Here is a 72,089-nt window from a genome sequence, read left to right on the forward strand (position 1 = left end):
CTCAGCAAGAAGGCCTAGATTTTTTTTATACCTTCTCTCCTGTGGCCAAAATTACTTCCATTCGATTATTACTTGTTGTAGCTGCAGCAAAACAATGGCATCTCCATCAACTAGATGTTAATAATGCATTTTTGCATGGTGATTTACATGAAGAGGTATACATGGACTTTCCTCCTAGTTTGGCTATCCACGGAGAACAGAAAGTTTGTCGTCTTTTAAAGTCTTTTGGCTTAAAGCAGGCTTCTCAGCAATGGTTTTCCAAGCTATTTGATGCTCCCATTTCCTATGGTTTTGGTCAAGGTAATTCTGATTGTTCTATGTTCATTAAGAAATCTGCCAGTTCCTTAATGTCTTATTAGTTTATGTGGATGATGTGCTCTTGACAAGTGATAGTATTCAAGAAATTGAAAGGTTGGAGTCTCTTTTAGATGTAAAATTCACTATTAAAGACTTAAGCCAACTGAAATACTTTCTTGGCTTAGAAGTTGTAAGGTCCAAAGCTGGTATATCTTTATGCCAACGAAAGTACATACTTGACTTACTTGCTGACACTGATTTAACTAGTTCAAAACTTGCTGCCTTCCCTATGGAATCTACTCTCAAGTCATCTGCAAATGATACCAATTTATATGAAGATCCATCAGGCTATCAAAGACTTATTGGCCACTTACTTTACTTAACCCTTACCAAGCCTGACTTAGCCTACTCTTTGCAAGTGCTCAGTTAGTTTTTAGCTAAACCTGCTGTCAGCCACCATCAAGCAGCCATTTGAGTATTGAGGTATCTTAAGGCTACTCTGGGGCAAGGTCTCTTCTTTCCATCCTCTTCAGATTTTCAATTAAAAGGTTTTTCAGATAGTGATTGGGCAGGCTGTGTAGATTCTCAAAGGAGCGTCACTGGTTTTGCAATCTTTCTTGGCAACTCGTTGGTTTCATGGAAATCAAAGAAACAAGTTACCATCAATCGCTCGTTTGCATAGGCAAAGTACCGAGCTCTTGCTACTACAACATGTGAAATCTAATGGCTTTTCTATGCCTTACAAGACCTGGATATCAATCATTACCAGTTAATTTTGTTATATATTGACAGTAAATCAACAATGTCCATAGTCACAAATCCTGTTCAACATGAGAGAACAAAACATATCCAAATCGATTGCCATCTTATTAGAGAAAAATTGCAGCAACATGTTATTAAACTTTTCCGTATTCCATCAAAGTTACAGCTAGCAGACATATTTATAAAGCCCCTCGAATCTTTATCTTTTCATCATAATCTTTGCAAAATGAACATTTATAACAACAATGTTCATCTTGAGGGGGGGTGTTGGAGTATTCCATCTTATATTGAGAATATGGAATTAAAAAGGAAAGTAGAAAGAATTAAAACAGAAAGAAAGAAAGAAGAAAAGAGATGTAAATTTAATTTTTCATTAATCACAATCCAGCATTTGCTGTTTGCCATTTCTATTTTTGTTCTCTCCACTAAACTCGGGTTCTCAACATCTAGCAAAGCTTTATGACAAATCAAGCCATATAAGCTGGACTACAAGATTAATGAATTAACAGTCCATTAACCATCCAGAGCTTAACTCAACTTTGGATCAATGAACTCTTCAAAATTTTGAGCAATAAAAGCCTAAAGAAAAAAAAAATTTAATTACTCAGAAATCATCTCAAGGCTAAATTGATCAAAACAATAATTTCACCAACAGATTAATAAATCAAGATTATCATTCCCGACATGGCCCGCAAGCTTGTTTAACACTAACAAGTTTTTTTTTATTATTATTATTTTAAAAAGCCTCTTGAAATAATTTTTTATTGTTCCCCCTTGATATTACAGGATTAGGGTTCCTCCACCACCATCCTATCCTATCACTCATTCAATAATCTTGGCAATGTGATTCTGTCCCTGAATTTTCTGAGCCTCTTCAAAGCTTTGCTCTCCGTAGTTCTAATTTGGCAATGGTACCCAAATGGACTTCATCAGGACCATCTGCAATTCTCAGAGTTCTAGCCGTAGCCCACAGATGTGCCAGGACTGTGTCGGAAGACACGCCAGCTGCACCATGCACCTGCATTGCCATGTCTAGCACCTGCAGTGCCATGTTTGGAGCTGCTACCTGCTTGATCCACGGGTGTGGAAATTTTTAAACCACCCAAGTAAGAAGTTCAAAACAACAACAAATAAACTATTTATGACCAATATTATGGTGAAACAACCTATCTGGTCTAAAAATCCTGAACTTTGAATGTACAGATTGCATAAGAGTTCTATACCTTGGCCATTGCAAGAATCCCACGGGCTCTGACATTTCCAAACTGATCAAGCTGATCTGCAGCTTCCAGAACCAACAATCTGGTTCTCTCAAGCTCCACTCGGCACTGCAAGAGAGACAGCCAATTAAGCAAGACAATGACAAACTTCTGAAAATATTCTTGTTGCGGAATTTGGCCCAGAAATAAATAATATTTTTGGCAGATCAGAATTTGGAGTTATATATGATCACGAGAAATAAATGATAAAAATAAATAAATAAATAACACACACAAGACACAGGAGATTTACGTGGTTCGGTAGTGTGCCTATCAGCTGTAGCAACTTTTTCAACACTAATAAAATCATTAGATATAATATCTCAAATAAAGTGAAACTTGACAGCTCATTATACATTTGATTTTTGGTCAAATGTATTGCACTCTGCCTGTCACAGTAAATAACAGTTTAATTTTATTGTAAGCCTAAATCAGAAACCAAACCTCTAAGCCAAATGACTTCTTTCACTGCTTCAGTCAGTGCCATATATTCTGTCTCAGTAGTAGAAAGAGCAACAGTTGGTTGTAAAGTTGCTTCCCAACTAACAGCACATCCCTGACAGGGTGAAAATATAGCCAGTCAGGGATCTCCTCTTGTGCTGCATAATCAGAGTCCACGAAACCAACAACACTTTCAGAAGTGTCAACGTTGCTACATTCAAATATCAGATCAACATCTAAAGTATCCCGTAAATACTACAATATCCATTTCACAGCCTATCAATGTTCTTTTCCTGCATTTTTCATGTACCTACTAACAACACTAACTGCATGTGAAATGTCTAGACGGGTACATACCATGGCATACATAAGACTGCCAACAACATTAGCATAAAGAACACGTGAGATGCTCCTTCTCCTTATTGGTATATGGTGACAATTTCGCTGATAAGTGAAAATGCGTAACAAGTGGCGTACAGACTGCCTTGAAAGTTTCCATCCCAAACCTCAAGCACTTTCTCAATATAATTTTTTTGAGATAAACAAAGTTTTCTAGCTTAAATTTCCATGCCCAAAATGTTCCGAGCTGCTCCTAAGTTTTTCATCCCAAACTCATAGTTGAGTTGAGATTTCAACTTAGAAATATCCGACATGTTATTAGCAGCAATTAACATATCATCAACATATAATAATAAATATATGAACGAATCATCAGAGAGCTTCTTGAAATACACACAACTATCATAGTTACTTCTGCAATAACTATGATCAATCATAAATGAGTCAAACCACTTATATTACTGTCTTAGAGATTGCTTTAACCCACACAATGATTTTTTCAACAAGCAAACATGGTCTTCTTTTCCCTGAACAACAAAACCTTCAGGCTTATGCATGTAAATATGTTCTTCAAGGTCATCATGAAGAAAAGCAGTTTCGAGTTGTTCAAGTTCCATATCATATAAGGCAACTAAAGCAAGTAAAACACGAATTGAAGTATGTTTTACCATAGGTGAGAAAACTTCATTGAAATATACACCTTTCCTTTGACTGTAGCCCTTTGCTACCAAATGTGCCTTGTACTTAGCATCCTCAACTCCAGGAATTCCTTCTTTTCTTTTGAAAACCTATTTGCAGCCATTAACCTTTTGACCCTTCGGTGGTTTAACTAACTCCCATGTCTGATTTCGATGAAGAGATTCGATCTCTTCAATCATAGCAACAATCCATTTAGCAGTACGTGAAAGACTCATCCTCTTCGATGAATTCTGTCATAGGCAAAACATAAGCTACTAAATCTGCTTAAGCTCTCAGGTGGCTTAATTTGTCTGCGTTGTCTCCAAACAGCAATAATGTCCTGTTGCGGTGGTGGTGCTTCTTCATGTTACACCTCCTCCTCCTCAGTAGGTTGATCTATCGGTGCTTCAAGCATCATCTTTGAAACATCAAATTGTAACTCCACCTGATGTTTGTCACTTTCACAACAACCAGTATCGAAAGAATCTTTTTTTTGGTGAAGCATAAAAGATTCATCAAAAGGGACATCCCTAATAATTAGAAACTTGGGTGACTTAGGATCAGGACACCACAACTTGTATCCTTTCACCCCTTGTTTGTATCCAAGAAAGATGCATTTCTTGGCTCTAGGCTCCATTTTCCCTTCATTAACATGAGCATATGTTGGACAACCAAAAATTCTTAAACAAGAATAATCAGCAGGTTTACCCGATCATAACTCCTCCAATGTCTTGCATTCAATAGCAGTCGATGGAGACTTGTTCACTAGATAACAGGCTATGTTGACTGCTTCAGCCCAAAATTTCTTTGGCAAACCTAAAGTAAAGAGCATACAACATGCTCTCTCCAAAAGAGTTTTGCTCATGCGTTCTGTAACTCCATTTTGTTGTGGAGTACCCTTGACTGTACGGTGTCGAACGATGCCTTCGTTCCTGCAAAACTCATTAAATTCTCTTGAACAGAATTCTAAACCATTATCAATCCGTAAACGTTTCACCTTTTTACCGGTCTGATTTTCTATCATGACCTTCCCCTCCTTAAATTTTTCAAACACATCATTTTCATTCTTCAAGGTATAAATCCAAACTTTATGGGAAAAATCATCAATAAAGGTCAGTATATACCGAGAACCCCTGAGAAAGGGAACTTGTGAAGGACCCCAAAGATCAGAATGGATATAATCCACGGTTTCTTTGGTCCTGTGCACTGCATTACTGAATTTAACTCTTTTATGTTTACCAAAAACACAATTTTCATAAAAGACAAATTTACCTGTCTTTTGTCCACGAAGTAAACCACGTTTACTCAATACGGTCATGCCCATCTCACTCATATGACCCAAGCGCATATGCCACAACCGAGTAATGTCTGAATCTGAGTCAACTAAACTAAAGCAAAGCCATAAACTGTATTGTCCTGCAAAAAATAAAGACCATTCCTTCTATTTCCTTTCATCACAATTAATGCACCTTCGAAACTCTCAATACTCCACCTTGAGCTGAAAACTTGCAACCAATAGCATCAAGAATACCTAAAGAAATTAAATTCTTCTTCAACTCCGGAACATGCTGAACATCTATCAAAGTCCTTACAATACCGTCAAACATCTTAATTTGAATTGTACCTATTCCAACAATTTTACACACCATGTTATTACCCATTAAGATGGTTCCACCATTAATTGATTTATATGTGGTAAAACAATCTTTATTGGGACACATATGATAGGAACAACCTGAATCAAGAATACCTAAAGAAATTAAATTCTTCTTCAACTCCGAAACATGCTGAACATCTGTCAAAGTCCTTACAATACCGTCAAACATCTTAATTTGAATTGTACCTATTCCAACAATTTTACACACCATGTTATTAACCATTAAGATGGTTCCACCATTAATTGATTTATATGTAGTAAAACAGTCTTTATTGGGACACATATGATAGGAACAACCCGAATCAAGAATCCACTCATTTTCTGAGCTAGAATCGACAACGGTAACTAAAAGAACATATTCAGCATCTAAACATTTATTTTCAACAACTCCAACAACAACAGAAGAATTTCCATTCTTATTGTCCTTTTGATCTGATTTATTATTTTTCTTAAGTTTAGGACAATTCCACTTAGTCGGCCCCTTCTTGTGACAGTAGAAGCATTCAACATTTTTCTTCGGTTTGGATTAGATCGACCTTTATTTTCAGATCCCTTATTTTGACTCCTCCCCCTCGCAATAAGACCGTCCCCAATTTCTTCAGTATTATTGCTAGAAACATTTTTCCTTAATTCTTGTGAATTTAAAGATGTATTAACATCTTCCATACTAATGGAGTCTTTACCATAAAGCAAAGTGGTAACAAAATGCTCACAGGAATGGGGCAATGAACATAATAAAATAATGGCTTGATCTTCATCATCAATTTTAATATCAAGATTTCTTAGATCCATAATTACCCAGTTAAATTCATTAATGTGTTCTTTAATAGACATACCTTCTTTCATCTATAGTGTGTAAAGATTTTGTTTAAGGTACAACCTATTGGTGAGAGACTTCGTCATCTAGAGACTCTTGAGCTTTTGCCACATTTTCAACGCATCTTCTTCCTCCACAACCTCGCATAACACCTTGTTTGATAAATTGAGAATAATTGCACTGCGAGCCTTCTCGTCTACTTCTGCTAACTCCGCAGCTGACACTGTTTTTGTCAGAACAGTCGTCGCCATCGATGATGCCGATGTTGCAGCCGACGTGGTTGCAGTTGGATCCTTGCTATTGGCTCCTTTTTCTTCAGGCAATTTTTCTCGTGACCAAAGTGCCTTTTACAGTCATTGTTGGACCAAAATGGCCATCAAATTTCTCGATCTCATATTTGGCAGACATTTTGGGAAAACTCCAAATAGATATAAAAAACTAAAATAACTTTGATACCAGTTTGTTGTAGAATTTGGCCAAGAAATAAATAATATTTCTGGCAGAATCGTAATTTTGAGTTATATATGATCAAGAGAAATTAATGGTAAAAATATTTAAAAAAATGGCACAAACAAGACATGGGAGATTCACGTGATTCGGCAATATGCCTACTCCATGGACAAAGACGGATCAGGAGTATCCACTAAAAATAGTAGGGTACAAAATAATGGCAGCTCACACTCTCAACCCCAAAACTCAGATACACACAATAATCCTCACAGGATAGTATACAAAATTGGGTATACAATACTTATCACAATATTACACTGATTTTGGGATTATACCTTTGAACTGCAAGCATGCCCTTTTATAGGCATTCGGGCAGACTAAAAAAAATGCAAACATGTGAATCGGCAGTGTTTGTCATGTGAAGTGACTGGCAACAAGTCATGGTCATCACATGGCCCATGCATGGGCATGGACAACTGCAGGTCATTGGCAGCATGGGCAGCTGCAGGACATGGGTTGCATGAGCATGACATGTGAGCAGCATGGGCAGCACACTGCCCCATGCGTCCTGTTCCAACAATTCCTTAGCTTGAAAGACGCAGAAAATACAAAATAGTAACCAACTTTAGTCCAGGGAAAAAAAAAACACACACACACACACACACACAAAAACAAACAAGCAAATAAACATACGACACAAAAATATAACAACAATTTGAACCCCTGCATGCATGGGACATTCCATTCAATTCATTCTGATTCATTAGTTTAAAAACCAGAAGGGGGTGAAATGAAATCATTGCTGCCAATTCTTCAGACAGGCCAAAATTACCTTGGCAATATCAGAAAGAAATGAACCTTGTTGAGCAATCAACTTTCCAAACACTCTTCTTCTAAGTGCCCTTTGAACTGCCATCTGCATGCCACGCTCTGCTGCACCTACCAGCCTCATGCAGTGGTGCAACCTTCCAGGGCCCAACCTACCCTGCAAGCATGTAAACATTGAACAGTACCAAATCTGAGATATCTGTTTGTGCATCTGAAGGAGGAAAATCAACCACATAATAGGCCCCGAGACAATTCCAGTCACAAAACCACATGAATTTAAGTCTTAGCCATCCAACCATTCCATTTCCCTTAACTGAATCTCCTAGGCGCTTCTTAGTGGGCTTAGATCCTGTTTGGTATTGTGCCTTTTTGGCCCAGAAGAACTTCCAGATCTTCGAAAAGTTTTAGCCCAGCATGTGAGCCACACACATCCGCAGCATGTGTTGCCAAAAAGACTTTAAAATGTTAATGCTCGCAGAAATTTACATATATTCAAATTTCTTGCAGCTGGAAATTTCACTAAGACACCAAAATGTGCAGATTTTAAGTCCACAGAAGTTTGAACCTCGTATAGTTGGAATTTGTAAATTAAATTTTGCCATTTTGGGAACAGTATCCAAATTTTAAAATCAACATGGTATACAAATCTTGTAACTAGAGAATAAAGTAGAAGCAGCAACCCTCCTCAGCAAAGCAAGAACATTTTACCTGCGCAATTTCAAATCCACGCCCTTCTCCCAGCAGAATATTCTTGGCTGGAACACGTACATTCTCAAATGATATTTCTGCATGCCCATGAGGTGCATCATCAAAGCCAAACACAGTCAGCGGTCTCTTTATGTGTATACCTGGGGTCTGTATATCCACTAAGATCATGGATTGCTGCTTATGCTTAGCAGCAGTGAAGTTTGTTTTTCCCTGTGCATTGTTCAGATTACCTCCATTAACTGCATCTAAAAAAATTAACAGCAGCCACTGACATTTTCTTTAATTGAGAATGGAGACAAATAAGCTCATGCCTTCCAAGAAAACTGACCATGACTATAAGAAGTCTGCACCTAGGATCCATTGCTCCACTTGTCCACCACTTGTTCCCATTGATTATATAGTAGTCCCCTTCTCTGCACATCCAAGTATCAGTGATGATTACAAGCAGTGCAGAATTTTTCTTTTTTATTAAAAAAAACATTCATATTTATCATCACAAAATCATTGTTCCACAAAGGACCCAAAAGCACCAGCACTGACACGTCATCTTAACTCCACAAAGTCAAAAGGGGAGAAAAGGACCCTCCACCCAAAAAAAAAAAAAAGGGCATCCTACAAGAGGTCCTGCACATAATATTAAAATGCTTAAATTTGATCCTTTATTACTCCCGTTTGAATTTGCATTCAATTCTGGACTGGTTTTCACCCCATTAACATAATTATTACAGGTATGATCTTATATTAGAACTCCAGATTGTTGCATGAGGGTACATTTTGAATTTTGAAATCTATTTTAGACCGACTATCAGTCACTAACATAAGCACAAGCTGCACAACTATGATTTTGTAATAGAATTCCAGATTATTGAATGAACCTACCGCTCAATAGAACATTCAATATTGGTTGCATCAGAAGATGCAACTTGTGGTTCTGTCATTGCAAATCCAGATCGTATCTTTCCCTCTAGCAATGGAATTAGCCATTCTTGAAGTTGCTCTTTGTTTCCATAGCGCAATAACACCTAAATCAAAAATTGGAGTTTGCAGTAAACACATGCAACCAATCCAGTAAAATTTCTTTTCAAAGTATAAAAAAGCAAATACAAATCATATTATTACATGCATGGGTTCCTACGATAAGAATTTTTTTTTCCATAAATTAGCAACCTGATTATGACTAGAAGCAATTCAAGAAAACAAAGAGCTTCCCATATCTCTATCTATTAACAAAAAAAATTAATAAAAGATCAGTGAGCAAATCCTGTAATTTTCTTCGTTTATCAGTTGAGAAATTCATGAAAGGTAGAAGAGTACTTAGATCTTGCCAGACGACAGAGAATACCAATGTGCTTCTCTCTCAATTTCATCATTTTCTAAATTCAGGGAAAAAAAATTCTTTTACCTCCATATTTCCTGTGTCGGGTGCCCCACAGTTGAATACCTGTGGAGCCCAAACAGAACGACCCATAATCTCACAGAGGAACCCATATTCAAGATTTGAAAGGCCAGCACCCAATATGCGATTGTATACATCCCCAGAAAGTGTGTGGTTTCTCCCTTCAAAGATTATTTTTCTTGCCCTAGCAGCACTATCCAACTGCATAAAAAGATACAGAAATCGGTAATACTCTGTTAAAAAGAGCATCATCTTCCATGAACACACTTTGCACTTTCCAGGGTGGGAAGAATAGGTATTTCAACTTTCAAGCCTTCATTTTCAGAGAGAAAGATAGGATCAGAAAAATGGAACAGATGACTGGGAAGCATAAATGAAAATACATACAGGTATCCATAAGTTCCATAAGCCCTCTCTCTTCGCCAGCTCCTTCAAGTTCTCCTCCTCTGGGTGAACTGTCCATCGCAATTTAGACTCCGCAAGTTTGTAGAAATTTTTTTCCATGGGATATATATAATCTTCCATAAACTTAATCAATTTATTTCTCAAATCTAGAACCTTTTTCTTGGGAACAAGTTTTCCTGTATCCCTTAAGAAAAGAGCTTGATCTTCACTGTCATTTCTGAATGGCTCTAAATGATCCTGCGCAACTGAGTTTAAATAGTAGAAAGGCAACATGAAAATTATGCAATAATTATATGTAACAGTCAGGGAAACCAAAAGGACTGACACAAGAACAGGTAGGTCAGGCCATTTGTTTCACATGACTTCCCAGAAAATATTTCAAACATTTTTTAGTATTCAGGTTGTCCAGAAAATCCTGATCAGGAAAATAAGCAAAGAAGTTAATATAAAAGACACTTAAGAAGCAGAAAACAACTGCTTTCCTGGATGCTTAAAGCAATCGAAAAAGAAAAAAGAAAAGAAAGGACAAAAACAAAACTTAATTTCAAAACCTGGATATCTAACATGCAAGGCATAGCCATCAAATGGTAGGTTGGCCTCTTATTTCCTTGAGCTGAAATGGCATGAAAATCTAATAAGTTGTCTAATAATACTGTCAAGTTGACTAATGTTACTGTACTTAGTAACCTCATTCGCCTTAAGATCCACATATTCTCATTCAATGCTAGAATTGTGCAGGTTGAGTGCAGATTCCCCCAACATCAAGAATTAAAACTGGGGAAATACAGAATTTTGGATGTCAAGCAGATTCCTTTATCATATATTTTCTTATCATAAAATTACTTAACAAGACAATCTGCAGTGGGTCAGTACACAACAAAAACATAGCTTATTGTTGTTCATCAGGCTACAAGCTTTTAATTGCTTATAAACAAACTACAGAATTAGCGGTTTGACACTAGCACAACCATACTCAAATATCAGCGGGGACAGGGTATGATGTTGAGGACAAAGACTCAAGATTCTAAGATAATTAAAATCTAAAAGTTGCCACTGGCACACCCTCACTCTAGAATTTGGTTGCTTAGATATTGCTTTACGGTTAAATCAAGCATGCTTTTGCTCAACTTACAAGTTAGAACCATAAAGATGCTGGTATCTAGATGTCTAAAACAATCACAATCTTTCTGTTATGAAAATATGTAAACTATATTATTACCAACTGCCATCAAATAATGTGGATACCAGAAGGAGGGCGCTCAGGGAGTACAGATCTTCGTTTAGTAAGTGCCAATGCAGAATCTATAAGAGCATTAGCTTTCATCCCCGCATGTCGAGCACGTTCACCTCCAGATGCATTACCCTGCAAACCAAAATAATAAACTATTGTACAAAATAAAGTTCCAAGTTAAACAATATTACTTCAGAAGAAATGGAATCACAAAATATACCATTATATATCTGCAATAGACCCCTGTATATATTGATGCCGCACGGAACATGGAAAAAGCAACATAGAACTTCCACTCAGCAAGAGGCCACGGTGTTCCCTATATTGCAAAGATATATATAAATATTTAGCCTGCACCAGCAGACAAAAATATCTAGGAGAAAAAAGTTACTGTTGTTTTAAATATCACAATGGATGGAGCAAAAATGAAGCACATCAGTTCATCAATCAATTTGTTTACCAAGGAGACAAATCAAGACCAAGATACTCATAATGCTAATGGCCATATTTCCAGTGGTATCCTTAGTACTAACCCACCATCATTGTGTCATTATTACTCAATTGCATCAATATAGTCATCAAAGTCTCTTGCAGAAAAAAATCTATTAAATCATGTTGTCACATTTGATAAATTAGAAGATGTAAACACAAGTCCTTCTCAGAGTGTATTATCTTGGATTTTTTCCCCATAAGAAATGCATTTAAATGCATACAAAAAACACTATCAAATAATAACTAAGAATGTGGGTCTTACTGCTGCAGAACAGTATTCTGCTAAATATTCTGCTTGGGAAGGAATCCCTTCTGGAATGCCGGTAAGCTCAAGGCCTTCAACTTGAGGTTTATCTATCTCAATATCAACATTGTAATGCTGTCAAGAAAGGAACTTGTGATCAGCTACAAAATGTCCACTTGTAGAGCATTTAGGCTCTTGATTAATCCAGAGCTGCTATTACTAACTAGATAAAATGGCATTGCACAATTATGCTCATCAACTAATATAAATTTAAACAAATAAAGAATGGCATGCATGCTTCAAGTTGTAACAAAAAATGTAGGTGTTCCCATGGTATAGACTTAGTCTGAATAATGATAATCACCAAACAGCTGTATGCAACATCACACATCTGATTTCCAAGAGTAGACAATTCCCAGTCAAGAATACCAATCACTCGATCCTGCATCATTAACAGTATCTCATCAGATGTGCGAACCACAAAACTTTCATTAAGGAGAGTATTTAAATGTCTCCATTGTTTGACCTCGCAAGAGACAACTTAAGAAAAAAATATTACATTCAGGCCTTGTTTGGCTGGGGAAATTTATCTCTGAAAAAATAAAAAAGAGTAAGGTAACCCATTTCCATGGAAAATAGTTTCTTATTTTCATTTGAAAAATATTTTTAGCCCAATCAAACAATGCCTCAATATTAATTTTACATGTGTGACTCTATAACATACACCAGCAAAGTTCAAATGAAACACCATTGTCCTTAGATAACCAAGTATAAAACAAATAAGTTTGACGCTTTTCAAAAAATTCTAAAATACCAGACCTCAGTTGGGTGGAATACTAGATTATCAATCCGAAAGTCACCATGAACAAGACCTCTTGCTCCTCCTGTAGAATCTTCAGGAGGAATATGCTGATTTAGCCAGTCAATCAGCTCAAACATCTTCGGATTTCTTTCGGGCTTACCCTCGCCAGTTGAAGAAATATATTGTTTCGCCCACCTCTCAACCTAAAGCAAGCAATATATTTCCAAGATGATTCAAGCATGTCTATATTTCATGATGCATTATTATGCTGCAATTGGAAAAAAATAAAAATAAAAATAAGAACCCATAGTAAGCACAAATAAACAGATTTAGAAATGGACTACAAACACACATGTTGGGCAGTATATAACAGTGTTCCTTATAATGCATACATTCAAGATGATAAATCCAATCCCTAGTAATGTGGTAATTGTGATCAAATGAAAGATCCAATCCCAAAAGAATAAATCCCTTGACCCAGTTATAAAAGAGAAAAAACTCATGAACAATCCCCACAAACATAGAGCAACATATAAATCTTTATGAAATTTTCCTTCTTTAAATTTTAATGGATCAAGAATGAGTTATTTCATTAATTTCATATATGTAGTAAGCAGGGACATAAGTTGGTTTGTACACTTATCTTGACCATTTCTTAAAAGAACACTTGGAAGTATGTTATACAATGAGATGGCACCTTAGTGTTTTTACTACTTTCCCTTTTAACTAACCAAATGCTAATCTGCCCAAGTCCAAGAGCAAGGCAAGGCCAAGTTCTAATAGCCTAATCAAAGGGAACTAGTTTACAAACACAATGTTTATGTGGGGGAGAAGGGAGGGAAAGGGAAAGGAATGGAAGGAGGGGTTTAATTATACTGTCATTTTGGAAGAATATTTTTTAGGAGGGAAGGGGATCAGAGGGTTCTTCATTCCCTTCCATTCCTCCAAAACCCCAACATATAAAATTTCCAGATTCATCCCTTGCCCAGCTTTGTTGCAACAATCAGACAACAGCCAATTGCTCCTAAACCACCAAGAGATGGATAAATATAAATTTAAAAAGTTAATTATATTAGTAAATATATAACAATTATCAATAATAATAACTAAATAATTTGCTAAGCAACATTGATTTGTTATTTACTGAAATGGTGACTGATTGAACGAACCATACTCAAACTGAAGCCAGCCAACAGAAAAGCCAATAAGATTTTCCACATAGAAATCAAATAAACCAATGTTAAGAATCAAAGAAGCGAAAACATTCTAAAATGACTTTTGAGTTAGCATAGATATAGCCTCTAGATTTATGAGGATCCAAAGATTGTCTTATTTGTCATTGATATCAGTGGCAGAATATAACTAAATCCTGCCCTTTAAGCTAACCAAAGAATTATGATCTAGGGCCAAAGTCACATCCAATCTTCCTTCCGCACAAGTCCTTCACCGAAGATACTCAGCTTTGTTCTATAAGCGTAAGACATTTCACTGGTGAATCATAATAACCAAGTATAACCAGACTAGATTGGAAAAAATTTTCAGAAGATCTGCATACCTGTCGCTTGCAGTAGTTCTCCCGTCGACCATAATTCCCTAGACCAATGGCGTCTACATCTGCAGAATGCAGAGAAGCCAAGGCCGAAGCAATTGCACTATATATAGCCCTCCTCCTCCAAGGAGATATATCCTGATCAAATGGATTAATAAAGAAATAAAACCCATCAACATCATGTGGATTTACAGCTTTTTCCTATCTCCCATACATAGATTTACAAATTGACACCCAAAATCATGCACACAACAAGCCATATGCACAAAATATTGATACACTTAGAATTTTAGTTCAAACAGAACATTGATTAAAAGGTAGCAGAAGAAAGAAGGTCATACAGCTAGCCTGAGGTCCAAAAAAATGCGTCCTTCCAAGTACTCCATCACGTAAAATGCAGTTCCGAGTACGCTTGGATCTGTACACAAGCAGAAGACCTTGGGGACTGGAACCTTTGTATGAACACCTAGTGCCCGGAGAACCTATAAAATCAAATTCAAAATTTTTGAATTACAGATGGCCTTTCCCTTATTTTCCTCCATTTGGTTACCAAGAAAATTGGGGAAAGAACATGACAAATTCTATAGTAAGTATTAAGCCATGTTGATCAGCTGTTCTGCTATCTCGTGTTCCAAGAAATGAAAAATCAGAAATTCTATGACAGTTTATTTAGGGATCATTTGGTATTCAAAACAGCTCTGTTTGGTCAATATTTTTAAAACTAAAATAATTAAGAACTTAACTGAACAAATGCTCATTTTTTACTTGAAAATAAAATATATGATTAAAATAATAGAATTACAAAATAATAAACGATAAAAATATTATAACAAAGTTTGCTCACTTTTTACTCCAAAAAAAATATTATAATAAATAAAAATTATCATAATTATTTTACTAATAATTGTATTTCAGAATTCACTTTAGAAGAGCAACCTTATTGTAAATGACAATCGAAAAATATGGTTTTTACTATTATTTTCTTTGAAATTTTATGAATAGTTTTATTTCAATAATATTTAAAATTCATATGATTATTAATTTAACTTAAAATTAAAATTTATGCATAAAATAAATTATTTAATTTACAAAAATTAAAATTCAGAATATTGAAGTATTCTGAAAATAAACTGACAGAACAATTAAAACTTATAAAATTTAATTTTCAATTTTTTCAAAAACAAGTAAAAATTGAAAACATAAACAAACTCTTCTTTGATGTGTAAAAATAAAACGTATAGAAAATAAAAATAATACCAAACAGACCCTTACTTTCTTTTGTCACATTTTCTCACTAAACAAACGGTTAACTCAATGAATATCAGTAAACAAAGCAACGCGGATGAGCATAAAAATGACCATAAAAACTGAGAATTGATTACCACCTGATACTCCCTCTCTACATCATGAGCAGACCGAAGCAACTTCCCAGGAGGCTTCTTTCTCAGAACATATCGCTTCACGGAGGATCCCGAGCCCGCTTCCACAAGAAACGTAGGGTTCGACTGACCGTGCCCGAACTAATTAAAATATAAAGCACGCCCAAACAACAATCAGGACAAAATTAAAAACAAAAACACAATTTTTTTTACAAGAACAAATCACATAGAATTGAAGGTGATTCTGCCTGCGAGACGGTGAACTGCGATGGAGGCAAAGGAAAACCTTCCACGTTCGCTGAGCAGTAGCGAAGCAAGGCGTCGGTGTCGAATTGGTGCCCCGGCTGCACACCGCCAACGAGGTCGGAAGTTCGGTGAGCCATCGGATCACACTGAGAATTCTCCGACAAGGTTTCTGCAGTAGTAGGAGAAGCAAGCCGGGCTTAGAAGGATCAAAGAGGCGAGCAAACAGGAAGGTACGTGCTGCTTTGGCACGTGGGGACGACCTAGCTATACTATTTTCTTATTAAGTCTAATCTGTGTGATTATATTAGCTTAAATACACCAAATATCTAAATTCCAAATAAATTTTTATTTTCTTAATTTCTTACTTAGAAAATAAATGTATCTTCTTACCTTTTATGTATTTAAATCTATATATATATATATGCATATATATATATATTTATATTTGAAAAATAATACTAAAAATTGGAAAAAAAATTCAAATTGAAGATAGTTTTATTTACTAGAAGAAAAAAATAACTAGCAGAATAAATATAAAAGTGAGAGTTTATTTTATCCAATAAAAAATATAACATTAAAATATAAATAGATTATAAAATTTTTATTATTATAGGCAAACCGGGTTGGGTCAAATGGTAAGGGAGACTTGTGACTTTTGGTGACCACAAAGTCATGGATTTGATTCCTCCTTAAGAGTTTATTCCCATGAATTATCAAGAGTGTGTCAATGGGCGGGCGATTTTCACCTCCACCGGGTTTGGTGTCGCACCATAGTATCCAAAATGACGCAATGGTAGCTGGAGTCTCCGAATTATCTAAAAAATAATAATAATTATAAAAGTTTTTCTTAACTTTTTATAATGTTTTGTGGTTTGCTTATCAGAAATGCGTCAATGAGTAGGCTGTAAGGTTTTCATCGTCTAGTTTGGTGTCACCTAGATGGGTTCGAAGGGCTTGCCCAAATAGGAGTTATGGGTAATAAATAATAATAATGAGAATAAGAAATATATTTTTATAAATTTCCTATGAGGAATCATTAGAAAAGTGATTTTTTGAATATTATACATACATATATATATATATATATATAATCTTCTTTCCACAATTATTAGGAAAAATATATTTTTATTATTATTTTTATAATTTAGTTATAATCTAGGACAACTTTAAATTTGTTTTTGAGCAATTATATATATTCTCAAATTTAGATCCATAGTATTAGGAAATATAATTTTTTTTTCATTTTCTTCAAAAAAAAAAAAAGACATGCTACATCCTGACCTTAACATTTATCATTTTTTCACTTTTTACTATGATTTTTTATTATTAAAGTTGTATAAATTAACATGCGTAAAAAGGAAAAAAAGATACATTTACATCATAAACACAAAAGAATATTAGAGCTTATTTTGAGAATGAACAATTGATTAAAATTTGCTAATGTGTCTACTTCATATTTGTCAATATTTAATTGAATTATCCTATAGATTATGTGGTAGACCTACTCTACCTAATAATTTCTCAATTATATGTCATTGTGTATATCTTTGGCTACAAAGGATAAGGACAAGAAGGGTTGATTTGAATGATTTACACAATTAAATAAAAAAGTTTCTTGAATTATGCTCAAGTATTTTAAATAATTTGATGTGTGATTTAGTAATTAAGTCTAATCATAAAATATTTCTTTTAATTCTTTTTTCATCTATTTTGTAATAGAAATACAAGCAAAGGGTTAGACTAGGAGTGTAAGCTAATCAACCTTACTCGCGAACTACTTGAACTCAGCTCGTCCCCTATCTCAACTCGATTCGATTCTACTCTAGTTCAAGTTGAATCCAAGCTATTCGAACATTTTAACGAGTTGAATTTGAGTTTCATAATACTTTTTGAGTCAAGGTTCACGCCAATCAAGCTTTCTAATTTATTATTTTTAGCTTATAAATGTCATAGTATTTATATATATATATATATATATATATATATGTATAAATTTATAATCGAGTCAAGCTTAATCAAGTCCACCTCGAGTTTTATAAACTTGCAGCTGAATCAAGTTTAAATTTAATAATTACAAAATCAATCAAGTTCAAGTTGAGTTTCAAACTTAATATTTTCAAATCGAATCAAGTTCAAGTATTTTATTATGTCGACTCAACTCGACTCAAATACACTCTCACAGTGGCCTTGATAGTTCTGCAGTTTTCTTTTAACCAAAAAAAGGTCGTGCTAAGACTTCTTGAAAGTAGGATCTCTTTGAAGATGGCAAATGATTGATATCACAAAAATGTTTCAGCCTATTAACAATTAAACCAGATAGAATGCAGGCTAATCAGAGAGGAATGCCAAAATGATTCTAAGTTGATTGACACGTGACTTTCAGGGTGCACTTTCAGTTCTATAGCTTACAATTTATAACTTCAATTTTCTAAAAGTGCATATGCAACATGAATGTTAAATGATTTCTACGGTTCGATAGAAATCTGTCTTCATGTGTTGAACTGATTTTTACCCACTAAATTTCAAAAGAAAACTAGTCTCAACAAGTTTCCAGACAAAGTTCCACAGAGACCAAGTCGACATAGCGTACACCACAAAAGGAAAATGGTAAAAAGGAAAAGAGGGCATAGCGAACGAAAACTCCTCCTGCATGCGAAGTTCAGGGTTGTTCATTGACAGCCAGTGGAATAGACCGCACCTACAACATAATCACAAAAGGAAATTAAACATTGAGGGTAAAAAAACGAATGAGGCAGGAATAGAAGTGTGCAGAAAGTTTAGAGTCACTAGAAAACAATGCAACTCATTTCTCATTATCCTATAGATAAAAGCACAGGTTCCTTATAGAAGCTGTCTGTGTCATCGAAGAGTTGACAGAAGCCATTAGTTGGTTTGGTGAAAAAACTGACAGCAGTAATAATAAGACTCAAAATTTAAAATTCTATTCAAGGGGTGAGAGGAGATCATGGTTATGGCAAATCTGTTTCTATGCCACTCAAAAGCAACTTCTTAAAAGGTTCAAGTACACGACCAATGCTGGAAAAGATCAGAATACTGACCAGATTCCCATACTTAAGAACATAGGAAATCTCCAGATATTGCCGCATCTCACGCCTCTCAAGCTTCGACACATGCTTCCAAAAGCCATAGACTCCAGCTAATGTCAATAGCCTCTGCGAATAGATCTTCCATGTGTACCTAAATTTCAATTTAGATATAGTTAAGGTTTGGCAAAAAAGTTGATAAGAGTGTTCATGAGGGTGCAATAGCCAAAACCAGACCTTTCATAGATACGTTGAAGCCCTGCTTCAGATATCTTGTCCCAGTAGCTGTGGTCCACCTGGCACTTCTCAAAGAAGTCAACTATACGAGCAGCAACCTCATCAGGGTGGTGTGGATCAATATGGAATCCTGATATACCATGCTCAATAATCTCAACAGGGCCACCATGACAAGTAGCAAATGTAGGAAGGCCACAAGTCATGGCCTCCACAACTGTAAGCCCAAAAGCTTCATAGAAAGCAGGCTGCAAAAAGGAAGAGGAGAAAGTAAAAAATGTGGAAGATTTGAAACAATATAAATAAAAAATCAATGGACTTCACCACACCTGAACAAAAGCACCCCCTCTATCTGCAATGTAGCGATAAAGCTCACCATTACGAGCATGGTTCATTTGGGCCTTTGTCCATCGGAAATGGCCATGCAAATTATATTTTTTCATGAGGTCATGCATCTTTTCAATCTCCGCAACTTCTTCCCTATCACGGGATTTCTTTGCATCAATGTAACCAGCAACCACAACAAGATTCACAAGTTCCCGCAGCCTTGCACTTTTGGCATAACACTCGACCAGCCCCGTTATGTTTTTCACCCGGTCAAGTCTTGCCATGGAAAATATGATGGGCTTTGAGCAATCATCCAGCACACCACTAAGGTAACACAGAAGAATCAGATGGTAACAGAAATGACTCGGCAGCTAGAATAGCCACAACTGCAATGTGCAAAGTATTTTTTTTTTAGGCAAAATAGCTTTTATAAAGATAATCCACATATATTTTTGAAAATTTTTCAAAAAAATTTCACATTTATTTCCTCATTAATAATTTATATAATTATGACCTGCATATGAAAGTGGGCATAATTTTTGGAAGGAAATATAAACCAACTTCAGGAATATTTCCTTTGGTAAATGTATGGGCATCCCAAACATGTACTTCATCACAAAGAATTGCTAATCTCACGAGTGGTTAGGGTTTGATCCCGTGCACGACAAAAACTTTAACAGAGGACAATCTGATGCAACTAGATTAGTCGGGGCAAATCCAGCAGCACATAGAAGCTACATTTTAACATAGAGAAAAAACAGTTTCAGCATACACTCACATATGTTCATCACTCTGCTCTGGATCAAATAAAAGTTCTTCGATAGAACCGTGTAAAGCAGTAAGTCTCATTTGCTTCTCTGAATATGGAAAGTATATGCTCATATCTGCCCCAGGAGACACAATATTAAACTTGGGATCAAAAACATCAACGCCATGAACAACTCGATACAGCCCTGGAAGAGTAAAAGCTGTGTGGCTTTCATACTGACCAACATTATTCTTGCTGAAACAAAGACAAGAATAATATAAGCAACCCATCTGACAGGCAAGATAACAAAGCTATCGACCCTAGCAACAGAAAAATGTCACACCACACTTGAACAACTAAAACCTTGCAGATTCATGGCGGACAATCTATGCATAATGAAATTATGAAAAAGCCCATTTCATGGCATACATCCAAGCTGACTGGCTAACTAAATCATGTAAAAGTTATTGCATTGTGTTCGACAAATTTAAATAAGTTTTACCAAAAAATAAAAAACTCAGCAAGAAGATAGATTATTCCATGCAATCACCAAGTAGTCCGTGAACTGTGTCTAAATATACATAGATATGTACATCTATATGTGCATCTACATATGCAAAAGAGACGTGAATATCGGTCATGCAAGCACCGAGCAGTGTGTGTGTAGCCCAGGCAGCTTTACATCAGAATTGGCCACGAACTATGACTCTTGCAATTTCCTTTGTACGGTTAGAAGAAGAGAAGTTGGGAGAAGAACAATGTTGCTCCAACAAGACCATTAGCAAGCAAAATATCAGCAGCATTATCACACCACCTGTTCCTCGAAATCCTCTTGCCAAACATTTGACTCAGGAGGAACTTAAAGAGAGAATGACAAAAGGTTTGTGCTGGCAGTGTGATGAAAATAGCATAGAGGGCAACGATGCAAAAAGGGATAATTGTTGATGATTGAACCAGTGGAGGAGCCAGAAGAGGTCAAGGAAGACCCCCCTTATTCAAATCAAGAAAGTATGAAATCTGATGATAAATATGAATCTATTACTTCTTCAATTCATGTTTTAGTTGGGTATGCTAATCCTCAAATCATGAAAATTAGGGGCTTCCTAACATGCCAACCTGTTACCATCTTAATTGATATGGGTAAAACTAATAATTTAATGGACACTAGAATTTCTAAACAGCTAGCCTATCATGTGGAGCAATGAGAAAAGTTTGATGTGAAGGTTGCAGCTGGAAGGACCTTGACATGTTAGAGCAAGTGTCCAAAGGTTAAACTTACTATGCAAAACCATGGCTGGTATGTTGATTTCTTTTTGTTGCCACTAGAAGATTATGAAGTGGTTTTGGTAATTGAATGGTTAAAGAATTTAGGTGTTATAGCTTGAAATTTCTCTAAACTCGTTCTCACCATGAATGGCCAGAGAGTGACTCTTAATCGTTGTGGTAATGTCGCTATAGTCTCAAGCCATTGTATGGAAAAGCTCCTTAAAAAGGAGTGACATGGTTGCTTGTAACAACTTCGAGCACCAGAGTTAAAACATCAATCTAGCCAGGGTGAAGGGCTAGACTCTCTTATTTCAAAATTTTATGACCTATTTGCAGAGCCACAGGAATTGCCACCTCAAAGAACACACGATCACCACATTCCTCTATTGCCAGGTAGTGTCCCTACTAATGTTCATCCTTATCACTATCCTTATTTTTAGAAAGCAGAAAAAGAAAAGATAGTGAAAAAAATGTTAGATGTGGACATAAAGTGTCAATCCATATCCTTCCCTTGTCTTATTGGTGAGGAAGAAGGATGACTCTTGGTAGATGTGTGTCAATTATCGAGCACTAAACAAGAACACTATGAAGGATAAATATCCTATCCCTGTTGTCGATGAATTGTTAGATGAGTTGGGAGGTGCCTAGTAGTTCACCAAACTCAAATTGAGATCAGGCTATCACTAGATTCAGGTACACAAGAATGAAATACAGAAGACTGTGTTTAGAACTCACGATGGGCATAACGAGTTCTTGGTTATGCCTTTTGGGTTAACCAATGCGCTTTTGACCTTCCAAAGTCTCATGAATGACATTTTTCGACCTTAGCTACGTAAGTTTGTTCTTATATTTTTTTTATGATATTCCGATATATAGCTCATCTCTTGAAGATCATTTAGGTCATTTGAGACTTGTACTCACCACTCTTCGTGAGCATCATCTGTTTGTCAAGAAATCTAAATGCAATTTTGCTCAATCACATGTGGAATACCTTGGGCATATCGTTTCCAAAGAAGGTGTTTCAGTTGATCCTTCTAAAATACAAGTGATGACAAAGTGACAAACTAACATGTTTGACAAACAATCAAAATGATGCAAGGATTTTTTAGGTTAACTGATTACAACCACAAGTTTGTCAAGGATTAAGGAAAGATTAGCGCTCTACTAAAAAAGGATGCATTCGAATGGAGTGAGGAAGTTGAACAAACCTTTGTCAAGCTTAAGCACGCAATATCCACCACACCAGTTCTTGTTTTGCCAGATTCCAACAAGGTGTTCATCATTAAGTCTGATGCATCTGGAGTTGGCATTGGTGCAATTTTAATGCAAGACAAACATCCCATTGCTTTTATCAGTAAGGCTCTTTCGCCATCCCACATCGACATGTATGTTTATAACAAAGAGATGCTTGCCATAGTGAATGCAGTTACAAAGCGGAGATCATATTTTCCAAATCCGAACTGATCACAAGAATCTGAAGTATTTTTTGGAGCAACGAATCTCATTCATGGAATAACAAAAAAGGTTCACTAAGTTGTTGGGCTCTGCCTATGAAATTATTTACAAGAAAAGACTCAGAATGTGGTGGCAAATGCACTCTCACAACTTCCTAAACAAGTTGAACTTGTAGCTATTTTTTGTACATGCATGTACTACTCTTGAACAAATTAGGAAGGAATGGTGGCAAAATCTGGAGATTAGAGGTAATATCCAAAAGCTACAAAAAGAGTCAACTTCAGTCCCTCCTTACCTTTGGGACACTTTAAACTTACTGTATAAAGGGAGGATTTTATTAGTGCCAAATTCAACCCACAAGCAAAACATACTGCAAGAATTCCATGCATAATCAGCTGTAGGTCACTCTGGTTTTCTTAGGACCTACAAGCACATTTCTCAGGAATTTTACTAGAAGGGAATGAAGGGTGAAATCAAAAAGTTTGTGGCAGAATGTGACATTTTGTCAATGACAGAAAGGGAAAACCATGGCGAGTCTAGAATTTCTACAGCCTCTTCCTATTCCATAAAAATCTTGGACTGATATCTCCGTGGATTTCATTGAGGGACGACCATCTTCTCATGGTAAGTCTACTGCTTTTCTTATCGTGGACCGTCTCACAAAATATGCTCATTTTTGTGTCATAACTCATCCTTATACTGCTATAAGTGTTGCTCGTACTTTTGTTTTAGAACATTGTCAAGTTGCATGGAATTCCTCAGTCCATTGTCAATGATCATGACAAAGTCTTTATCAACAACTTTTGGAAGGAGCTTTTTCATTTGCAAGGAACACAATTGAATATGAGCACTGCATATCATCGACAATGAGATAGGCAAACTGAAGTTGTTAATAGGTGCTTGGAGACTTATCTTTATTGCTTTTCTAGCGGCAAATCGAAGGATTGGGTGTGATGCCTCCCATGGGCAGAATGGTGGTATAATACCACTTATCATTCCTCCATCAAGTTGACTCCATTCAAGGCTATTTATGGTCGAGCTCCTCCTGTTCTTGCTAGGTATTCAGCTGGATCATCCAGAGTTGATCAATTGACAAGGAGTTACATTAAACATGATCAAGACAAAGTGCTTCAGCTACTCAAAAAAAATCTTGTAGCAGCTCAAGCTTGTGTGGAACAGCAAGCTGATAAGCACCATAGTGTAATGGAATTCTCAATGGGAGATTGGGTATTTCTCAGGCTACAGCCCTATAGACAGATATCTATGATTGTTTGTTCTTCAATGAAGTTGCCTCCTTGATTCTACAGGCCTTATAAGATCCTAAAACGCATAGGCCCTGTTGCTTATCATCTTGACTTACCAATAGGATCTAAAGTACATCCAGTTTTTCATGTCTCTTGCCTCAAAAAGAAGTTAGGGAAGCAAGTTACTGTGCAGCGCCACTTGCCTGATGTTGCACCTATAGGTGAGGTTCAAGTGCAGTCACAAGCAATTTTGGATCACTAGGTGGTCAAATGTAGAAGTCGAAACATCATAGAAGTTTTAGTTCACTGGTCTCACTTACCATCTAAAGATGTAACTTGGGGAACTTATCAATCCTTGGAGGAGAGATTCCCTGAGTTTATTGCTGCTCAACCTTGGGAGAAAGCTGATTTGAAGGAGGTGAGAATGTTAGGACTTAGGATTCCCAAATCAATTGGGATTTCTAATTAATCTATTATGATTCCCAATGAATTCTATTTAATGTTAGGATTTAATATTGGGACTTTTATTTAATGTGTTGGGATTCTCAAATCAATTGGGGTTGAGTCCATTAATTGGGACATTTTACATTCCTAATAGGAGTAAGTTTCCCTACCCTATATATATATATAGATGTAACCCTATGGGGCTTTTCTATCCAAGCAATAAAATAATTCATAGCCTATGGCTAATTTGGAGGCAGATCCCCTCAAAGTGATCAAACCCTATTCTCTCTTACTATTTTCCCTCCTTAAAATTTCTGCAATTTCTCCACGGTAAAACCCTAGGGTCTTATCAAAAAATTGGCATGTGTCTGATCTGATGTATAATTGACAATGAAAGAGAGGATTTCATTTTATGTGAAAAACATGGCAGGCACTCTAGGGTCTTATCAAAAAATTGGTATGTGTCTGATCAGATGTATAATTGACAATGAAAGAGAGGATTTCATTTTATGTGAAAAGCATGGCAGGCAAAAAATGAGTCCATATTTTTTATTGTTTTCAGAAGAGGACTTACCTTCCTGCAATCTCTTGGTATGTGCTGGTGATTATAAAATCGGCGGTGTTCATTGCAATTAGATCAGCAGTGAATTGGCTTGCAAAATGATACTTGTCCTCATACTTTCTCCAGTATAAATCAGAATCCGGATATTTTGTTTTCTCCAATGCATGAGCAATGTTGCACTACATGTAAAATGCAATAAACAGAGATGATGAAAAACAATTAAGATAAAACTAAGACTCAAGAGAGATACAAGGCTAAGCAAACCTGGGTTATTCCAAGTTTGAAAGATAATAAAGAAGCAACAAGATTTCCATCACTATAATTGCCAATGATCAGGTTGGGAAGGCCCTGCAGCTCAGCAGCAATTTCATTTGATGCATCCTAATTACAATAGACAATAAGGAACAATATTGTTAAATCATGGCCAAGGAAAAGCAAATATACAACTAGAATTTTAAACAAAAAACTTGAAAACATAATGACCTCCCCATAGGTCCTCACAATCTAATATAAATTTAGGGGGAAAAAAAAAAGAGTATAACATATTGTCTCCCACTCCCCAGATCAGCAGGTTATACCATTTATATGCATAAATAAGTTCTTTAACTCATTGTTTCTTCTTTCAAGAAAGAAAACCTTCTGTTGCTTTAAAAGATTTGAATGTTTTCACTTCTGTAGCTTGCTAAGTGTTTAAATGACGACAAAAGGCAATTTGGCTGGCATGCCCATAAATAGCTTCTGAAAATGTGTGTTGGAATTTTGGTATTAAACTAACAAATGTTTACCTCCTAGTGGATTGTCAGTTTGTCACTGTCCATTCTTGAGGTACGTGCTGCACATATAAAACTTGAAAAGGAGTCGTCCAAACGTTTGGTGTTGTTCATGATACAATATGCAACTCCCAATTGTTAAGGCTTAGTGAGAGGCGTTTTATTCTAAGAGATTATCACAACATTAAAAAACTCAAATTGAATTCAAGTTAAAATATGCAACTCTCAATTGTTTTGGAAAGATTAAGGTCATGAGTTTTAGACAGTCACTCAGTTTGAGTATTCCTTAATCCTTCTACTTATACATCCAAAAGATTTTGCTAAAAATAGTTTACTAATCATATCTTACATGGCACAGAACCAAATCTGACTAAAATACAGAAACCCAGATGCACAAGTCCCATTGAAAAATTGCAAAAGGCACACCTTTTGTGCAAATGCATAAGATTTATTGTATTGTATGTTTGGCTATTAGGTGTCTTTAGACTATGCCTCAAGGGTTTTAAGCAAGCCTCAATTGCAACTATTTAGAGCATTGTGTCGCACAAAACAGATAATTTTCATAATGCCTTCTAAATTTTAAAACATCAAGAATCTAATTCTTCAATAGAAACAGGACACAATTAACAAGACATATCTGCAAGAAGTAGGCAAAAACTTTTAAAAATGTAGAAACCCTACCAGAAAAACATATTTAAGTGAGCAACAAGCTGCAGTTATGGCAATGAAAATAAATGAATGAAGAATTTAATTCTTGAGTAAAACTTACCTCTGCAAACATCTCTAGATATGGCCACACATCAAACCTTGAGATCCATTTACGAAGAATACCATTCTCAGTTCTAAAAGGGATCCGCAGAATATGTGCATGTTCTGTTCCAGTAATTCTTTCCAGTCTCTGGTTGCATGTTGTCCCTTTTGCATCAGGTATTAGTCGGGTCACCTGTTACCCACCAATCATGAAAGTATTGTTATCATGAAGGAATGTCGAAGACTAGTCAATGAAAATAAGGAAGAAATTAAATGTCACTTCTGCTCCCAGATAAGCAGGCAATTTTTATGTAGACTTACAACAAGAATTTTTGGGATAATATCCAGTCCTTGCTTCTGTATCCTAAGAAGCATCTCATTCTCCAGTGCACGCACTTGATCAAGTATATAAACAATCTGCTCATCAATATCCGACAGTACTATTGTTTATTAGTATTAAGAACAAGACATCCATACCCAGAAACAGCAATGAACCATTGAAGCAAACAGTGGATCCCTGGGTTTCAAATAAGATGGGAACACAAAATCTTGAGGAAACAAATAATATTTAGTAATAAAAATACCTGTCCACCAGTATCAGGCAGACCTAATACATTTGCTTGACCGAAGTATCCATGTGGAGATAGAATGACAACATTAAACACCGTGGGAATCCTCCCAAGGAATGTCTCCAATGTAGATGGATCAGGAGCCTGAAGGATGTCCAAAAGAAGATGTACCATCTCGGCCACCCATTGTGCAGTGTCACCCCAACCTCTCTCAAACCCCATTCCTTGAAGGCTATATACAAGGGCATAAAGAAATGGTAAATACACAGAAACACATTTGGATTCTATGAAAAACAGCATTTTATGGATGGGTAGATAAAATAGAAAAATTACACATATTCAAAATCAGCATATGGTGCATCTGGCTGGAGCTTAGTGAGATATTCCTCTGCCCTTGTTAAAGCAAATTCAAGTCCAGATATTGTTTGTATTCTATCATTCAGCATCATTACCTGCCCAGCATATTTTCAACAAAATAACTAAATGTTAAAGCTCTTTTTGCAAGTGGCAAAGTCTGTTTTCTTCAATAGTTTTCATTCCTGACTTGGAGCCAAACAGATTTCATAGGGTAATACAGTAGGCAATGGCTCCACATTAATCACTCCCTTAAAATGCCAAGACGATGGAACTAAATAATAAAATAAAAGCACATCGACTGTAGCATAAAGGAAATTAATTAATTTAGTGTTACAATTTGATAAAGAGGTGTTTGTTTAACAAAAGCCATGGGTTAAGCAAACATACACGTCCATTATGTTGGTGCGTGCGAAGAAAATCAAGCAGGGGCTCCAAACTTTCTTTGCTACGAAACATAATGGAAGATAGATGACGATTGAGGAACTGAACCCCATTGCCAATGGATGATGATTGTGTTGGCTGAGGAAATGTTGTATTGAATGGCTCAAGATCAAGTTCTAGCACAGAGCGGCCATTGTCCCTGGAACAGATTTCAATAACCAAATTGCATTTAAATTATTTAAAAAATGGATGAAATTCATCAGAGATCAACCATCTACAAATTTCAATGCTATTTTGTGAAGAGTAAGATGTTCACAGTAATTTTGTTAATTCCGTGTCCAAGCTTTACATAAAAAGGAAGTTCCTTACTGTCCATTCACGAGTTCTTCCTTAAATCGAAGATATTCTGAAACACTCAGTTGCTCCATGCTGAGTTCATAGACATTAACACGAATGTATTCCCAAACACCAGGTCTTGGACGAATTGCTATGGCTACAAATGGGGGTAGAACAACACCTTCCTGCAACGACTTAAAAATCAGTTGGGAGGAAAAATGACAACAGAAAGCCAAAAATTAGAATTTACAATGTCGTTAATTTAAGAAAATTGGACGTCCAACAATAATTGAACCGACACTATCTTACCGATCCAGGACTGGGAGTCCCCTGAAGAGAAAAACATAAGTGCCCAGCCAGGGGGTATGTGCCCCTAAGCCCTGGGGAGTGTTTCTCATACAACTAGTATTTGGATTCATGTAAATGCTATTTCATAAGTTATACACCTATTTTGGATGCCAATGTAAAGCTTGATTGACAGAATTGATTTCCCAATGGGACACTAAGAGCAGGGCTGGCTCTTCACAATATGGGGCCCTAGGCGAATGATTTAATTAGGGGTCCTTAATATTTTGTTTAATTTTTATTTTTATTCAAAAATTAATTTTTCTAGTTTTTGAGATGCAAAATCACTAATTAAAATTTTATATTCAAGATTACATTGAGACTTGAAAAAGAAAGAATTAAATTACATTTACTTTACTTTTCAAAATACAATTTCATTTACTTTTGAAATAGTGGGAAAGTCAATGTATGGGAAGAGATGACATCATAAATAATGTTAACATTAAAAAAAAAATTGGGGGCCCCAACTTTTGAGATAGTGGGAAAATCAATGTATGGGAAGAGATAACATCATAAATAATGTTAATATTAAAAAAAAAAAATTTGGGGAGGCAAGCTACTTAATGGCCTTGTGGTCAGGGCGGCCCTGACTAAGAATCCGTTTGGTATCATTTATGTTTTTTGTTTTATATATTTGTTGCTGCATAGTGAAGAAATAGACTAGGACAACAAGTTCATTTAGTATCTAGTTTTCTGTATGTTGTTAGTTTCATCTATTTTCACAAAACTAAAACAGATTTTATCATTTTCAATTGCTTGTTGCAAAAGTACTTCAATATCCAGAATTAACTTTTACAGATTAAATCATTCATTTTTTACATAATTTTTTTAATTAAAATTGGAATTAAATGACCATTGAATCTAAAATATAATTAAAAAATATCCATAAATTTTCTAAAAGTTTGAAAAAATAAAAATAAAACTTATTTAAAATATTTTACTATTTTTCAATTATTATATACAACAAGATTATTCTTGTAGCACTAAAAAATGAGTATTGAAATATTATCATTAAGCAAAATAATTGTAATAATCTTATTTTATTAACAAGGAGAACACAATAACCTTCAAGAGTGAGCAAAACAAAGTCAAATAGATTTTTTCTTAACTAAGAGGGTAGATTGTTTATAATATAAGGATTATAAACCTACCCCAAGTGAAAACACAAGATAGAGTTTTAGTTTTAGATATATGTATTAAAAAATGGGAGAGAAAGGGTACATAACTCAATGCAAGATAACTAGGTGGTGGAACTAAAGCAAGAAATTATATATAAGCATAACAAAGGCCTCTCCATGGCCTACAAAACCCCAATCCTAATTTCTTGTGATTTTGAATTAAAAGAACAAAATAAAATTAGAAGAGCCAATCAAGACTTTTTTGAACAACTAAATAAATAAATAACAAATAATATATTTATTATAATGCCCCACATAATTCAAAATATGCATTTATTGCACTCATTTTCCATACAATTTAAGATCTTCATTGGGCTCTTTTCAAAGGGAAGGACTATTGACTCCAAAAAATTCCATTGACAGTTCTACCCTTGATTTTCCCAATGAAATGATGAATTTGTCCTCTATTTTTTACTCGCAAAGCAAAAAATCAAAGGGTAAAACTTGTCAAATGATACATGATAAATAGATGTGGGGTGCCAATAGTGCCTCCCTTTTCAAAAAGAAACAATTCATTAAATGCATGGATAAATGTATAGTTTAATTGCATGTTTTGTTTAAAAGATACCTTCAATAGGTCAATTTAATTTTGTATTTTCATTCAAAAGTCACATACATTCTAAGGTAGACACCATGACTTGGTAACGTGATAACAACATATTTTAGTAATATTGTTGTCAGCATTCCCAACAATTTTACAAACATGCATCCCAATTTCAATGTGGAGCTCTTTTGCTACTATTTAATGGGCTTGAGTGATTATTCATGAGACCCAAAAGTGCATCACATTGGATTCATGATACAATATTCATAAAGTTTTCGGGAAGGCTAGGATTTTCCTTCTAATGAAATTGATTAATAAAATTAAATGAGTAAATCAAATAAGAAATAGTAAAAATAAATTATAAACCTTGACAATTTATTTTAGTCATGTTTAAATCATATATTCAATAATATGTAAATGCATATACTATGTAGTGCTTGATAAATTATAGAGTCAAAACTATAACTTATTCAATATGGCGACAATTATTTTCTAAATATATCTTCATAGGGAAAACTATAAATAATAAAAATAATTTTGTAAATAAATTAAAAATTACTAATTAATTTGTAGCCGGATAAATTACATACAAAATACTTGTCTTGTGTGGTAATTTTTAAAATATTTAGGGCCCATTTAATTTTGTAAAACATTTTCCATGTTCCATTTTCTGAAGAACTAGATGGTGGAACTTAAAAGGAAGAAATATAATAAAATTTAAATAGAAAATGATCAAAGAGTGTGATTGGAAAATAAGGGATAGTGTAGATGCAAACATTTGGGAGTAGGATACCTACTGCTATTAAAAAGATGGAAAAAGAGATTTCTGATGAATCTAGAGGGAGATTCTCTATTATTATAGAAAGCTAGTGACGGGATAAAGATGTCCAAAAATCTTTAAAGACAAAAATAATTCAGTATAAAATGTTGACTCTACAAGTCCAATCCGGTTTTGATAATGACAAATCACTTAGTATTTGATCTATGCATTGAGTTTGTGAACAGGACCTATATTAAGCATGCATGAAAGGATAATGAGTCATGGAAGTCACAAAGTAAAGCTGACACATCTTGGCGAGATCCATGGAACTCAAAGAGTACGAGAATCAAGATGCAAGCGGCAAAGTTCAAGAACATCTTGGGAATGGGTATTTAGAACTCTTGTACTTACATTTTCATATGATTTAATTTGAGGCTCAAAATAACTTAGAATGATTTTAGGATTCATGCATTTCATGTATATCATTAGGGGACTTTCATGGACTTAAAAATTATTCTTAAAACCTGGGAAAGTACCTTTATAAAAGAGCCAAGAAAGAAAGTAAAATAGAATTTTAAATTTAAAAAAGAAAGGAAAATTGAGAAAAATGGGACTTCAGTAGCCTAAACTCGCCCTCAGTAGCCTGAAGAATTTCTTCAAGAGCCTGAAGATTAAGTTCGGTAGTCTGAAGAATTAATGGGAAAACACAGCAAGAAGGCCAAGGTACTTTGGTTGCCTGAAGTGGAACTTCAATCGCCTTAAGTCACTTTAGGAGCCTGAACTTCAACATTAGTAGCCTAAAGTCGCGGGAAAGTTTAAAAATCAGATTTTTATTAATAGAATTTGCGAGCTTTTTCTTTGATCCAACGGTTGAGATCAATCCTAAGGATAAGACACTATAAATACTAAATATCTAAACCCTAGAACCAAGCTAAGACACACAAAAAAGAGAAGAATACATCTTATTGAAAGAATATTGAGAAACTTGCTCTTATTGCTATACGATTGCCTACACTTCAACTTCTACTCATCGAGCTTGGGCAAATCAATTTAGAATCTCAAAGGGATCTCTCTTATACATCTTGATTGTCAACTTGGTATTGAGGTTTGATCATTAAAGTTATTATTTTCAAGAGTTTCTCATCCCATCACTTGTTATTGAATATCGTCAGAAAAGTTTGATCTTGAGTGTGCACATACATATAAAAATTGCTTTTGACAAGATCATTACTTGAGAAAGTTTTTTAGCTATTGGTTGATTGGTTTTTGATTCAAGAGTACATATATATTGTTCATAGAGATTATTATTGCAAAATCTATTTTTGATTAAGTATTAAGAGGTTGATCTTGAGTGTGCATACATATATTAAATCACTTTGATAAGAATACCACTTGAAAAGAGCTTTACCTATTGATTAAATATTTTAGGTTCAAGTGAGTTTTTCCATTCAAAGACTCAATACTTTTAATATTACAAATCCACTTGATTAGATATCCTTGGAGTTCTTAAATACATATATTGTTGAAGGATATTTTCTGAAATAGATTACATTGGTTTTTGATCTTTGGAATACATATCTATATATATTTGCATTTTGCAAAGGTTGTGTTATGATTGAATATTTGAAAGAAAGCTTTATGATTTTGATTGATTTAATATTCAAGACAAAGTTTTTATTAATAAGTTCACATCAAATATATTTGTGCATTTTTGCAAAGTGAACTAAGAACCCTAATATACTCCAAAGCGTTTCAAATTTATCTTTACTTGGGAGTTTTTGATTAAAGAGGGATTTGTATGTTGAAGCATATCATACATAAACGATTGCATCGTTTCATACATTCAGAGCTTCAAGTTTAATCATATGTTAATATATTAGGAATTTCAATTGTACTCACTAACTTTGTTAGAAGCAACATTGAGTGTTTGCAGATTTGAACCTAAATTGTAAACATAGTTTGGGTTGTGAACCGGGTGTGAGGAGGAAGTTGTACCTCTTGTAAGCAGCGGATTAGGAGGAAGTTGTACCTCTTGTTAGCAACGGATTAAGAGGGAGTTGTACCTCTTGTAAGCAGCGGATCAAAAGGGAGTTGTACCTCTTGTAAGCAGTGGATTGTAAGGGAAGCTCCGTCCCAATTTAAGGAGCAGGGATTTTAGTGGAATCCTTGAGTGGGTTGCTCAAGGCGAGAACGTAGGCCGAATTGGCTGAACCTCATAAAATCGTGGTTGCATTCTCTCTTCCCTTATCCTTTTTATTTTCCGCATCGTATTTCAATTTCTAGCCTACTTGTGTTTGTTGAATAACTTTACATGCACTTAATTGGGTAAAAAGGAATTCATTGATTTAGTAATTCAAATCAACATCAAATTCCAGCCATTAATTAGTTAAACATGGAAATAGGGATTGATTGGTAAATAAGTTTCAAAGATTTTTTTAAAATACCCAATTCACCCCACCCCCCCCCCCCCCCCTTTTTTCTTTCTCTTGGGATTACACCTAAATCAACATAAAGCATAGCAAAAATGTAGAAACATAGCAAACCTTAAAAAGTATAAATAGGCAAGAAAAGATGCAAAAAAGGTTGTTAGTGAAGATCAACATCAAGCATATATTAATTTATAAGCCAAATTAGATACAAAAGAAGGGTAAAAAGACATTTAAACTTATTAAGTCTAGAGAAAGAAAAAACAAGGGCTTAAATAATGTAAAATGTATAGAAAATGAGGATGATAGTGTCTTGGTTAAAGAAGACGACATAAAAGAAAGATAGCGAAGTTGTTTTAATAAGTTATTCAACGAAAACCAAGTAAAAGGCTCAAACTTGGAATTGAAAAATAAGGAAAAAGCCAAAAAAAAATTGAGATTTAATCACAAAGTTGGTATTAATGAAGCTAAGTTTGCATTAAAAAAAATGAAAATGGAAAAGCTATAGGACCAGATGACATCCCAACTAAATTTGGAAACGCCTTAGTGATAACATAATTATATGGTTAACTAATTTATTTAACACAGTCATAAAAACTAAGAAAACACCAGAAGAATGGAGCAAAAGCACTTTAATGCCCATATACAAAAATAAAGGAGATATTCAAAATTGTAATGACTATTGTGGGATTAAACTCAAGATTCATGCAATGAAACTATGGGAAAGGATAATTGAACAAAAACTACGGTTAGAAACAAGAGTCTCAAAAAATCAATTTAGTTTTATGAATGACTATAAAAGCTAAAAATCTTTTAAGAAGATTAATAGAAAAGTTTAGTGAAAATATGTGGGCCTTGCATATGGTTATTGTTGGTTTAAAAAAAAGCCAATGATAGGGTATCTAGAAAAGTTCTACAATGGATTAGAAAGGACTATGTGGTAGGTATATCAATGTCATTGAAAATATGTACGATAAAGTAATGACAAGCGTTAAGACTAAAGGTGAAGAGCATTGGAAATTTCCAATCACGATAGGTGTACATCAAGGATCTAGTTTATTCCCTTATCTTTTTGCACTAGTAATAAATGAACTTTCTAGGAGTATCCAAAATGAGGTTCTATGGTGTATGTGTTTTGCATACGATATTGTTTTGATTGATGAATCTAGAGCTGCATAGAATATAAGTTAGAATTATGAAGAGAAGAATCAAAAAGTTTTATGATAACTAGAAATAAGACAAAATATATGAAATGTAATTTTAGTCATGGTAGGAGGAATATTGGAGAATATATTAAACTTGATAATCAAGAAATTAATAGCACTATTAGATTTAGATACATTGGATCTATTATGCAAGATGAAGGAGAAATCAAGAAAGACGTTATGCATAGAGTTAAAACATGTGGATAAAATGGAAAATTGTTTCGGGTGTGTTGTGTGATTGTAGAATACCTTTCAAATTAAAATGATGTTTTATATGATGGCTATTAGCCTAAGCTATGTTATACGGATTAGAATGTTGGACAACGAAAAAAACAACATATCTGAAAAATAAAAGTTGTAAAAATGGGAATGTTATGAGTGATATAATGTTAAAATACAAATTAAAAAATGAACATATTCATGGTATGTTAGGTGTAGCACTTGTAGAAGATAAGAGATGGGGGGTTTAAGATGGTTTAAACACCTAAAATGTAGGCAAATAGTGCACTGGTGAGAAGGAGTGAGCTAGTTACTATTAGTGACAGTAGATGGGGTAGGAGTAGACCTAAAATATCTTGCAACGAGACATTGGATAAGTATTAATAGCCCTAGTTTTTGGAGGAAATTGCTCACAATCGTGTAAATTAGCAAAAAATAATTCATGTACTCGATCCCACCTAGTAGGACTTAAAGCTTTGTTTGATTTTTTTTATCATATTTTTAATTTATATTCTTTTGTTTTTTTATTATTCTAATCACTTTTTAATGGTCACTTGATTCAAGGACAAAAAATGAGCATTTACTTAAACAAGTTTTAATTTATTTAGATTATAAATATTACCCGAACATGTTCCTGGTTTTCAGTTTTTATTTTTGCTTTTGATTTTTAGTTTGAAATTCTGATTTTCGTTTTCATAATTATTTACAATGATACCAAATGGCCCCTAAAAAACTCATTATTTTCCCTATATTCTGTTCAAAGTTCATCTCACACAAAGGGCGAGGGAAAGGTAAGAATTCTCATAAGCCTAATATGGTTTCAATCCTTACGAACTTTTTTAGGATTTTCTATATTAATTTCCCTCCATTTCATCTTATTGGGATACAAACAAAGGCAGAAAGAGTTATTAAATTGAGAAAAAATTCTTTTTTTTCGTCTTCTTCTTTTACAAATGCTTTTAAGTACTGTTTAGCTAGCATCTGCAGACCCCCCTCTCATTTTACAAGAACAGTTTCTTCCTTCAAAAGCCAGAGAACTTCCATAATGTTAACTAAACAAAGCCAAAGCAAGCATTTCTCTTCCCCCCGGCCTTCACAAGTACAGGTGACTTTGAATGGTAAGGAAAATGATGAAAAGCTTATAACTGTTCGTTTGGTATGTAGCAATGGAATGGAAAAGGTAGGAATAGAATCAAATGTTCAGTTCGTTCCTTTCCTAACTCATTCCATTCCCCAAACCAAACATGACATACACTTTCACTCCTTGCGAATTCTTTTAGGATTTTCTTTATTTCATTTCCCTCCCATCGTTCTTTTTAGAATTCAAACAGAGGCAGAAGGAATGGATAAAATGAGAAGAAACTATTTTCTGACAAATGCTTTAGATACTGTTTGGCTAGCGTTCGCGATCAGGTTTTTCTTTCAAAAGCGGAAGTAAGCATTTCTCTTTCATCAAGTTTCTCTATGCGTTGTTTCCGACAAGCTAAAAGAGGTTCCTAATTGTAGGAAAGTCACCTGCGCGGACTTCAGGACGTAGCCAAAAGGGCTGTCACTGAGGTTCTTCATCCCTTCATCTTGCTCATTAGCATCTGCTAAGTAATCTATAAGGTGATGGCGTTGTAGAATCCCTTTCCCCTGAGCCACGCACCTTGCAAAACAACACAAACCCACTTCTCAAAATCCCCACCTTTTCAAACCCAGATTGAGCAATACCCAAACAAAGCCCACATTCCAACACTTAAATCCAAATTACAATATCAATCACGCAGGATAGAGGATGTACCTAGACAGGAGATAGACAAGTTCATTCCGATAAATGGATAGTGTATCCTGGAAGCGATCTCGCGTGGACGGAGCTCCGTCGTATCGGCGATGGCTCGACATTTTTTTTTTTCGCAAGAGATAGAGAAACAAAGAGAAGGAAAGAAGAAGAGGGGTAATATAGAGGAGGTGAAATGAGAAAACACGAGAGAGAGAGAGAGAGAGAGAGAGAGAGAGAGAGAGAGAGAGAGAGAGAGAGAGTGGGTGTCCGCAGAGCGCCATGCGCGGCGGCACTTGGCGTTGTGCTTGAGGGGGAAAGGGGGAATCCAGAGGCTGCATTGTCAACAGCTTTTCGCTCCATCTGATGAATTGGGAAGAAACTGTGGACTCCTCGGAATGGAGGTTTGAACACTATCAACCAATCCCTTCGCAGAGCGCCATGCGCGGCGGCACTTGGCGTTGTGCTTGAGGGGGGAAAGGGGGAATCCAGAGGCCGCATTCGCAACAGCTTTTCGCCCCATCTGATGAACTGGGAAGAAACTGTGGGCTCCTCGGAATGGAAGTTCGAACATTATCAATCAATCCCAAGAGACTTGCTTGGCCGTGGAAGTCACTCCCCAATCCCAGCTCCACATATCCATGGCGATGGCTTGGGGGACACGCCATCTGATCTGAGAAAGATACAAAGAATGGCTTGGAGTTTTGGTCGTCTTTGTTTTTCGTGGTGGCAGAAAGGTAGACGAAGAATGTTTTTTTTTTAGAGGAGAAACTGACAAAATTTTGAAGTTCATTGATAAACCCCGCTACAGAAATACAATTGGGTCTGCAGTGTTCAAGGAGGTGTTCAGATAAATGCAAATTTAATAAAAATATTTTCATAAAAAAAAAAATAGATCTTGTACATTGGTAGAAAATAGTTTAAATATTTTCAAATAATTAAAAATGTCAATTTATATTGAGTTTCCTAAATTTAAATGGAAAAGTTTAAAAATAATTTTTTATTACTATTTTTCTGTAAATATTAAACAAATAAAAAACAAAATATATTTTTGTAAATTTTAAAACAAAATATATTTTTGTAAATTTTAAAAAATTTAAATAAAATATAAAATTTATTTCTATAACTAAACAAGCTGTTATTTTTTAAAATAATTTTTTGAGATTTGTTATTGCAAAATTCAAAAGGCACATGAGAATTTTTGAATAAAATAATACCCAAATATTTTATTTTTTTTGAATGCTTAGTTCCAATAAAAAAAAAAGTCATAATCGAACTTGAAAATATCAAATTACATCATTCAAGTTATCCATAAGTTTATTCACTTTCTTAAACATGTGTTTAATTATAGTATATTAAAATCTTTTATAAAAAAAAAAAACAATTATAGATGATTGGTGTGATCTTATTTTGAAGAATACAAAGTAGTAGAACTAATTCGAAGTTGTATCTTCTAAATGTTCGACTAATCTCTTAAATAAATAGTAACTTAAAAAAGGGTCAAAAATTATAACAATAAAAATTAAAAAGTAAAAATAAAAAATAAAAAAATTGAAAACTATTGAATTGTGTAGTTAATATTTATAAAATTAATAAAATTTTAAAACTTGATTGAACAAATATAATTTAAAAATAAAATGCAAACACAAAAGCAAACAAATATTTTAATTAAAATTTTATTATAATTCTTTTACTTAATTATTATGTTTCAAAACTCACATATATGTGAAATTGAAAATAAATAAAAAATATTTTAAAAATAATTAACTTTTTTCAAATTTTTAGAAAAGTTATGACTAATGGATGTTTTATTCTAATTTTAAACTCACATGCCATTTTATTTTAAATTTAATCTAAAATATATATATTAAAAAATTTTAATTCAAAAAAATTAATTATGAATATTAAACAACTGAAAATGCATTAAAGCCTATCTCACTACAAAAGTTAAAAAGAATCTCCCTTGCGTAGTTGCATATGAGATTTTCATCTTAAGGCTATGTTCACAATGGAGAGCAATAAAAGAAATAAAAAAAAATGAAATACTTTCATACGAAATGGTAGAATTGTCTTTTCGCATTAATAAAAAATGTGGCCTATTCTCCGAACTCCAAAGTCGTGCCCGATAAAAGGGGCAAAAGGGTATCATATAAATTAAAGTGAAAAAGCCAAAGTCATCTTTGGGGAGTCTTTTCCCGTTTTATAATTAAAAAGAAATAAAATATAAAATAACACTCTAATTGGAAAAAAAATTTTCAAAATAATGCTCACGTAATCTCGCAGCTTCATGCTGCGAGATTTAAACTCATGGGCCGCTCTGCCCTCGACGCGTGGCAACGAGAGAAATAGCGGGCAGGTGACGCGTGGCTATACTGGACCAAATCTTGCAGCTTGGAGCTGCGAGATTTAATAAGGGCATCGAACTAGAACGTGACACGTGGCAGAAATCTCACAGGACCAAGCTGCGAGATTTGCACCTGAAATCCATCCGCGTGGTGACACGTGGTAAACACATTCTCTTTTAATAAATTTAATCATAACTTTCCCTTATAAATATAATTTAAAGTTAAATTTAAATTTTTAAATTTTAAATATATAATTTTAAAAAATATATTTACATAAAAGAATATGATTCTAACCCCTGAATTTTCAAAAAAATACTAAAAAATTTCTTATAATTTAATTTTATTGACGGAATGAATATTTTGTTAGTTAACTATTAAATGCATGTGGAATAACAAAATTTGTCTTTAATAAAATGATATTTTAAAATGACATTAATTTAGTAAATAAAATATATATATATATATAATTAATATAATGATTAAAGTCAAATAAGTGGATAGAGACCGAACAAAAATTTCGAATTGACTGCTTTGATGCTTTGAGCCAACTAATTATATAAGTATGACAAAATAATTTGTATTATTTTAAAATTTTTTAAAAATATAATTGGAAAAAATCAATTTCTCAATAAGTTATAAAAATGCCTAGTAATTATAATGCTGAAAAATATTTATTAGATGTAATATTTAAAATTAACAATTAAACATTTTGCAAGACAAATTTAAATTTATTATTTGAATTTAAATTTAAATTTGTAAAAAGAGAAAGTTATAATTAAATTTAAATTATAACTTTAAAAAATTTAAATTTAATTAAATTTTAAATTTATAAGGGAAAGTTATATTTTAACAATTAAACAATTGTTATATTTTAATTTTAAGTTTATAAAATTGAGAAACTTAAATTTTATATTTTAAATTATAATTAAATTTAATTATAATTAATTTTAAATTATAATTAAATTTAATTATAATTAAATTTAAATTAAACACATTGTTAATTTTAAATATTACATCCAATAAATATTTTGCAGCATTATAATTACTAGGCATTTTTATAACTTATTGAGAAATTACTTTTTCCAATTATATTTTTAAAAAATTAACAATGTGTTTAATTGTTATGAGACCCAACAAAACAAAGTACTAATCTATTGGAATTTAACTGAAAAATGATTAAAATTATACGAAAATTATCTTAGGATACTATCATAATTTATTATTTTGAGATAAGGTATAAAATTGTTTTATTAAAAAGTTATTTATTAAAACTCGATTACGGTTAAATACAATAAATAGTCTTAAACACCTATGACACTAGTTTCCATGCACACTTAAATGTCTAATTTGTTTTCATAGTCTTGGAAAATTATACGAAAATTATCTTTAAAAAAATTCAAGCTATTTTTTTTTAATACACAAATAATCTTACTTTGATTGCCCACGACACTAAATACACCGCGAAAAATAAAATCCATTAACCAAATATCATACAAATTTTAGCGATACGAATTTTGAGAAGGTTAAGACAATTCAATTTAAGGAATTAACTTAACTAGATCACCCATCGTCAAGACGTTCGGATCAGACGGCCCTGGATCAATCTTGTAAAATGCATCGTTGCATCAGAATAGTTATATACAAAAAAAGAAGGATGTAAAAGAGTGTCAAACTGCATACAACATCAACGCGACGGTCCAGCTGCATCGCCCGAGTGGGTCCTTCTTGGACACCTTGTGCGATTATGTCCTTCTTGATGACATGTACAGCACGTGCTCCTCTTCCTACCTTCCCTAGCATCCATCTCATTGTGTATACGGGAGCTCCTAGGACGACCTTTATGTCGAGCATACGCTGGATTTTCCTGTATAGTCGGCAACAACGATGCTGGCCAGTACGCCTCGTGCATAATCGGCTGAAAATCCACCGCATATGTCGCATAATGTTCGGTCGTGCTCCAAAAAAGCTTAACGTACTGCATGGCGTTCAGTCGTGTCTCCGCACATGCAGTGAAAAGGTGGGAGCATGGAAAGTGTAAGGCTTGCCACTTCCCACATGAGCAGACGTGCAAATCCTGAACGCGCAGGGTTTGCACGTTATTTCCTTTATAAGGTCCCAACTGCGCAGTCGTGATGCTAAAAGTACCTCTAGACCGGTTGAACGTCGTCACGCGATGTCCGGTCGCCTTCAACTTCCTTCTTTCCATCGCAAGCAATATATGAGGAGTTAATGCATTTCCTCCTGATATTGCATTACGAGCAGCCTCCTGTCGGCTTGAATAGAAGAATGAAAACCACTTTCCAACAAATAGACAAGTCCTTACTTTTCAATTTCAATATTCATGCTCTAAATAGGATGGACGTAGTTTTTAGCACTCTCGATTCTTAAACTCACTACTCACTCTATTAGATAAATTACATGAATAAGGGCATGTAATGTTTTTATTCATTTTTAAAATATTAAATATAAATGAAAATAATTTCTTGATGACAGTGACTTAGGGATGTTTATGGACTAGTTTATATATATATATATATATTGTATTTTTTATGATGTCTAATATCGTAAGCTTATCGACAAATTTCAGTTTTATTTTGGACACATCGAAAATAAGAATTTAATTACTACTTTAACTTCAACAAGTACTTGCAATTAAAGTAAGGTAAGTTTCGATTGTTTCAAATATGTATTTGTATTTATCATGTTTATTTACTTATTAGCTAATTAAGATATTAAGGACAAACATTTTCAAAGTAATTAATTACTCGAGATAAATAAGAGATGTTATGTACACATGCCATGTTTTCATTGATTAGTTTGGTGAAATATTTTTTTATGTATGTAATTTTTAGTGTTTGATATTATGAGCTCGTGGTGCCGTATTGATATTTAAAATTTAAGTAACTTCATTTAAGCGAATTGTCTTATTTAATGTAACCAATCCTTTTATATTTCAACATAATATACGATAATCTTGAAATATATAGCCCTTTTATTTGCATATATGCATGTCAAAAGAATAAATTTCTTTTTCGATTTTAAAAATTTTGATCTCCTTGAAAATAAAAAGTACTATCTACAAGTGTTGGGCATAGTTTGGTTAACTGAACAATGCCCTCAAACTGTTAACCGAACCAATATTTTGATTCTCTACAAAATGCGAATTGAAAACAGTTCGCTTAAAATGGTAATTGAAATTCAGTTGATAGATTTTTAAATTAATTTCCATGGTTAATTGAACCAAACTATTAAGTATATTTGAAAATTTAAAGACACTACAAACAGTATTTTTTCTTTGATAATAATGAATATCTAAATTTAAAATATTCAACATAAAATTTGAAGCATGAATATTAGATCAATATACTTTTTTTAATTTAAAATATTCAAGATTAAATTATTAAAAATTTACATGATATTATACATAATATGCATTATATATATATATATATATTTATAGTATATCGGTTTGGTTTGGTTAATTATGATTATTGAATGGGTCAAATAAAAACCAAACTGATAAATGAAAAAAATTAAAATTTTGTAACCAAAATTGAACCAAAGAAATGGTTAACCGATTTTTTGATTTGGTTTGGTTTGATGTTGCGGTTCGATTTTTTATTATGAAACATAGAATCTTAAGTAATATCAATTAAGCAAATAATAAATAAATTTTATAAACTGAAATAGTCAAAACTACTCAAGTGACACAATTGAAATTAAACATTGAATTTCTAAAGATAGTAATAATAAACCTGGAAATGGAAAAAAAAATTATTTTCAAGAACTAAACAGGCCCTATGTAACGACCTGCTCCTTTTTCACTTATATTTTTTTTTATATAAATTATCATCACATCTTACATTCCAGCTCAGCAGGTCACAATCCACCTAGGCCCGTGGGCACCAGGGATATCTCAAAGCATCAAGCAGAAGCCCTAGCAGCAGAAAATATACAAACATGTACATCTCAATACCATATACCACAATATACCAGAGTTACTACAATCACTGTATTTTCATATATACATCCCAAAAATAAAACCTAGGGACATTTCCCACAAAATCTAACTGTCCCTACAAAACTTACCCTTCACAAAGGGTAGATAGACCGTACTATATCAGCGGGGCTTTTCCCGCTCTCCTATCCGGGGCTCCTGAAAAGTTAATAAGATTTAGGGGTGAGACACCTCTCAGTAAGGGAAATAAACTAATACCAGTGTGTGGCAACATGAGTATTCTGTATTATTCTACATATACCATACATAACATATTCAATACTGTTTATCAAATCTGGGAAAACATATGCATATCAAAACATGGCAGAACATACTGCATTTTCATAAACATTTCTAATCTCATATCATAATAATAATAACATAAAAACAATCCTGGTAGGTTAGCTGGCAGTTGTCATGTATTACCCCCACATGACTGGGTTGTGTGGCCCGAAGGCGGGACCTAACAATGGTTGGCCGACCACTGCCAAGTCAAACAGTAGTCTGTAGGTCCAATGGGTCTACCCAAACTGGTCCGTACACCAGGGGCGATAACAGCACACTTCTTGAAAATAACCACATCGACCATCCAATCTCACACCACTCCGTACAGCGGCGTTAACACAGATATCATGATCACGAGAACCATGGACACATAGCAACGGTACCGTGCAAGTGCTAGCCTAGACCAAGCCAACCAGGTTCTGATATCATATACATATACTAAAACCGTGATACATAAATATCTCATATCATTTATTTTCACATCAATCATATCATTTCACATATATACGTGTATCATGAAAATCATCGGCCCGTACGCCGGTATTACACATTTTAACATAGTACGGCCCGTACGCCGGCAAATCACATAGCACAGCCCGTACGCTGGCAAATCACATAGCACACCCCGTACGCTGGCAAATCACATAGCACGGCCCGTACGCCAGCAAATCTCATCCACATAGCACGGCCCATACGCCGGCAAATCACATATACATATAAAAATATCTCGGCCCGTACGCCGATTTTTCATCATAGAAATCCATATCGTCCCCATTCCAAAAAAAACAGTATTTCACAACATTTTTATACTCGTGCCACACTAAACAAATTTTCTACGTATTCAACATATCATCATTTAAACAGTGTTTTCCAAATATAAATTATATATATAAATATATTTATTTTTCCTGAAACCAGATGCTATATATATATATATACATACATTTTCTCAAAACAAAACTAGCTTAGTTTATCCCCTTACCTGATTCCTGAAAAGCCCATAAGAAAATCTTCCCCGTACCCACAAGGTTCTCAACTCAATACCCTGAAAATGAAAACTCGCAGAATTAAAATTTAGTATTTTCGTACGTACAACATTTTCTATAACTACCACTAAGTCAAATTCGACTTAAAAAGTCTTACCTCAACTTAGGGATGATTCCCAACGTTCCCAATCAATACCCTGGAACTGAAAATTTTCAGTATTAAAGTTTAGTATTTTTACGCGTATATCATTTTCTTCAACTATCAAAAATCCAAATATTGAATATAAAGTCTTACCTTGGATATGGGATGAAATCCAACTTCGTTTCCCTGACGATCCGCTCCGGCAGACTTGTAGAGAACTTCGCCAGGAGCGTCATGGTGGCTTCGGTTTGTCGATCCGGCGTAAAACTAGCCAGGAATCGAAGAGAGAGAGTCGTAGGAGAGAGAGAGATAAGAGAGAGAGCACTTCCAAAAAATATCCAAGTAAGCTTCTTGAAGAAGCTTTCCACTTTCTATATATATATATATATATATATATATATACCTTTAACCTTTATATTAAATACATATCATAATAACTTACTTATATATATATATATATATACACACACACACACACACACATATATATATATATATATACATGCTTCAATATATATATATATATATATTTTCCTTATCATACTATTCATTTTACTTGTTAATTTAATTAATTAATTTTATTTTTTTATTATTATTATTATATTTTTTTTAAATCAAATTTTATTATTATTAATTTTTTTTCCCGGTTACCACACCCTAAGTGTACAACAATACCAAGTTCTACAGATCATTATGCACACAGAGTATATACACATACTAACAGAGACACAAACATATATGGCATGGGTAACTGATTTGTGAAGAAAACTCAGGTTTATAAATATAGATATATTCATGGATCTTATGATACTTCATTGCTTTCACTAAAATTGCATGTAAATTAATTTAGTAAATTAAAAAAACTAACCTTTCTCTAGATGCAGCAACGAACCCAAATAGTCGGAACGAAAATATGAAACGAAACCAACTCAAAACAGAAAATAAATCTCAGTAAGTAAAATAATATATTCACGTTTTTTCTAAATAAAAAAAAAACCTACCCCATCTTCGGCCCTTAAATAGCCTCGCCTTCGCCTGAACGGTCACCTGCCACCTCAAACGGTCCTCTTTGCAAGCTCAGCTCGAACGGTCCTCTGCAACTCCTTTGCGATATTGTCTTCTAAGAGAGCTCGGGAAGGATTTGAGCAGACGAAGCAAATCTCGCAGGACTATCCTGGGAGATTTACCACTTGTCACCACGCGGATGGATTTCAGGCGCAAATCTCATAGTTTGGTCCTGCGAGATTTCCGCCACGCGTCACGTTCCAATTCGATGCCCTCATTAAATCTCGCAGCCCCAAGCTGCGAGATTTGGTCTAGCGTCGCCACGCGTCACCTGCTCGCTGTTTCTTTCGTTGCCACGCGTCGAAGGCAGAGCGACCCATGAGTTTAAATCTCGCAGCATGAAACTGCAAGATTACGTGAGCATTATTTTGGGAAAAATTTTCCCAATCAGAGTGTTATTTTATATTTTATTTCTTTTTAATTATAAAACGGGAAAAAACTCCATCTTTGGGCGTGTGCCTGTTGGCTGTTGATCAAAGCCTGTGCCGGTGATGAGTCGGTGGTGGATCCACGTCCCCAACTGTCCCTCCTTCCAAAAGTACCCCCACCCCCTTCCAAAATGACATCCATACCCTTTCCTTTTCTTTTCTTTTCTCTATCAAAAATTCTTTTCATTTACAGATTGCAACATGCAATTTGAATTGTTTTAAATTCAAATTAGCAATTTAAGTTACACGAGTAAAAGTAATAATATTTATCATTATCATTATAACTATTGGGTTATACTTCATATTCGTTCATTGCATTTGAAAAAAAAATAAATAAATATCATTAAGTGACAGGAGATTGGATTAGTATTTTTGTAAGAAATGTTTTGCCAAATTTCTTATAATCAAGCATACATGCTAGATAATAAAGAAAAGAAAGGAAAATATAAAGTAATCCTTTTTTTTTTTTTTTGGATATGTCGGGTTTCCTGAACTTACACATCAGACTAATCCCACGCCTACACGTAGGAGGTAAATCGCGGATATGCGCTATAGGTGGTAAGGTTAGAACTCCAGACTTCACCTTTGTCCAAGGCAGTCTGGTGAACCTCCTTACCACCTGAGCTTACTAGTAAAATTATTCTTAGAACACACATGCACCATAAATTTAACATTAAGTCATGTGCAAGGTGTTCATGCGTATCAGGAACAATCCATATCAAATATTGATTCAATAGGAGTAGGATATGATGTTCATGGTATTTTAAAAAGAACTTCAGACTCAAAAAGTATAAACAATAGAGGATGTGAGTTCATAAGGCAGGTGATTATAATCATTTTCTCAAGAATGAGGCTTATGCTTCCTTGTATATTTGCACGCATACATACATGCATTAAGTTCAAGGATGATATTCATTTAAGAGCTGTCATCATAAATTCATCCTTTCAAGGGATTTCAGTATGCAGCAAATATTTGACATTCATCATATACGCATGACATATTGTATTTTATTTTAAAAATACGATAGTCAGTTAAGGTTATACTCAAAAATTAAGCAATAGGGGTTCAATATGAAGATGACACAACTCAAAACACAATGAGTGTGTGCAATATAAAAACTCCCCCTAAGTCATGCGATATTCCATAGTTACATGGACTTGAATGTTATAAGATGATCATCATCCATTTAGGTCTAGAGTGAAATTCATAATCCAAAAATTATGACCAAATAGTGTCCATGAATTAGTTCATCCTAAGACACAAGAAAAATGTGTACATGTCTTTCAAATTATATAGCATTTAAGATTTAACAAGTACAAACCTATTCAATTATTTTGTATGCATTTTCAATTAAGGATGAAAAATTAATATTTTTTTTATAATTCACTCATCCTTTCAAAAAAAAAAATATTTTCACATGCATTAAATTATTATCTTTATACATGGTTTCATTTTTGGGAAAAGTTTTACCGAAATTTCTATAGCATGTTATCTGTAAATTGAACATTTTACCATATACCTGAAACCTAATAGATTCAAGCAAGCAATTTATAATAATTTGCATCATGCAGATACCATTCAGTTTAAGCATGCGAGAACCTATATTCACTACTAGCATGCAATACACAATATACTGCACCAGTCATGCGATTGGCATTCAGTACAAGCATGCATTTCAATAGACAATCAAGATAGACTATCCATTAAATAATATAATCATGTTACAAGTAATGGATATTGGCATTCATCTCAAACAAAAAATCATCCATCAAACATGATTAAGCATTTAAGTGAAGGATGGATTGCGAGCATTCAAAGTGATGATTATAATTAACTATCCATCAAAAAACTTAAACATTTCAAGAATTATGGACAGTGATTAGCAGTTAATCAAAAACAAATCATCCATTATGAAGTGGTAATATATTTTCAAAAATAAGCACATTACGATAAAGGGTTATTGGATGAGATGTTAAATTTCTTCTCCCCCCCAGTTATGTAGCCAAAGAATTTTATATTCAATTAACAGAATTTGGCATAACCAATATTTTCTAATATGGGGAAGAGCTTATGAATTCCTTAAATTTAACTTATCATTTGACAATGATTTTATCATTTAAGTTCAGTGATGAGTTTAGGATTATACATTACATAGCATAAGATCAATTTCCTAAAAGTCATTACTATATGATGGACAAATTATGCTATGTCTGGGATATATATGTTAATGCATATGTAACATTAAGAATCTTTTAACCATTAAAAGCATTTTGTCCACTAGAATGGGATTTATTTAAACATGCTTACGAGATTTAATTTGAGAATTGATAATTTTATATGAGCATGCCCTAGCCAATATTATCATATATTAACCAATCATAATCATATGTATATATATTAAGCTTAGATTAGATATGATCACTAAGACTCACGTATTGGCTTGATTTTCTTATGGTTCTCAGTGTGATAATAGTGTATACTAAAATTTATAATTTTAAGTGCAAAACACTATTTAAGCATTTATCACCATTGTAACCCCCTTTTCATACTTTAATCGTAATATCTTATGAGTATAAATGAAATTTCTTTTTAAAGCCTCTCATAAGATAACATATTATAACACATGATTCAACTAAGGATTTTACACAATATATATATTACAAAAATCATGGCATGAAATAAACAATAAAGTAGAAAGAGGAAGACATAACTTTCTATTTTACTCCTTAAATGTTTGAACTCAGAGTGGCATTCCTCTCTCTCTCTCTCTCTCTCTCTCTCTCTCTCTCTCTCTCTCTCTCTCTCTCTCTCTCTCTCTCTCTCTCGGTTTCTTATACCTCTTACTGTTCCCAAATGTCCTTTGCACTATTACAAGTCATAAGTTTAAAGAAAGACATCAGTAGCTAAGGCACAATATGTATGCATAACACTAAAATATTGATATGCATTAAATTCCTGTCATGCATTTTCAAATCGTTGTTATGATTGGGAAGAACTATGCATTTAAAAAAATTTTCAATGGGATATGACATCCTTTTGAAAACCTTTGAACAGTTGATTTGACAAAAAAAAAATTATTTTCGATTTCCAAACAGTAACATCTACACAGTAAAAGCAGTAGAGGATTTGCAAAAGATTGATCCTCAAAACAGGGATACACTGAAAATGAGTCGTTGCGATCTTTAGCATAAGCAGTTAAGCTTTTTGTAATGAGACTCCGATACCAATTGATGTAATTGGTGTAATCCCAAGAGGGGGGTGAATTGGAGAATTTAAAATTTCTTCTTAAGTTAAATCAGATAACAACAGTATTTCACAACCTAGGGTCTTTCTAAGTAGTCACAATTCCCTCAAGTAATCAAGTATGCTAATATTTAAAAGCAATATGTCATTGACAACAAATTAAATATTAGCATATAGATACTATTGGAATTGGTGTGTTCTCAAGAGGGGGGTGAATTGAAAATTTAAAACTTTCCTAGGTCAAATTCAAATCACAATCAGTATTTCCCAACCTAAGGTCTTTCTAAGCATTAACCAATTTAGTAAAAATCAAACTAAGCAAAAATGTAAAGCAATTGAAGCAATCTCAGTATTTTTGAAACATTCACGGTAATTAAAATAACAACACTTAAGTGCGTAAATTTAAGTGCATAAATTAAAGTCGACACAAGAAATGTTATTGGGGTTCGACCAAACTTGCCTATGTACCTGCCTTAGCTCGCAAGCCCGAGGATTCCACTAATACTTGCTTACTAAGTGGAGCGACACCGTTTACAACACCAGGTCAAATTATCAGGACTGATCTCAACCTTTACAACCAATCCTTATAGGCTAGATTAACACCCCCCAGACCATGCCTGAAATACAACAGATAATCAAGATAATTTTGTGTACAATTTTAATGCTTCTCTAATAAGCAAATATGTACAATAATACGATCTAATGCATGCACTCACAGATGATATAAATTTAATGCTCAAGTGAGATCTTGAAAATTTAATTCAAAATAATATATTCAATAAGTGAATATTCAAGGTTACCTCAAAACCCTAATCAAGTATCAAACAAATATTTTACCAAATATAATGACAACATATACTTAGGGTTTAAGCTTGCAATAGATTTATCAAATGAAGTATGCAAGCTTTCAAATTTGGCAATAAGGATGCCAAGACTTAGAATCCAAAAACACGATTTTCCCAAACAAATATTTATATGTGAATTATTGTGGGAAAATCACACAAGCAAGTACTCTCAAAAAGATTTTCAAGACGTATGGTATTGCGACAGTATTTTGTCCAGGAAAATGATTTTGAATGATGCACAATAACACAATTAACTCTCCCTATACCTTGCAATTTATTTGCAAGTAAGAAGAACAATAAAATTACACTCTCTAATTCAAAAATGATTTTTGCAAGTATGTTTATGAGAGAGTATATGAAAATAAGCTTTGAAGATATAGCGAAAGAGTATAAATTTGAGAGAATTTTGATTAATAACTTTTGCTAATCTCGTTGCTAATCAAGGCAAATGAAGGGGTATATATAGATATCCCTCAAATTTTGACCGTGGGGGACCTATTGGGTATTTTGAAAAAGTTTAGTTAAAAGTTAACCCATGTTTAGTGCTTATTACCGCGGTTAAAAATATGACAACTCAAGAGTTTCGGTCGCCCGGTCCTTAGGGTCAATCGCTCGAATAGACACAAACAGAAAAGTTCACTTTCTAACTTCGGGTGCTCGAGGGAAAGTTCGGGTGGCTGGGCCAAGGCGATTTTCCCAACGCTCGAGGTTCGGTCACCCGGTGAATAGTTCGGTCTGCCAAACTTCATACTTCAATCGCTCGGGGTAATTTTGAACTTAGAGTTCAGGCGCCCGGGGAAGGTAAAAAGTGATAGCTCTTACGTTCAGTCAACCGTAAACAGTGAGTTCATTTTGGACTGATCACCCGAACCAAGTCAACTTATTGACTTTTTACCTATTTGGTCGACCGAGGTGTTTTTAACGTGCTGAGTTCGGTCGGCCGAAGCCCTTTCAGAAATAAAGGTAGGTCTTGATTTTGATAAGTAGTCACCCCTATTCATATACTTATAACTCTTGAGTTATAGAGGATTTGTCATGAGGTGCTTGGGACCAAGAGTCAGTCTACGGCCTAAGCTTTTAAATTAAGCCCAAAAATTCGGACTTGGTCGACCGATCCCTAAGGTCAATCTATGGTCTTGAGCATTAAACCCTATCATGCATGAGATGTAGTTATTACAAACCATAAAAAAACTTATTACAATTACAATATAACTTGAAAGAAAAACAAAAGAACTTCATGCTCTGCTCCTTTGCAATATCATGGATTGTGCCGAATGATGTGCTCGTTTAAATGCTTCTCGGCTTTCATTTCTCATTTGTCATCCGTACTTAGAAAAGTAAATTTGTTCATACATTTAGTACACAGATGAGATACTGTAGTTTGTCATAATTAAAATAGAGATTAGACTCAAAAAGTCAACAGATACCACATCATATCCCATTTAAATTTTAAAGTGTGTATGTGAAATGATTTACCAACTAATGTGAACATACACGAGTACAACATATCTCATTTAAATTAAATGTGTGCATGCGAATAATTTTGATAGTAAATAAACAAGCATACACAGACTGAATTTAAAGTGCGAAAATTAAATGAGATAGAGAGAGAGTGAGACACGCGATTTGTTATCGAGGTTTGGTCAAACCAACCTACATCCCCACCCTAGGCATACTCCCCAAGGATTCCACTAACCAGCTCACTTAAACGGGTAAAGTAGAAGTCATTTACAACCTCCCATTACCCCAGCTACACTTACCGGACGGAGCCATAACCCAACAACACTTTACGGGTGGTGCAAAGACCTAGCTCAATTACCAGACTAAGCCCAACTGGTCTGCCTTACGGGACGAAGATTCTCTAACTCAATTCAAGGGCTGAGCCACAACCAACACTCCTTTCGAGACGGAGATACCTCAGCAACACTTTACAGGCGGTGCCAAAACCCAACTCAATTTTCAGACAAAACCCAACTAGTTTCCCTTACGGGACAGAGACTCCCCAGTTCAATTTACAGGCTGAACCCAATCGGTCTCCCTTATAGGGCAGAAACTCCCCAGTTCAATTTACGGGCTGAACCGAACCATTACACAAAGACAACTTTTGTACATTTAAATGCTTCTAAATACAAGTAGAGATGTACACAGTAAAAGCTCTAAAAATGCACTCTCGTATGATATGAACTATGCTCAAGAGAGTAAGGATGCTTTTCTCAAAATAAATTTGCAATCTTTGAAAATGCTATATATATATATATATATATATATATGATAAATACTTCAAAGATTTAAATCTTTTGAAATATTTCTCCAAAAATATTTTCAATAAGAAGTAGGAGAACCTAGGGTTTTTACTTTCAAATAATATTTGCATAAATAAATATATAAGATCTTTGAAGAAAAAGTAAAATATGGAAATACATGTTTTTCAAAGATCTTAAAACCCGAAAGGAATTTTTCCCAAAGATGATATTCAAAAATATGGTTTAAGGGAAATAGGGTTTTTTCTCAAAATAATTTTGCGATAAAGAACAAGATAAGCTTTTGAATCTTACAATGAATGTGCAAAGATTCACAAGCTATATGAAGTTTTTCCAAAAAATTATTTATCAAATAAACATGTGGAGAAACACAAATCTTACTCTCAAGGAATGATTTTGAAAGAGAAGAAAATGGAGGAGAGTAAGTGATAAAAAATAAATGCCCAAATGAATACTCTCTTGAAAGATCTTCAAAAATAATGAGAGAGTTGAAGAGAGTGTAAAACTTTACCCAAAAAAGATTTTTGAAATAAAAATAAAAGTGGGGAAACTTTGATTAAAAAAATATTTGAGAGGGTTTTTGAAATTAATTAAAGTTGCTAATTAGAGTTATGAAGGGGGTATTTATAGATTTCTAAAAAATTTGACCGTTGGGGATACACTTGGTATTTTTTAAATTATTTAATTAAAAAATTAAACACATTTAAGTGCTCGAAATTATACCAACCCGAGATGTTCGGTCGGTCGGTGCTAGCGCCGATCGGTTAACCTCACACAACATATTTGAATTTTTCTAGGGTTCGGTCAGCAATGGAAGGTGCCAGTCGGCCGAGTTAAAGGTGATTTTCGAATCTTCGTAGGTTCAGTCGTCTATGGGTAGGGGTTGGTCTACCGAGCTTAAGGTCTGGTTGGCTAAGGCATTTTTTTACCTAAATAGTCTGTTGGCTGAGGTGTAGACAACAGGCCAAAACACAAGGTCAGTCGACCGTGCTTGACCGAAATTACACTTGCCCTCAGGGCATGGTCGGTCGACCGAGCCTAGTTAAAAACTTAAGTTTGGCCATATTTTTTTTCCTAAATAATTAAAACCTATTTGTATGATTTTAGTTGTTAAGAAAAGGTTTTTCTTTTACTGTGTAGTGCCCTAAGGTCAATCTATGATCATTATGAGCATTCAACCATATCATGCATGAGATGCAATTATTACAGACCAAATATATTGGAATTGGTGTATTCCCAAGAGGGGGGTGAATTGGTATTTGAAAATTTATGTTTAGGTTAAACTAGATGACAGTAGTATTACACAACCTAGGGTTTGTCTATGCAATCACAATCACACTGATAATTAACTGAGCAAATATTTAAATAATTAAAGCAATCAAGTATTTCATAAGCATTCACAAAAATTTAAATATAAAAAAATAAATACGACAAATTAAATAGTGTAGGGAAAGAGAATGACACAGGATATGTTATCGGGGTTCGATCAATACTGTCTACATCCCCGCCTCAAGCTCACAAGTCAGAGGATTTCACTCAGTTGCTCACTTGCGGGTGGAGCAACACCGTTTATAACACCTTACCAGGATGGTGCATCTAGTTCTCCTAGCCGGGTCTGAACTAGTCCAGTGCTCTCCTAACCGGGTCTGAGCAAGTCCGGGACTATTCACAGGGCTATTCTCCCTCTTTCGACAACCCGTTAGGAATACAAAAGATAATCAAATAAATTTTGTATACAAACAAATGTGCTTCTTACACTAAGCAGATGTGTACCACAATTCAGCACAGTATAATCAATGCACTCAAGTATGATAAAGATTTAATGCTCAAGTGAGATTTTGAACTATATCTCTCAATCAAATAAAATATATGATAATGTGAGAGATGCTAATATCTATATATACGATTCTTGATTCAAAAGTATAACGCACTCTAAATATTTATCAAGGAAATCAAGGCACAATATAATCTCTTCCTCAAATGTATTTCAACAATGAGGTGTAGGTAGTGATTTAACTTCAAAAATAATTTTCAATAATCACACAAGAAGCTCTTGAGTCTTGCAATAAATTTGCAAAGACACACAAGCTCTAAAAAGTTTTCCCAAAGATAAAGATGTAGCAATCAAGTAATATGGGAAGAACTTTAAAATAATACTCTCAAAAGGGATTTTAAAATAATGAAAATGTGAGAGTATGGATTTTGTAAATAAGAGTTTGAAGTACACAATGAAGCTTAATCAATCTCCTTTCGAACTTGCAATTAATTTGCAGGTGAGGAGAACAAGAATGAAGCTCTCTTTTGGTAAATGATTTTGGCAAAGAATGTTCAAGAGAGTATGAAAAAATTTGGCTTGAATGTATTGAGTACGGGCAAATGAGAGTATAAAAAATTTGAGAGGATTTTTATTAATCAATTTGCTAATCCCATACCTAATCAGAACAAATGAGGGGTATATATAGTTTCTGATTACGTGTCAAAGTCGTGTAATTAGACATTTAAATTCATGCATTAAAGATTATAATTCTAATTAAATGTCTAATTATGTTCAATAAGTTAACATTGAGCTCATTTGAGATAATTATCCTATTTTGCCGAAAATTTATGGATACTCGTGTTTTAATTATCGCATGATAATTTTCGAAAATCAGGAATGACCATGCGCCGGAGCTGATGCAGGTCGTAGGCACGCATGCAACTTGAAGGGCTTTATGTGTTTGGGCTTAGGAGACTGCGCCATGAGCTGAAGCTAGGCTGGCCATACCTTGGGAGCCCATACGCTGGCACGTGAAGAGGCAGTCGTGGAGGATAGACGCTGGAGCTGGGCTTCAATTGTGTGAGGGCAGCTAGTGCGTGTGTGAGTTTTGGTGAGCATCCGTGCGAGTCAGATGGGCTTTGTGCGAACAGAGGCCTGTGAAGTGACGTGCACTGGGAACAGAAGAGAAAAAAAAAAAGGTTGGGCCATGATGTGACCCAGCCATGCAAGAGAAACGTGAGTGGGCTAGGTCTTTGTATGCACTGGGTTGCAATAAGGGCAGTAGACTGACTAGGAGGTAAAGGCTAGAAAAGGGGGGAGTAGGTGGCTAGGGTTTGGAGGAGACTTTTGAGACGGGGTACAACTGGGGTCTTCTCTCCTAGAGTCTCATGCCGTAAAGCACACAAAGTGTGCGCAGCAGCTGCATTGAAGACTCATAGCCATTGCTCTCTCTCTCTCCTTTGCTATTTAGTTTTATTTTAATGTCATTTAAATACTTATTTGAAAGTTTATTTTTTGTTTAATCAAGTATTGCAGTTTAGTTATTTTTTAGCATTCATTTGAGATTTATTTTTAGTTAAGCCTTGCTGAGTTTAATCTGTGTGTGTGTGTGTGTGTGTGTGTTATTTTAATACTTGTTAGAGTATTGTTAAATTCAGTTTATCCTTTTTTTTTAATTTAATGTCATTGTTTAATTTAAATTCTATTTGGGTTAATTGTAGTATTTGCTTTTACTCTCTCCCTCTTTCTTTTGGTTTAGAATCTTAAATACTTGTTGGGTTAATATTTACTATTAAAATCATTTTGTTTTCCTTTATTAAATCTTGCTTGAGTTATATTATTTGTTAAGTTTACTTTGCTGCATTTATTTAAAATTAATGTTGGATTTAAATAATTGTTTGAGTAGTGTATTTAGGTGATTTTATTGTTGAAGGACTTTTGTTTAGACCCTTCATTAATTTGCTTGTTTGGTTTTGTTATAGTTTATTTGGATGGTTGAATGAATTATACTGAGTTGGCTTAGTTGGTCTATTTGTTTAATTGCACGGTAGTATTTTCCTATTTCGGCGTGTTATATTCTTGTCTTAGGTTTCAATTTGTTTTCTATTTCGTCATAAATATTTCAAAACCCCAAAGAAACCAAATCTGAACCATGTTCAGTGTGCCTTTGTTTTCTTAGTTTCTTCTTTTTATTTTAATACAAGTTGAAATTAATCTGCATTCCATGAGGAAACGATCTAGCATTTGGGCTAATTATTACACGACGTAACTCCTATACTTTGGATAGCCATTGCGCTACTCATTTTTAGAAGTGAGTCAGTTTCCCCTAAAAAAATAACCGTTGGGACTTTAAAGGAATTTTTTGAAAAGTTTAATTAGCATTTTTAACCTAATTATCGTTGTTAATTTTTGGCAACCCGAGAGTTTCGATTGCCCAGTCCTTAGGGTCAATTGCCCGAGCAGACACAAAGAGAAAAAGTGAATTTTTGGGTTCGGTTGACCATGGGCAACGATCGGTTAGCTGAGCTAGGCGATTTTCCAACCCTTCATGGTTTCGGTCGCCCTCGTGAATGGTTCAGTATGTCAAACCTCACAATTCGGTCACCCGGGGTGATTTTGAACTAAAAATTCGGTCGCTCAAGACAGTAGAAAAGTCAATAACTAGGGTTCATTCGACCATGGAAGCTACGTTCATTTTGGTTTGGTTGTCCGAGGCTTAGTCAACAGTTTACCTCCAGCCAGTTCGGTCAACCGAGACATTCTATATTGCCAAGGTTTGGTCGCCTGAAACATCACAAATATGTCCTTTATGTCCTCTTTGGTCTCTTGCACTATTTCAACCGTGGTGAAAAAGCATGTGGCATTCAAGTATAAGGGTCATGCTTCCTATTGTCGTCCTATGGCCTTGACTTTTTAATTGAGGCCAAAAATTCGGTGTCTAAGGTCTTTTGATTTTCCTACGGTCAGTTTACGGTCATTACTAAACTTTCATTCATACTATGCATGTCATGCATTTTTACACAACAAATAGAAAAAACTAAATGCAACTTCTTCTCCTTCTTCTTCTTCTTCTTCTTCTTCTTTTTCTTTTACTCCTCTAATCATGGAATACGCCAAGTGGTATGATCTTTATGTTCTTTAGGCTTCCATCAATCCTCCTTCATGTGTGTGTTCTGAAATATTAATCTGTTCAAGTACTAAGCATACACATTAGTTCCAAATGTTTTGTCAGCATCAAAACAGAGATCAGACTCAAAAAGTCAACAAAATATATGAAAAACTAAATGTAATACAAATGAAATAGTAAATGTCTACTTCTTTACTCCTTTGACTTCATGGAATGCGTCTGATTGATCTTTATGTCCTTTATGGTTTCTATCTTTAGTCCCCTTATGCGTGTTTGAATAATATACATGTTCACAAGTTAAGTACATACATAAGAAACATATACTTTGTCAGCATCAAAACATGGATCAAACTCAAAAAGGTCAACAAAAAATAAGAAGGAAACTCATTTTTCATTATATTTTCATTTTCTATTAAATACAAGAAAAAATGAAAGTTTATTTTAATATGACTAAAAATTTAAAAATATATTAATAATGTGTAAAACCAAATATTTTTATTTATAAATTTGGTATATTTTTTATTTTCCTTCTCATTTTTCCTTGATAACATAACATGAAAATGAAATTTCCTTTATATTTTCTTTTCCTTTCTCCAATATTTTTCTAAGTTCCAAATTGGATGTAATATATTTTTTTTCTTTATTTTTCCGTGCTCCACTAAGAAAGATTTTTTTAAAAAGATGATCAATATTATCCCATGCTTGTCAAGAAGAGTAACTCTAACTTGTATGGAAATATTTTCATTTTTTAAGAAAGCTTTTTAGAAAAGCAATGTCGATTTAGTTTTTGTACTTTCTTCTCTTTACCACATTTGCCAAGTGTGAGGTTATGTTGAGAAACAAAATTTAAATACTTAACATTAACAAAATAATAAGATGAGGCTGATTAGCGAATTAAAAAAAATGAAAAACAAACTATAAGGAAATTATCACACAATTTCTCAAAAACTTGTGAGAAACAAAATAGAGAAAAACACACGTCAAAAGAAAAATAATCACATGCACAAGACGGTATTTACGTGATTAAGCAATTTTGTCTATATCCACATAGTTGCAAAAATTTTACTATTATTAGAAAGAAAATTCAAAGTGTGGCCGCAGGGTTTCAATCCCATCAACCCTAATCATCAAAACAATAGTTTTTATATCATGCGCATATGGTTCACAATAGTCTATAGAACGGGCCAAAATTTTTTCCCGGGGTAACCCCCTGGAGGCGTGACCCAAGCCTCCGCTCCATGAACTAGGCCTCACAAAAGGAATCCCCATTTAAAAAATCATGCAACATTATTTCGAATTAGGATATCATGGATCAAACACAACTAAACTTCACAAAGCCCAACACAAACAATATAAGAGGCCTATAGCTTTTCCTTTCCCCTTTGTTGAGTGAGTATGTTTAATTATAAAAGATAATAAACATCGAGCATAAAATATAACAAATTTTTTTTATCACATCTAAGAAAAACAAGTAGTGATCTCATTTTTATCAATGATGATTGAAATTTTTAGAAAGAAAATATATTACCAAAAAAATGTCTTCCAATTATAGGAAACTTGAAAAATAATTTTTTTTTAATTTTTTCATCTACATATATATATATATATATATATATATTATTAATTGAAGATCTACACTAAAATTAAACTATAAAATAGGAAATAGTTCATCTTTAATAATTCTCATATCTCTTTCTACCACAAAACATTCCAACTTTGTTCTTCACCATAAAAGTTCCAAACTTTAATATATACAATAAGGATTATTCCTTTCTCATCATATCTCTTTCTATTATTTACAATATATGAGCCAATGTTCTAGAACTTTAACATATAATTTTTTTTAAAAAAATAAAATTAAAAATATTAAAGCAAAATCATTTTAAAAACATTGTTTCTTATTATTTCTTTCTTCTAATGATGTGGGACACGGATGAGAAAACTTAGCAGAAACAGTGCGCGACCCTTCTTTGTTCTGACTAGATTACGCTTTCAGAGAGATTGTTCAGGGCTTCGGACTTTTTTAACAGTTCTGGGATTTGGATTAGTACCTAGAAAAGATCATAAAATTTTTTGATTGGCAATATGAATTAATTTCAAGAGAGAAAAATGATGATCCTGAAGCAGAAAAATGTGTTAAGTGGGTGAATGGTTTGATGATGAGCTCAGATTATATCCTGAGGGTTTTGTAAGACATTAATTGCCTCAAATGAAATTATAATCATATTTTTTGAGGTAATATGAAATGTCTTTAAATAATATATTGTTATCATAATTGTAATTATGTTTTTTGATTTATGATCTTAGAATTTTGTAAAACTATAATGACATCTCGGAGTATGAGAAGTCTATAATTATGATACATTATTAATTACTTGATGGAAGTGAATATAAAAGAGAGGTTAGGGGCTGATCCTATCTCAGCCTATGATGCTTATGCTAAATATATCCATCAAATTAAGTTGAAGCATAAGGAAGAGTAAGGGTTGTGAGATAGAAACACAATTTGAAATATATATATATTTGGAAGCTATGGATCAAGGTATGTTTTATTTTAACGTTAATGATTGTAAAATTATGAGTTTCGAAGGTCTTAAAATTATGATATATGAATAATGTTTATCATGTTTAAACTTACAAGTTTATACTTGGAGTATTGACAAACCAACGAGACCCTCCTCCATCGTAATTGGTTCAATTTTTTTTTTTCAAAATTGGATGAGGGTCCGAGCATAAGGGGATACAGATGGATATCATCATCTAAACTTTTATAAATTCACAAAATAAAGAACTCCCAAAAGCCGTTTCTTTAATTAAGTTCTTTTGGAACTTGAAAAGTTATAAATTTTATGTTTGGATAACTTTTGAATTTGAATTTGATTGGACTTCTAAAAGATATAATACAAAGTTATATTAAAATTAATTTTATAGATAATTAAATTTCCTTCTTTAAAACTTTTAGTTGCAAGTAAAAATATTTTTTTTTGTTCTATTTGAATTGCGATAGTGAATGACAAAGACCTAATCTAAGGTCTGAGTAATTTTAGTATGTGATTAAAAAAAAAAGAATACTTTTAAAAAAGAATACTTCTAAAAATTATTTCATATTCTTTACCGAATATTCAACTATGAAACTCACGAACTTATATGGGGGTTTTTTTTTTCTACATAGACTACATGTACAAATTATTTCATGTTCTTTACCTACTATTTGATAAAATTGCAACATATGTTATACCATTTAAAAATATGTCAAGCCATAGTTTGTTAGGAAAATTTAATTTCCTATTGGGAGCTCACATATTTAAGAACAATTATTTTATTAGATTATTTTAATATTTATTGGATATGGACTTTGCAATATGTAGAAGCCCAATACTAAGTTAATTTAAGACTGATGGACTTCTAAAATTAACCTAACTAGTATATAAATAAAACATAATAGAGTTATGGTCCCCAAAATCAAATCGGAAATAGTTTTCACATTCTTTTTTTTTCCCATCTAAAGAGAAGAATACTAGTGAGACACTTAGGGATTTAATTATGGAAGATCAAAACTCTTCGCTAAAGACTATTGCACAATCAAATCAGACACATCTATGGATCCAAATATTTATTCCACGTTTAGTATGAATTCATGTATTTATTTTGCGTTCAGTTTTTTTAATTGAATAATATGATGACCATGAGTTATTATATTTTATGGATTAAAGATATTTGCAAAGCCTAATGATGTTGTTGATTAAGAAATTGTGCATGATATGATTTTGGAATGATAAAATTTAAAGAAAACCTAGATTTCACGTGTTGTTTGTTTTTATGGAACCAGTCCTATTTTGAGATTTTTTTTAAGGTTTGGGATTTGGATAATTGCAATAAAAAAAAAAAAAAAAGGAAAATAGAACAAAACCTAAATCCGATTCGTAGGCCGGAAAATCTCTGTACCTCTCGAGGCCTAGGTTCGATTCTCCATGGAGGTCGGCACCGACGGCGTTGCCCTCATCACGATGTCGATTCCTCCCGTCAATGCCTTAGCCATTCCAATTATTGAGGGGTTAAGGGAGAAGTTCGACGCGGCGATGAGGAGTAATATCTGTAATTGTTTTTTTTTTAAAGAAGAAATTATGCAAAGGGGATGGGTACAGGGGATTGAATTTTCTCTCTGTTAACAATGGAGGTTTGAAGTGGTTGATTACTTGACTGACTTTGAGACCCAAATACGAAAAGAACTGATATGACTACCAACCTTATGTTTCCTCTCATATGTAGAAAAGTCTAAAATGAAAAATAAAATGGATGTTCAAATTCTCAATAGAAAATTTGAGTTACATTAGTTGAAGAAATAACTAGGAAGATTGACCTTAGAAAAATTTTGAATTGTGATGAAGTCCCGATGTTAGGAAATTTTTACTTTGACAATTTTTTTTAAGGTAATTTGTTTATGTCTGCTATTTGAGTATGAGTATATTAAAGTAATAAGTTTCCAAAGTAACCTTTATTATGTAGATGCATTTATATTGAAACATTAGGGATGTATGTGTGTTATTTGTGCGAGTAATCATCGGCACAAAGGAAGGTCATTGCTAGACCAAATAATTTGCATACTTGAGGTGATAAATACGTTACAATTGTTGGGTTATACAAGTGAATAATAAGTCGGTCCAAGAAAGACTTGTTGTTTGACAGGACTTATTGTAAGTATTTGATCACTGCATGAAGGATACCACTAACAAGTTAATATTTCTGTCCAAAGATAAAATAATGATGTTGTACTAAGTAGCTTTAGATAGGACCCACTTTTATTTGTTAATATACTTGTCATGTATATATGGAACTGATTTAGGAATTTAATATGACTTGTATATTATGACTGAGCATGTTGTTTGATTTTTTGTTCTGCATTTAGTTACTGCATCTACTACTATAATTTCTACCAACATAAATTTCATTTTGGTGCATAACGGCTCCAACTTTAAGAACTGGAAGGAGAACGTCATGATTATTCTAGGCTGTATGAATTTGGATCTTGCGTTACGAACGAAACAACCTCCCGCCCTTACGGATACAAGTACCTCTGATATAAAAAGGGACTTGGAGAGGTGGTAGCGTTCTAATCGTATGAGCCTAATAATCATGCAACGCTCTGTTCCAAAAGCATTCATGGGTGCAATGTCCAATAAGGATAATGCTAAGGTATTCCTTAAGGAACTATAGAAACATTTTGCAAAAAATGAAAAGGTTGAAACAAACAACCTTTTGGCTAGTCTTGTTTTAATGAGGTATAAAGGAAATGGTCATATCAAGAAATATATTATGAAAATGTCTAACATCACTTCAAAGCTAAAGACACTTAAGTTAGAGTTGTCTGATGACTTGCTCGTGCACTTAGTTTTGATTTCGCTTTCTACACAATACAGTCAGTTCACTATGAGTTATAACACTCAGAAGGATAAGTGGACGTTGAATGAGCTCATTGCTTATTGTGTGCAAGAAGAGGAAAGGATTAAGAGAGAAAAGACAGAACGTGCTCACTAAGCAACTTCCTTTAAGGATAACAAAGGAAATAAGGATTAAGATGCTGCATTTGGGACATCCCAAGGAAAATTGCAAAAGAAATCATACCAAGAATTTGGTTGTTACTTCTGCAGGAAGGGAGGACACCTCCAGAGGGACTGTCTTAATTATGCCGCTTGGTGGGAAAAGAAAGGTACACTTCTAACTTTAGTTTGTTTTGAAGTTAATTTGGCTATAGTACAATTACATACTTGGCAGGTAGATTCGGGTGCTACTACTCACATAAGTGTGTCAATGAAGGGCCTAAGAAGCCGAAAGTTGATTGATGCTGAAAGATTCATCTATGTAGGCAACGACAATAAAGTTGAGATTGAGGCAATTGAGACATTTAGATTGTTATTTAAATCCGATTGTATTTTGGATTTGGAAGAAACATATGTGGTACCGTATTTTAGACGAAATTTGGTTTCAATTTCTGTATTGGACAAATTTGGTTATTCTTGTTCTTTTGAAAATAATAATTTTTTTCTTTTTCAATATTCAAATATGGTTGCAACATGATCTTTGGTTGACAATTTATATATGTTGGATACTATTGCCTCTAATAATGAGTCCTTGTGTTGAATTTTTGAGTTTGATCCCTGATTTTGATAATGACAAACCGTAAGATACTTATGTGTACACTCAGTACTTGAACATGGCTCTAATTCAAACACACACATAAGGCAAGGAAATGGAAGCAAGAAAGGACATAAAGAGCATATGTTTCGTGGCATTTTCTATGAAACTTGAGAAGAGCAAAGAAGAAGAAGACTTATTGTTTATTTTGTATAATGCATTTTGTTTCATTATTTGGTCTGTAATATTTGCATTTGCATACATGATATGAATGAGCTCAAATGACCTTAGACAAGGTCAACCGACGCCAAGTTTTTAAGGCTAAGTTAAAAAGCCTTGACTTTAGAAAAGATTGTAGGTCCTTGCACAGACACTTATGATAGTCCCTATTATCACAAATACTATCAAGGGAACATATTAAATTAAAACAGGACTTAAGGTGTTGAGTTATTAGGGTTTTGGGTGATTGAACCTTAGTGTTCAAAACACCTCGGTTGACCGAACCATTGAATGGTCAAAAAGTTGACCTGACTTCGAGCGACCGAACTCAAATGAACTGAGTGTCCACGGTTGACTGAACTCAAGCCATAACTTTTTCCAACAACTCGGGCGTCCGAACTTCACGTTCAAAATATCCCTCGGGTGATTGAATGTTCAAATTCGGCAGACCGAACTTCGAGTCAGGCGACCGAACCTCGAACAGTTTGAAAATCGCCTTGATTCAACCAACCGACCCTATCACCGAGCACCCGAATGCAGAAAATGCACATTTCTAGGTGTAAGTGTTTGGGTGACCGAATCTCTTGGGTTGCCTTATTTTAACCACGATAATTAGGGTAATTTTTTCATTAAACATTTCTAAAAATCACTAATATGTCCCTAACGGTCAGATTTTGTAAGGAATCTATATATACCCCCTCCATTACTTATTTTTAAGAGTTAGATTAGTAAGGAAAATTCTCCCAAAATTTTTTATCTTCAAAAGCTTTATTGTACATACTCTCTTATACTCTTTTATTTAAAAATCGTTTTGAAGAGAGAGTTTGATTAATTCCTTTACTTCTTTCACTTGTAAGTGCTTTGTATTTGAAGGTTGTTGAATAGGAACATTTATCTTTAAGCATTCGGTTTTGTAAAGCATTATACTCTCGCTTGTGTTTATCTGTTGAAAATCTTTTTGAAAGTGAGTTTATAAGTTTCTCCATATATTTCCTTGGTAAATAATCTTTGGAGAAACACTTTTTGATTTGGAAACCTTTTTGCACATAAATTTCAAATGCTCGTATTTTTGTTTGTGCAAGATCATTTGAAAAGCATAAACCCTAAGTTCTCTTGTATTTTCTTTGAAAAACATTTTTGGAGAAATAACTATTAAGGGTCTAAATATTTGAGGTATTTATCATATACATCTCACTCAAAGATTGAGAAAATTATTTTTTATGAAAACCTTACTTGAGCTTACTTCATATCATATGTGAGTACATTAGTTGATTGTGTGTAGTGGTATACATCTGCTTGTATTAGAAGCACTTATTTGTATACGTTCATTGTGCTCAGATTGTTATATTTATTGTATTCACGACGTATGACCGGAAGAGGGAGACTTGCCTATGAAAAGTTCTGGACTTGCTCAGACCAGGTTAGGAGAGCACCGGACTGGTTCAGACCCGATTAAAAGAATTAGGTATACCATCCTGGTAAGGTGTTGTAAACGGTGTCACTACACCCACCAGTGATCAACATAGTGGAATCTTCTTACTTGTGAGCTTGAGGTGGGGATGTAGGCAGTATTGGCCGAACCCCGATATCATATCGTGTGTTCCCTTACTTTTTGCACTTTAATTTCGTACATGTATATTATGATTTATTGTCTTAATTATTTTACATACATGGTTTGAATGGTTGGGAAATACTGAGATTGGTTTATCTGTTTAAATATTTGCTCAGTAGTTTTTCTGTGATATTGGGAAAAGTTAAGAAAGACCCTAGGTTGCGGTATACTACTTATGGATTTGAACATAACCTAGGAAAAGTTTTTTAAAATTTCAATTCACCCCCCTCTTAGGAATACACCAATTCCGACACCTTGCATGTTAGTTCACGAGGTTCTAAACGCAAATTAACTAAGGAGGATTCCGCCACCTTATAGCACAAGTGGTTAGGACATATCTCTAAACAGAGAATTGAAAGGCTTGTGTCAGACGGAATCTTGGGATCTCTTAACTTAATGAAATTTAAAGTTTGTGTGGAATGTATTAAGGGGAAACTGAAAAACAAAATAAATTTAGGTGTTAATAGAGCCTCAGGTGTCTTGGAACTGATACATACTAATATATATGGTCCATTCCCTACGGCTTCTTGGAATGGACAACAGTTTTTTATCACGTTCATAGAGGATTACTCGCACTATAGGTACCTTTATTTGATACATGAGAAATCACAATCTCTGGACGTGTTCAAGGCTTTCAAAGCCGAAGTTGAGAACCAAATAGGTAAGAAAATTAAAGCCGTCAAATCTGAACATGGTGGTGAATACTATGGCAAATATGACGGATCAGGAGAACAACGCCTAGGACCTTTTGCTAAATTCCTAGAGGAATGTAGTATTCTCCCACAGTACACCATGCCAAGGAAACCTAGCATGAATGGTGTTGTTGAGAGATGGAATAGGACGCTTAAGGACATGGTAAGAAGTATGATTAGTCATTCTTCTTTACTATAATCTCTCTGGGGAGAAGCACTAAAGACTGAAGCATATATATTGAATTGGGTGCCAAGTAAGGCGGTAGTTAAAACTCCTTATGAACTTTGGATTGGCAAAAAGCCAGGTATTAGGCATTTACACATTTGGGGTTGTTCGGCTGAGGCTAGGCCTTATAGGCCTAATGAAAAGAAACTGGATGTAAGGACAATTAGCTACTACTTTGTTGGGTACGCTAAAAGGTCAAGGGGTTATAAATTTTATGATTCCTCAACAAGGACCTTCTTTGAGACGTGAAACCCCAGGTTTCATGAGGAAGTTGAGTTTATGGAGGGGAGATAAGGTTAGGGATATTGTCTTTGAGGAGGAATTTATTTCTCTTCCTAGTATTTCTATTGAACCTATTCAATAAACAATACAAGCCAATATCGTTGTACTCCCTACACAAAATGAGGATATTGCCCCAGAAGAGCAAACTTAACAACCTTAAGAAGTGATGCCATTAAGGAGATCCACTTGAGAAAGGAGAAGTGCGATTTCAGATGATTATATTATCTTTCCACAAGAACATGAGTTTGACATAGGTGTGGTGGAAGATGATCCAATCAACTTCCATTAAGTCAAACAAAGTTCTCATTCACAGAAGTGGATTGATGCCATGAATGATGAGATGAATTCCATGAAATCAAATGACGTTTGGGATCTCGTCAAATTACCCGAAGGTGTGAAACCCATTGGTTGCAAATGAATTTTTAAGACCAAGAGGGATTCAAGGGGTAATATTAAGATATATAAGGCATGTCTAGTTGTTAAGGGATTCACTTAGAAGGAAGGCATTGATTATAAAGAGACTTTCTCTCCGGTTTCATCGAAAGACTCTTTCAAGATTATAATGGCATTGGTGGCTCTTTTGAACATAGAGTTTCATCATATGGATGTAAAAACAGTGTTTCTCAATGGTGACATTGATGAAACGATTTATATGGTGCAACCTGAAAATTTTATTTCTGGAAATCTAGAAAATATAGTCTACAAATTAAAGAAATCCATTTATGGGTGCAAGCAGGCTTCCCATCAATGGTATCACAAGTTTCATCAAGTAATCATCTCGTATGATTTTAAGGTAAATTCGGTTGTTGATTATGTATACCATAAGATTAGTGGGAGTAAGGTTATATTCCTGGTTTTTTATTTCGAAGACATTTTGCTGGGGAGTAGTGATATAACTTATAAGCTTATTGCATGAAACCAAAAGATTTATGACCAAAAACTTTGAGATGAAAGATCTTGGGGACGCCTCTTTTGTATTAGAAATTTAGATACATCGAGATCGCTCTCAAGGTATGCTTGGGTTATCACAAAAGAGTTATATCGAAAGGGTACTTACTAGATTTGGCATGAAAGACTATCACCCAAGAGATACACCCACAACTAAGGGAGAAAAGTTTAGTATCAGTCAATGCCCCAAGACTGAGGTTGAAAAGAAGGAAATGCAGAAGATTCCTTATGCGTCGGCTGTAGGGAGTCTTATGTATGCTTAGGTATGTACGTGTCCGGGTTTGGCGTACATAGTTGGAATTTTAGGTAGATATTTGAGTAACCCAGGATTGGATCATTGGAAGGGTTATGAGGTATCTTCAGAGAACAAAAGACTACATGCTCACCTTCAAGAAATCAGATAAACTTGAGATCATTGGGTATTCTAATTTTGATTTCATTGGATGCCAAGATAGCAAAAGATCCACTTCGGGTTATATCTATCTATTGGCTGAAGGTACTATTTCCTGGAAAAGTGTTAAGCATACTTTAATAGCTCCTTTGACCATGGTAGCAGAATTTATAGCATGCTACGAGCATCTAATCAAGGAATTTGGTTGCGAAATTTTGTCACAAGGCTGCATATCTTGGACGGGGTTGAAAAACCACTCAAAGATCTATTGTGACAATAAGTATGCGGTGTTGTATTCAAACAATAACAGAAGCTCCAATAAGTCAAAGCATATTGACATCAAGTTTATGGTGGTTAAGGAAAGGGTCCAGTGTCGTCAAGTGTCAATAGAACATATTGGGACAAACTCTATGGTTGCAGATCCACTCACCAAGGGTTTACCACCTAAGGTGTTTTATGAGTACACTGCTCGTATGGGTGTGTTGTCTTGTTTGACGATGTTGTGGTTTAGTGGGAGTTTGTATTTGTTTTTGATGTTCCTTCTTGTAGACACTTGTTTTGGATTATTTTCTGCAAAAATAAAGTAATTAAGGAATGCATTTTTTATTTATTTATTTATTTTTTATGTTTTTGTGACTTTGAATGTTATCTTCCTTTTGGAACAGTTAAGCATAAGGAATAAGGTAAGACCAGTTGGGATATGCATGTGTTAGGGTTAAGGAGCATGCATATTACCATGCTACACATCCATACTTAATCTATGCCATTGAGTGTATTAGTGTGGTGACCATTGATGGGTTTAGTTACGAATATGAGTGTAACGAATGCTGCTTTGATCCCATGCTAATATATGAGATGAATAAGATTGAATTAAAAAGATGTTTTAAGGATAATAGTCATATTGTGCACACTTAAGGTTTGGGTAATATAATTGTTTTCGATATTTATGTATCGCCCAAGTGGGAGGTTGTTAGGAAATCTTAATTTCCTATTATGGACTCACATATTTAAGAACAATTATTTACTGGGCTATTTTAACATTTATTGGGTATGGGCTTTGCAATGTGTAGAAGATTAATTCTAAGTTAATTTAAGACTGATGGACTTATAAAATTAACCTATTATATAAAGAAAACATAATTGGGTTGTGGTCCTTAAAGTCAAATTAGAAACAGTTTTTCACGTTCTTTCTTTTTCCCATCTAAAGAGAAGAATACAAGTGAGACACTTAGGGATTTAACCGTGGAAGATCAAAACACTCTGCTAAAAGCTATTGGATAATCAAATCAAACTCATCTATGGATTCAGGTATTTATTCCACTTTTAGTATGAATTTAGGTATTTATTCCGCTTTTCTTAATTGAATAATATGATGATCTTGAGTTATTATATTTTATGGATTAAAGATATTCCCAACATAGTTAGCAAATTGAGCTATTTTCATATGCATCCAACTCAAGTTGAGTCGTCAGTTTGACACAATTTTAAAGCTATGACAAAATTATTAATATCTGAAAATAAAAGAAGAAGACCGTACTTGATTTGGTTTTGTGGTTAACCCAAACTAATAGTAAGAAATGCATATTCTACTCTACAAAAGTATTTTTGTTAAAAAAAGAAATTCTACATTGTTTGGTTTTTTTTAGTTTGGTATTTTATTGTGATATTTTGCTTTAAAATAATCTAATTATTGCGATTGCCTGTGTGTTTTTTTGAACTATGTTTTTGTGTTAAATTTCATAAAAGATTTGTGAAAATTTTAATTTCAAACAAAGTCCAACTCTTTTTTTGTTGTCAAATTTTAAGAAAAATTAATATCTTTTGTCTTTTTTTTATCCCAAAAATTATAGAAAAAATCATTTATCAAGTTGAGCTAGCTCACAAACTCCATTTCTCTCTTCACATAAATTATTATTATTTTTAATCTGAACTCATATTGCATAATGAGAAAAGCAACCAATTTCAATTGCATATGCCTTTCCATCTCCTTATCTTCTAATGTCTACTAGTATAAAAAAGTATCAATCTTTTAAAGTATAATTTTTGAAAATGTGTGGTTATGTAAAGTTATTCAAGTTAGCCCTAAGTGTAAAGTTAAGCTACCATGGCCCCACTTAGTTGGGCCCATCTAAAATGGCCCTGACTTATATTCATGTGGCCCATACATAGCTTTGTGGGAACAAATGAGTTGGGGGAATAGGTGGAAAGTGGAAGGGAGCTTAGCATTACTTAGTAATTTGAATAGGTTTCATAAAAGAAAAGGTTTAGGAGGAATAAGTTCCACAAAGCCTTAGCTAATTGATTGTTTTGGATGAGTCACAAGAGGAGAAAAATGAATCATTCTAGCTAGAATCCAATTCCATTTATTTTTACCTATAATACCTAACTAAGAAGCTTATGTCGCTACTAATTCAAATATCAACATTTACCATACATTTGTGAATAAAACATATCATATTTTATTAAAGAAAAAATCAAGAGAACAAAATTTTATACGCAATGAGCATAGAAGGGTCTTGATGCAGTCTTGACTTAGTCTTGATCCAATAAATGAACTCTAATAAGTGTTTACTAGGGAAAAAAATTAAGTTCGGTTGTCTCTAACAATAAGTAATGAGTTAGATGAGTTTTGGAATGAATAAGTGGTGTTTGATAACGTTTGAAATTAAATCATAGTTTTAAATACTTACTAGCCTCACATGCTCTGCAGCTTTTGAGGGATTTTGGATTATAGCATGATATTCATAAGTTTTATATAAATTACACTATTTAAGGTAGTGCATTATTTGAGTGGGTTCAAAGTTATATATTTGCTCTACCATCTAATTTCATATGATACTTTTTCATTTATAAAATTAAGATTTTGAAACTTACGAATATCATGTTATAATCCAAAATCCCTAAAAAGCAACACACGCGATGCGGTAGTATTACTTATTGATTTAAATTAACGTTAAATAAATTAATATTTTAAATTTAATTTATATTATTTTTTATCATAATTTCATATGATAATAATATGTTATAAATATACATTAGAAATAAAATTATTATTAATTAAAACCAATAATCTTATACTATTTTTTAATAGTAAATATTTAAATTTTAATTATAAATAATTAAAATAGTTATTAGGGAAATTTTTAATTAAAAAAAATAATATTTGTAATTTAAAATATGTTTAAAAAATAATCATATAGTAACTGATAGTAAAAGTAAGTATTTGAATACCACTTAATTTAAACACAACCAAATACCACTCATAATTTTCAACAATTTTTTAGTTTAACATTTATTAAATTCAATATAATTTTTTTTTCTAAAAATCACATTTGCATAAGTTGTTTATTATGATCTTTGAGTAGTTAAAAATCTATACTACTATAGAGGGGATTCCCCTATTTGGTGTCATTTTTTTAAAAGCCAAAATTAACCTTATATAAGTTATATTTTTATTTGTTAAAAAAATGAACATCTATATCTATACTACTATAAAGGGGATTCCCTTATTTGATGTCATCTTTCAAAACTCAAAATTAGCCTTATATAAATATATTTTTATTTGTTAAAAAAATGAATGCTTGAGGGTATAAGTGTAAAAATAACAATCCACATTTAACTATTCTTAAAAAAATTGGGAAGTAATTTTTCTTTCACTTTAACCTCTTCTTTCATTTTCCAAAATGTCTTCATAATATTTAACAAAACTTAAAGCATGCACATAGTGTGTGCCCATGGCTAGAGTGGACTTCTACTTTTGATAATATTTCATTTTTTTATTTAAATTATATTCACTTTTTGATATAATATAATTTTGAAATTCAGATTTTAAAATTCAAATTTTCATTATTTTAGATTTTGATAATTTTATTGAAATTTCTTATTTGAGATTGGATTACTTTTTACCACTCAATTTTTTAAATCATATATCATATTACTTTTTGATTAGATGATACATGAATTGTTATACATTTATATTACTTATTTAGTTAGATGACACATGAATTGTTATAGGACCCGTCGTCCTCCTCTACGTTGGCTCTTATATATATATATATATATATATATATATATATATATATATATATATATATATATAAATTTTGTAGTGACAAAAATATTTTGTGTGAGTGTTTACTTTTTTTTCTTTGTTAAAAAATGCTATTATATCATTTGAAAAATTGAAAATAAAAATAATATTAA

At 33.7% G+C, this 72,089-nt stretch overlaps 2 protein-coding genes across 3 annotated transcripts; both read right to left on the reverse strand.

The window, feature by feature from the left end:
- Positions 1–1,686: 1,686 nt before the first annotated feature.
- On the reverse strand, positions 1,687–16,263 carry LOC131150867 (probable acyl-CoA dehydrogenase IBR3). The gene is made up of 17 exons (XM_058101908.1): positions 15,983–16,263; positions 15,741–15,875; positions 14,697–14,837; positions 14,362–14,493; positions 12,824–13,009; positions 12,369–12,446; positions 12,023–12,139; positions 11,489–11,587; positions 11,283–11,400; positions 10,020–10,282; positions 9,639–9,833; positions 9,116–9,258; positions 8,565–8,649; positions 8,237–8,446; positions 7,533–7,685; positions 2,283–2,387; positions 1,687–2,125 (listed from the first exon to the last, which is right to left on the reverse strand). Exons 1-17 carry the CDS (start codon positions 16,115–16,117, stop codon positions 1,934–1,936), a joined length of 2,487 nt encoding a protein of 828 aa, XP_057957891.1. The 5' UTR covers positions 16,118–16,263; the 3' UTR covers positions 1,687–1,933.
- Positions 16,264–18,319: 2,056 nt separating this feature from the next.
- LOC131150868 (sucrose synthase 2-like) lies at positions 18,320–37,686 on the reverse strand. 2 transcript variants are annotated; one of them, XM_058101910.1, is made up of 15 exons: positions 36,928–37,637; positions 36,660–36,792; positions 28,501–28,652; positions 28,138–28,330; positions 27,727–27,845; positions 27,409–27,625; positions 27,146–27,241; positions 26,844–27,017; positions 25,569–25,685; positions 25,317–25,483; positions 20,364–20,588; positions 19,588–19,909; positions 19,262–19,506; positions 19,040–19,178; positions 18,320–18,678 (listed from the first exon to the last, which is right to left on the reverse strand). In XM_058101910.1, the coding sequence occupies exons 1-15, from the start codon at positions 37,242–37,244 to the stop codon at positions 18,640–18,642; spliced, it is 2,655 nt and encodes an 884-aa protein (XP_057957893.1). In that variant the 5' UTR covers positions 37,245–37,637; the 3' UTR covers positions 18,320–18,639. The 2 variants fall into 2 exon arrangements, with proteins under 2 accessions (XP_057957893.1, XP_057957892.1); XM_058101909.1 differs by having other exon boundaries at positions 18,506–19,178; positions 36,928–37,686.
- Between the last annotated feature and the right edge of the window lie 34,403 nt (positions 37,687–72,089).

The sequence above is a fragment of the Malania oleifera genome, chromosome 3 (assembly GCF_029873635.1).
Source record: "Malania oleifera isolate guangnan ecotype guangnan chromosome 3, ASM2987363v1, whole genome shotgun sequence".
Lineage (NCBI taxonomy): Eukaryota > Viridiplantae > Streptophyta > Magnoliopsida > Santalales > Ximeniaceae > Malania > Malania oleifera.

Coding starts and splice junctions, on each gene's coding strand:
- LOC131150867 (XM_058101908.1), bottom strand. CDS start 16,117: ATGGCTCACCGAACTTCCGACCTCGTTGGCGGTGTGCAGCCGGGGCAC. Junction 12,447..12,823: donor TAGTATTCCACCCAACTGAG/GTCTGGTATTTT, acceptor TTAATGATGCAG/GATCGAGTGATTGGTATTCT. Junction 9,259..9,638: donor CCGACACAGGAAATATGGAG/GTAAAAGAATTT, acceptor TTTTTGATTTAG/GTGTTATTGCGCTATGGAAA.
- LOC131150868 (XM_058101909.1), bottom strand. CDS start 37,244: ATGCAGCCTCTGGATTCCCCCTTTCCCCCTCAAGCACAACGCCAAGTG. Junction 20,589..25,316: donor TACCAAGAGATTGCAGGAAG/GTAAGTCCTCTT, acceptor TCTTTGTTTCAG/CAAGAATAATGTTGGTCAGT. Junction 19,179..19,261: donor CTTCAACGTATCTATGAAAG/GTCTGGTTTTGG, acceptor ATTGAAATTTAG/GTACACATGGAAGATCTATT.